The sequence below is a fragment of the Eptesicus fuscus genome, chromosome 13 (genome assembly GCF_027574615.1).
Source record: "Eptesicus fuscus isolate TK198812 chromosome 13, DD_ASM_mEF_20220401, whole genome shotgun sequence".
NCBI lineage: Eukaryota > Metazoa > Chordata > Mammalia > Chiroptera > Vespertilionidae > Eptesicus > Eptesicus fuscus.
Genome location: NC_072485.1, coordinates 75,580,986 through 75,651,536, shown reverse-complemented (window position 1 = coordinate 75,651,536; position 70,551 = coordinate 75,580,986). Strand labels below are relative to the sequence as shown.

Sequence of the window (70,551 nt, the reverse complement as noted above, 5' to 3'; positions counted from 1 at the left end):
CACAAAATACACATTCTAGGTGTTGCCTAAATTCCTTATGAACCCTCAATGCTTTGTGTTGATAGCATATTTTTCCTGGCTCTTCTTTTAAAAATAAATCTTTTTGAGACAACTAGAACAATGACTCCTTAACAATTCTCTTGTGAATTCAACTGCTCTATCTAGCACCTTAAGCTAACGGATATTGAATCCACTGGATGCCTGAAAGAAGAAATAGACAGTTGAGCCTGTCTTTCTGCTCCTAAACATATTTCACAACTTGCCACAATCTCACACATTTTTTAAAATTACTACTAATCCCCCATTACTCCTAGTACAAAGGTTTTGCTAAGACCTTTTAATAACCTGACAAACCGACTTACAGGAATATTACATGATGAAAGGTAAGCTTTCATAAGGCTTTCCTGATATACATAAGAGATTAAGGTCATCATCGAACCGTTACCGTTTAAATCCATCCATCCATCAAAATTATCTGTGAAATACTTCTCATGTGTTCAGCGTTCTGTTGGACTTTGGTTTCAAAAAGAGAGAAGGTTTCATGAAAAACAACTTTATGTCACAACTGTACTCCCGCAGTTGGCAAATACACCAGACAAATAGCGTATTGCGTTTGCCAGAGTCGATGGTCACTGATTTCTGCATGTGTCAGCAGACATTTACTGGTTTGAGGACTTGAAAATATGAAGCTAGCCTTTTTACTTTTACGGGCAAGAAAGTAGAGCATCACCAAAGAGGGTAAATCTGGGAGTCTGTAGCTGGGTTCTAGTCATGGCTTTCTAACTAGCTTCAAACCCCAGATACACAGGTATAATCTCTCAGGACCCTAAGTATTTATCCCCCCCACCTCAGATTTATTAAGGTATACTTGACAAATAAAATCTGTATATATTTAAGGTGTACAAATGTTGCATTGAACACAGAGTTGTGGATTTCTCTTGGAGATCCTGATTTCATTTCCTTTGGGAATATACCTAGAAGTAGGGTTGCAAGATCATATATGGTAGTGCTATTTTTGTTCCCTTTTCTCCACACCCTCACAAACACTTATTATCTCTTGTCTTTTGTATAATAGCCATCCTAAAAGGTGTACAGTGATATCTCATTGTGGTTTTGACTTCCATTTCTCCGATGATTAGACACATCCAGAACCTCTTCATATATCCGTTGGCTATTTGTATCTCTAGTTTGGAAAAATGCTTATTCAGGTCCTTTGCTCATGTTAAAAATCAGGTTATTTGACCTTTTTTTTGCTACTGGGTGGTAGGAGTTTCTTATATATTTTGGATATTAACCCCTTATTTTTTAAATCTTTATTGTTGAAAGTATTACATAAGTCCCTCCTTTTCCCAATTGATCTCTTCCAGCCTGCTCCCGCACGCCCCCCCCCCCCCCCCCCCCCCGCCCTCACCACCCCATTGTCTGTGTCCCTGGGTTATGCATATATGCATACAAGTTCATTGGTTGATCTCCCACCCACCCACCCTCCCCTGTCTTCCCTCTGAGGTTTGACAGTCTGTTCATGCTTCTATGTCTCTGTTAACCCCTTATTTTTAAACTGATGACTTGAGGGGGTTGGATGGTTCTTCAAGCCCAGTCTATTGCCCCTTGGGAACAGATTCCTGCCAGTGTAATACATACTGCAATCTGGAAAGCCTCGATGATAAGTTCCTAGGGCAGGGATCTTGACTGCTTATTAACTGTTAAACCCCCAGTGGCTGCACCTGTAGACGCCCAATAAAAACCTCTTGAATGCTGAACAACTGAGGACTGGCTAGCCGGCAGACATTCATTTCCAATTCAGAGTTAGCTCTCCTGAATAGCTCTTAAGCTATGAATCTAAACATTCCTAGCCAGCACACATTTGGAGAAACCACAAAGGGAACAAAAATCTGCAATGACAGCTTCCATTGATGCCAGGTTGAGAATTCCAAGACTCCAATCCACCATCTATAGGTTGGGTTATTTATGATATACCCGAAGAGCTTGACTTACACCAAAATCCCCGTATGTTAAACAAAGATCTTTCTCAATGGAACAGATGTCTATTGTATTGATGTCGCCCTACCTGATAGTAACTGACTTCTCCAGTGGGTCCCTGACTCTCTCTTCCCCTTTCCTCCTGGCCTCAACTGCCACCACCAGTCCCAGGTGCCAGTGGCAGTTTTCTGTGGGTCCAGATATACGATCAAACCCAAGGAAAACTTAAGGGAAGGCGGAGATCAGGTTACTGGTGCACACTGTTCTCAAATTGAGAAAGTACAACCTCGGCTCCTCTCCCAGAGATCCAGTTTAACTGGATGTTCCATAACAAGGCTGCCAATGGGCTGGACCCATCCCAGGAAGGGTGGGGAGAGTTACAAAGGCCATCCCTGCCCTGAGCACAACCCAGCCAGTAAGCAGGAGAGAGGACTGTTTTTCCTAAACTTAACTATGAAAACTCCTACCCTCAGGATTCGCTAATATTGTTTTGTTCACAATTATTTTTCTCTTTTAGAACGGAAAACATTCCTGTCGAGTATCTTTGAGGTTGGCCACACATTTGCCCTTCTTTAAGTTCCCAGCTAATGGAACGTTGGGAACCACTGTAATTTTCTCATGAAGCTTTAGTATGCTTCATCATAACCACATTCTATATTAAGTGATATTTGACAATGTTGAGATTGAAAGTTTCAAAATACATTTAGTTTCTCAATAAAAGAAGTCATGATTAGATGTGTCATAGTTTTTTTTTCCTTTTTAAAAAAATATTTTTATTGATTGCAGAGAGGAAGGGAGAGGGAGAGAGATAGAAACATCATCAATGATGAGAGAGAATCATTGATTGGCTTCCTCCTGCACGCCCCCTACTGGGGATTGAGCCCGCAACCCAGGCATGTACTCTTGACTGGAATCAAACCTGGGACCCTTCATCTGCAGGCCAATGCTCTATGCATTGAGCCAAACCAGAGAGGGCTCTTTTTGTTTTTCTGATACCTGTCTCTAGAAGTGAAGTTCAATACCATGGCACTTGACTTCCATTAACATTCAGATGGACGTATCATTAGCTAACTTCCAAAGTGACTCAAAGATAACCATTATTTCCTTTAGTAAACATTAAGTTACAAATGAAAGAATTTAAGAATTTTAGTATTAGTAATATTCTTCATTCTCTTGTTTGGACCCTTCGTTTAGTACGTGTGGAAACTGTGTTTCAGAAGTTAAATAAGCCCGGCCGGTGTGGCTCAGTGGTTGAGCATCCAACTATGAACCAGGAGGTCGCAGTTCGATTCCAGGTCAGGGCACGTGCTTGGGTTAGGGGCTTGACGCCCAGTGTAGAGTGTGTAGGAGGTGGGCGATCAATGATGTTTCCATCTCTCTCTCCCTCTCCCTTCCTCTCTGAAATCAATTAAAATAAACTTATTACTGGGAATGCCATTGAAAATGTATGATTTGTTGTAAAATTTGGGAGAATCAATACCGACTTTCTTTTATACAGGATTTGTAAGATTTTAGGGCATTTCAAGTTTTCTTATGCCATAGCTGATTCTAAGTACTTTTGAACTGATGATATGCTGTGATTCTGTGCTATTAGTTTTAGGCTATTTTTAGTATCAGTATTCACAGTTTACAACACCTCCGTTCCTGGTGGGGAGGCCCTGCTCCAGTTCCTATTTTATAGCGTGAGATTGGATCTGAATCTCCACTATGCTTTTGGTTCCTGCTGGCCAGCTCTGCCTGCCCCCCACCCCCCCCACCCCCCCGCCCCAACACAAAGGATACCCATCCAAAGCTTTATCAAATTGCTTGATCTAACTTTGACAGAAGGACCTTTGGGTGGTGTTTAGTTCTCTGTTAGATCTGGATAATAGCTCCACATGGTTGGATGAATTGTTGCTAAATGATGTTTGATACCCTTAATATACCTCCAATACCCTAATATAGAATGGTGAAAAAGGAAAGAATCTGCTGAAACCGGTTTGGCTCAGTGGATAGAGCGTCGGCCTGTGGACTCAAGGGTCCCAGGTTCGATTCCAGTCAAGGGCATGTACCTTGGTTGCGGGCACATCCCCAGTAGGGGGTGTGCAAGAGGCAGCTGATCAATGTTTTTCTCTCATTGATGTTTCTAACTCTCTATTCCTCTCTCTTCCTCTCTGTAAAAAAAAATCAATAAAATATATTTAAAAAAAAAAAAGAAAAAGGAAAGAATCTATATATGTAAAAGCCTAATATGCAAAGTGTCCCTTCGGGAGTTTGACCGACCCGGAGTTTGATTGCTCACTATGATGTGTGCTGACCACCAGGGGGCAGCACAAAATGAAGAAAGGCCCCTGCCGGCAGCCGGCAACCACTAAGGACCCTACCCGTGCATGAATTTCATGCACTGGGCCTCTAGTAAATACAATAACAACAACTTAAACTCATTGAGAATAAGGCAACAAAGGAAACATTACACAGAGGCCATGGTTCCATAGCACATGTTTCTCAATGGGCAGGAATAACAAGTTTCCTTTTTCTTGCCAGAAGCGTGAGCTCCTGGGTCAGCCACTCTGGCTATCAATGGAGTATTTGCACCTTGTCCATTGGCAAATGTGGCCACATCTAAAAAGGCATTGAAGAAGAAGCTCTTATGGGGGCTGTATCAATTTCAAACCCATTTCATATCTTATGGGTTTAGGAGTTTGAGGTTGGCCTTAATGCCCAAGTAATCACAAGCTCTTATTGTTGGCCAGGCATGAGTTTCTCTGGAAATACATCCATCTTTAAAAAAAAAAAAAGTTTTCAATCATATTTCCATTTGCTTAACTCCAAGGTCAAGTAACCAGGGCTTAGTCAGTCTTTAATTCCACAATCCAGCCTGAGAATGTCTTTCTCCTAAAAATAGGATGGGGCTCTGCCCATCCCTCGGTCCTCAGTTGAACTTGGGTTCTGCTTCCTTGTTCTATCACATGCTGTGAGGAATAAAGGACGTTCAGAGACTAAGCTTTGTCCTTAGACTCAGCTTTCACAGGGACCCATCTCAACTGTAGCTCTCCTATTTCTTAATGAAATTTGACTTAAGGTTGGAAGACAAAAAAAAAAAAAAGGGCAAATAAATGCAAGAAATAAATACAAGAAAACAGGTCAAGAGTCTGGCCCAGAAGAAATAGAGTAGTTTTCTCTCTTTTGATTCCTTCTTTATCCCAGGCAGTGGTCAGCAAACTCATTAGTCAACAGAGCCAAATATCAACAGTACAACGATTGAAATTTCTTTTGAGAGCCAAATTTTTAAAACTTAAACTTCTTCTAATGCCACTTCTTCAAAATAGACTCGCCCAGGCCATGGTATTTTGTGGAAGAGCCACACTCAAGGAGCCAAAGAGCCGCATGTGGCTCACGAGCCGCAGTTTGCTGACCACGGATCCCAGGGAAGAGGGCATTATTAAAAGGAGATTGCCTAACCATTTAAGTGGAGGAAATGGCCTGCGGTGAGGCTGTGAGGGTGACCTGGCTTAGACCCCTGGGCCTCACCCACTAGCCGGGCAAGTCCCCTCCTAGTCACTGAGCCTCAGGTATATCATCTACCCAGTCCCAGGATTGTTGCGAGGATTAACTGACAGGTGGTGTCAAAAAGAACCTGTCAACTTTCATGACAAACAGTGGTCACCAGTTCATGTGTTTGACCCTTGGCCCAAGTTGCCCCAGGAAGAATCTGTCTGTTACAAAAGAGAGTGCACTCAAGGTTGTCAAATATTTAGAAATCCTTCCTACCCAGCACTGAGCATTCAAAGCAAAGCCAAGGGGTCAAACCTGAGAACGTAATGGGGCCTCTGGGAAGACGCTGATGTCTATTTTAGGACCTAAAAGTACCCATTTTATTATTCATCGTTTCTCATAGCCTCTTTCTCACACCACCATTTTGAAACCCTGTTTCATACTTATAATACTTCTGCTTTTTGCTTTGTGGCAGGCTGGCATGGCCATGGCATACTCAGCTCCAGGGCGCCTTATGTGCCACGCCAGCTCAGCCAGGTTCAGTGACCCTGAGTGGAGGAGGTGAAGGATTAGAAAAGACAGACAAGAGAAGAAAGCTGGGTCTCGGTGGGACGCTGCCCCCATGGAGAGACAGCGCCAACACCCACAAGCCGTGTCTTTATTTTATAGCCGATGCCATGAGGCAAAGTAAGGGCATGGTCAAGATATTTACAACCTTCTCGTGGGCTTTGATCCTACTCAATTACATGCACCTGAACTCTATCAAGCCCACATCACTCAGGCACGTGGGACCACGTGTTCGGACCATAGGTTCAAGCTTACAACTATAGCTGTTGGCTATAATTGTGCGGGGAGGGCTCTGCCCTCCAAGCTGGGACTTGCACGTGGCCACGACAGGACTGTGCCCTCTCATTAGTCCGAGGCTTGAACCTGTCCAAACGCTGTAGCCGTTCTCCACATTGCTTCTTCTTGCTCAGCCAGATTCCATGAACATAACCCAAGGGGCCTGTGAAACAGGCTGCCTCGACTGAGACTAGCCAGTGGCAGCATGTGGACGAAAGGAGGAGGTGGATGGGAGTGGGGGAGAGAAAGAGTGGATGCCTGACTTTTAAGGCTGGTATGAGGAATGGCCAGTGTGGGAGTTTTGTGCACAAGAGAGGGGAACTTTGTGATTTAATTTCTAGGAATTTATCCTACAGGAAGACATAAAAAGTGTACAAAGTTGTTCATCCAGGATATCCGTGATGGCACCGTTTGTAAAAACATTGGAGGCCACCTAACTGGTGGGAGTTAGGATGATTTTTTTTTTTTTTTTGGTTAAGTTTATATGATTTTCTCTGTTTTCCAAAGCATTTGAAAAGAGTATATGTGGCTTTTACAAAACCCAGCAAATGAATGTCCATTTTGACTTTTTAAAAGAGAGCTTTTGGTGAGATTAAGAAACTTCTTGGAAGATTTTACTTCTTTCTTTTCAAGAATGTGACCTGGAAGAATCATTATCTGGAAGTATCCCTACTATTTAGCATTTAGCATTACATGTTGGCAGATTTTAAAGTAAAAAAAAAAGTATTCTGCGTGGTATCTTGGTGCACACATATTGGACAATTGCAGCGAGTTACAGGTACAGGCCACAGCGCTCAGGTGATACAGTGTGTGTGTGGGGGGGTCCCCCACATGAGGGCATTGGTGAGATGGCAAGCTCTGGCCTGGAGGCCACCCTGTGGGGAGGCGGGGTGGACACAGAACTGTCATGGAGAGTTGACCAAAGAGAGGAAGTTCCACTTCCCAGGGCTGCAGAGCTCCATCGGGGAAATGAAGGGCTGTGAGTCTCCCCAGGAGCCCCAGCAGGGCACTCAAAGTGGAAGACAGAGCTGCCCCAGGGGTTTCTCTTAGGACAGACATATGTGCCTGATTCCACTGTTCTCACCTCCAGGTCTAAGACACAAGACAGTGGTTTTAGTGACAGCTGTGGCCACTATGGTGGTAGGATGACCAGCTGTCTTGGTTTGCCTGGGACTTGCCCGTTTTAGTGGTGCAAGTCCCACATGGAACCCCAGGAACCGCTCAGTCCCAGGCAAAACCAGATGGATGGTTGCTCTCCTTATATGGTGGGCACTCAGCAGTGATCAGGGGAGGTACCAGGATGGGCAGCAAAAGACTGTGGAGGCCATGGCCACCAAGCGAGAGAAGATGGCAGTTGCCATAGTGACAGTAGAGAGATGGTGTCTCTTAGAAGAGATGTTAGGATACAGTGATGCCATTGGCAGCATGGACCTGGGCTCCAAGTATAAGCGGTGCCAACCGCTCCAGCGAGAAGGAAGGGGATTCCAGTTTTCTACTGTTGCAACCAGGAGACCAAAGGCATTGGGATGGAGGTGGAGGGCCGGTACTGGTGGCTAGGATTCCAGAAACTGCATTCACAGAGGCCACATCTCTCTTATCATTCTTATCTGCCTCTATCTCTCCCGTTGTCCTTCCCCACACTTGGAACTGGGGAGCATTAGCTGGTTCTTTCCAGACTTTATCTGTTTTTTTCTGGTCTTTTAGGGGCTAGAGTCACCTTTAGGTCATATACACATTATCACTTATCTTTCCTGTTCATGGCCCTGTGTAACAAAACAAACAAAAAATCTCTAGCATTTAAAAAAGTTCCTTCCTTCCTTCCTTCCTTCCTTCCTTCCTTCCTTCCTTCCTTCCTTCCTTCCTTCCTTCCTCTCCCTTCCTTCCTTTCTCTCCCTCCCCGACCCTTTCTCTCTCCCTTTCTCTCTCCCTTTCTCTCTCCCTTTCTTTCTTTCTTTCTTTCTTTCTTTCTTTCTTTCTTTCTTTCTTTCTTTCTTTCTTTCTTTCTTTCTCTCTCTCTCTCTCTCTCTCTCTCTCTCTCTCTCTCTCTCTCTCTTCTTTCTTTCTTTCATTCTTTCTTTCTTTCTTTCTTTCTTTCTTTCTTGGCAATGGAGCATACCTTAGAGAATAATTCACTGAATCATTTTGCCAAGAGGGAAAAGTCAGGGGTTGGTAACTGCCCCAAAGTAAACATTGAAAACTAGCACTTGGATAGAAAACAAATCCACAGGCTCTTTGCTGGTTAAAACTAGACCCCTGGCTCACTGGTGGGAAAACAGGTTCCAGTTAGATGTTCTGAGGGCCTGGCATACCGGGGGCACTCGAAGTTCATGGTCTTAACCAACTGCAGTAGCTGAGAAACAGGTTACACAATGTTCCATTTTGCTGTCTCCCAGGCAAGTGGCTCTAAGTGGGAATTTCTCGGGGTAGAAAGGTCTCTTATAGCCAGGCTTTGCTTCCGCTGCCTCTCCATGTTAGCCCCTGCTTCAGCCACTGGTCCCTGGGCGTTGCTGGAGCAAACAGTACCTCCCTCGGCATTTCCAAGTTGAGATCTGGTCTTGATCACCATTTCCTGCCCCTTTTTATTTGGTTAATAACATCATGTAGGTTTCAAGTGTAGATTTCTATGATCTGTATATTGCATTGTGTGCCCACTACCCGAAGTCAAACCACCTTCCATCACTATATATTTGCCACCCCCTACATTGATTGCCATTTCTGTTTTCTCTCCTTCCTTCCTTCCTTCCTTCCTTCCTTCCTTCCTTCCTTCCTTCCTTCCTTCCTTCCTTCCTTCCTTCCTTCCTTCTTTCGCTCCCTCCCTCCCTCTTTGTTCCCTCCCTCCCTCCCCCCCTCTCTTTCCCTCCCCACCATTTTCCCCTGAGCAGCTCTGCAATCTCCCATCAGCTCACTACCATCTCTGGTTCCTTCTATTCCTTTACAGCCCAGCCCTCACAGCCAGCACGTGGCTTGGGGCTCTCTCAGGAAGGCACTAGCCTTGCTCCGCAGGTCTTTGTTTCTTTAGATCCACAAGAGTATTACATGCCTGGCCAGCGTGGCTCAGTGGTTGAGCATTGACCTAGGAACCAGGTCAATAATTCGATTCGGGTCAGGGCACATGCCTGGGTTGCAGGCTTGGTCCCTGGGGGTGGGGGTGGGGGTGGGGGTGTGTGCATGCAGGAGGCAACCAATCAATGATTCTCTGTCATAATTGATGTTTCTATCTATCTCTTCCTCTCCCTTCCTCTCTGAAATCAATAAAAAAAAAAATATATATATATATATATATTTTTAAAGAGTATAACATACTAGCACATCTGCATTTTTCTATGATTCAGCGTTCCTGGCTCCACATTCACAAATTTCGAATGCTTTGGAGGGAAGGGATGTTTGCTACAACATTGGCCACAGTGACAATGTTTCAATCTCCTTTTCATTCCCCAGGTCCGTGGTCGGCAAACTGCGGCTCACGAGCCACATGCAGCTCTTTGGCCCCTTGAGTGTGGCTCTTCCACAAAATACCACGGCCTGGGCGAGTCTATTTTGAAGAAGTGGCATTAAAAGAAATTTAAGTTTAAAAAATTTGGCTCTCCAAAGAAATTTCAGTCGTTGTACTGTTGATATTTGGCTCTGATGACTAATGAGTTTGCTGACCACTGCCCTAGATGTAGCCATAAACAGGGAGTGGCATGTTTGGGATGGGGCATGGTGTAGGGAAGGCTCCCCGCATGTCTGTACTCACACTTTTTTTCTCTCTCTAGTTTCTATCTTTAAAAGTATGCCATTCGTTTTCTTTTCTTGTTTTAAACACTGGCATGGAACAAATAGAACTTTGACTTTGGTTTCACAATTTATATGGCTGATTTCATAAGCTACCATGTTTCACGTTACATAATATTCTGACAGTTTACAAGTAATTATTATTTTTTCATCTTTAGGGCATAAGGCTTTCATGTTGGTATGCTTGGAGGGGCAAAGAGTAAAATACTGGGGGAATATGATGTAAGGGGATATGCACTTTCCTGGTACAAACCACACACCTCCCCTGCCCCCACAGTTTACTCTGAGTGGACAGATTATTATGATCTCTGAACGCATAATAATCTGGCCACTCAGTGTGTGTGTGTGTGTGTGTGTGTGTGTGTGTGTGTGTGTATTTTAGAGGCCCGGTGCATGAATTCGTGCATGGGTTGGGTACGGCCAGCCTGGCCAGGGGGAGGGGACATGGGCGGTTGGCCGGCCTGCCTGCTGGTCGAACTCCTGGTTGAGGGGACAATTTGCATATTAGCCTTTTATTGTATAGGATATACACTGAGTGGCCAGATTATTATGCGTTCAGAGATCATAATAATCTGGCCACTCAGAATAAACTGTGGGGGCAGGGGAGGAGGTATGTGGTTGTACCAGGAAAGTGCATATCCCCTTACATCATATTCCCCCAGTAGATCTTAATAATCTGGCCACTCAGTGTATGTTGAATGGCCGGTCCAGGCAGCCTGTGGTGTGAGCCTTTTCCCAACAGGGATGCTCCCCGTGGGTTCATTGTGGTATGAGGGTCTTGGGACAGATTTTTGGCACCTTTTGCTCATCATGGGCTTCTGCTGCCTCAGCCCCTTGCAACCATCACGATACTTTCCTTTGTTCAAGGTTTACTTTATGATTGATTTTTACTAGAGACACTTGGATATCAGCAGCTCAAACTGCCTAAGGACTTGTAAGTACTATGCTTTTCTCATGCTTAGTTACCTTCAGACGTAGACTTGTGTTGTAAGGGTTCCTATCAACTGCACAACAAACAGAATATTCCTAAACCACATGATCCAACAGCAAGATAGGTCATGTTCTAAACACCATCAAAGGCGGCCATAAAATTGGTACCTATTTTGAAGATAATATCCAATATTTACTAAACTAATACCTACTAATTATACAGTCATAAACAAGCCAGAAACAAATATTCCTTACCCCAGAATAATAATATGAAGTAAGCTTACAGTGCTTTTTGTCAGATGGCCTCAGGGTTTTATAAATAGCAATACATTAAACTTGGTTATATATATGAGAATTAAGAAAAGTCATTTGTCTGTATAGCCTTATTGTCTAACTGAGTTTATATCTTCTTATTTTTAACTTCTGTTTTTGTGTCTTAAAATTGTTCCTACAAAAAACAAAACAAAAAAACACACATCACTGGGTTCAAGGCAAAGTTATGATGTAGGTGAAGTTTGAATTCAGTGGCTTCTACCTCCTCAGCTTTCTTTTCCTTGTTCCTGCTACTACTTCACCCCCTTCTGTAGCCTAAACTGGGCTCCATTCAGGCTTTGTCTGAAGAACACCATAGAATAAGAGTAAACCCCATTACTATTCCAAGGAAAATGGAAAGAAAACACCAAATCAGAAAGCACAAGGTGAATATGAACAGGTATAAGCTAAGTGTACTGCTTAAGAAACAAGAATTTAAGAGACAAGCTCAAAGACTCTACGAAAAGAAGAAAATAAAAATGTTCAAAATATTGAGCAAAAAGACTAAAAAGGGTCAACCAAACTTGCATTTACAAATGAAGAACCTTCTTAAAACATATTTAAAAAAATTAAACCAGACATTTTGTGCTTAATCAAGGGTTAAACTACCTGCTGTCTGTTGAGTTCTTTGGCATATGTAATGCATGTCCTCACAACTAAAGTTGTCAACGTAAACTGGATCACTAAGCTATACTAAATATAAAACACCCACATATTTTTGCTCTTGTAAAAGACAATTTTCTATATATGCTCTACACAATATGTCGTGTCTCTCATTTATTTGCCTCTGAAGGGAGGTTGGCCTGAGAATGGAAAGAACCTTCTACGTAGGTGACAGGTTCAAGTGGGTAACACTTTTGTACCACATGAAATTCAGGTGGAAGAACATGTTTTGAAAATTTAAAAGAAGCAGGACACAAAATTATATATTTTATATGATTCTGTCTCTCTAACACACACACACACACACACACACACACACACACACACACACACTACATACGCACAAGAGAAGAGAACGTATTGGTTAAGAAAGATATCTATTACTACCAATAGATGATTGTTTATTATATATATTATTCTGTATTTTCCAAACCTCCACTAGTAAGCAAAATAAAAAAGAAGTTAAGGTACTAACAAATTCCAAATTCTTGCTTCTGTGTTTACTTTTTCTCAAATGCCCAGGTCAAATGGCATCGAACATTTGGCCTAGGGGAGAGAAGACACATGGGTCCCCTCTCCGCCCCCCCCAGGACAGTTCCAACTATGGCCATTACCAGACCCCAAGGGACATCTGGCCTACCTCTTTCTAAAGAATTGTTCTTGTTAAATTAGGACTAAGATGTGAAGATGTGGTAAAGATAGGCTCAGCGGAGGGTACATGCCATCACAACATATAAAACTGCTGCACCTTTAAATGCAAATGCCACCTCCTTCTCCTGCCTCCTCAGGCCCCGTCCACAGTGGCTGAATCACACAGCTGTGGTGGCATCATTGCCCTTTCCTAAGGGCTTCTGGGTGGCAACACGTCTCTTCTCTTTGACATTGTGTTGTGTTTTCCTCCCTCCCCCTGACTTTACCTCACAGAGACATTGGGAAGAGAATAAAATTGAAATATGTAGAACATTCTCAGCTCCTCCAAGGGTGGGTGGAATCTGAACAGAAATAAGAAATTATCTAGGTTTCTGTTGCCCCTCATGCTGCTTTATATACCTGTCATCCAACAAGACTTAGTTCATTCTCTCAATTTTTTTTTCTTCCAAATACTGATGAAAGAAAATTTGTCTATAAAGGTTCCTAGTTGACTACCCAACCTTTTCTCTTAAACATTTATTATATGGCCTACTTTGTAAGCTTATTTTTAGGTTTAGTGATATCAAGATTAATAATATTATCTTTTGTACCAGTACATTTTACTTTGTTAGGTTCTGAAAAACCAGAGAACAGAATTTTCTAAATAACAATTCCATTTAACACCAACAAAAATACTTATGTGTTTATATTAATAAAATATAAATATCTGGGACCAAATTTGTTTGCTGGACCAATCATTTGGAATTGCCTTTAGGAGTTAAACAAATATGGTTTAATGTATTTTTAAACTAGGGCTGATTTTTAGAAGTGTTTACACTTAAACTATATGGAAATTAGAGTCATAGAGCCAATGAATAGAATTCTACCTATGAAGCCATTATAAATTCATTGTCGTTACTTGTAAGCACATGCCTTATTTTAACATATAAGATATGACATGATCTGAGTATCTTGCTCTCCATTTCTCATTCGCTGAAAACAATTCCTCAGGAACCCAAACCAGCAGTAATGGAAACTGAGAAAACAAACAAAACACAGGACAATCTATAATAGTAAAAGCATAATATGCTAATTAGACCAGATGTCCTTCCAGACGTCCTTCCTGGTGACCTTCTGGATGAAGCCGGGGCTGTGAGGGAAGCCCTGGTCCCGGGTGCCTGCCAGTGGCCGGAGGGAAGCCCAGATCCCAGAGGGAACCTGGTGCCAACAGCTGGGGAAAGGAAGGCCTACTTGTGCATGAATTTCATGCTTCGAGCCTCTAGTGTTTATATAAAGAACAACGGTTAACACATGACTCCAGGTCACTTTTAATTTACTTTGTTGATATTTATCTTAGTTAATAAAGAAATTTATTAGTTTGATTCTTTCAACATGTATTTATTCAACAAACCATGGACTCTGGAAATGAATGGACAGTGCTAGAATCCTGGTTCTATCTCTTAATAATTGTGTAACCTTGGGCCAGTTACTTATTTACCTTTTCTATGCCTCATTTTCCTAATCTATAAAATGAGGCATAGAGAAGCTAATCCTAACTTGTAGGATTGTTGGAAGGGTTAAGTGAACAAATGTACACAAGAAGCTTAGAACGTCCCTGGCATAGAGTACTCAATCAATTCGACGTGTGCCAGAATACAACAAGGGTCCTGCCCTCATGGAGTCTGCACTCTAGGGGCAGTGTGGATGGGGTAGGTGGCAAAAGACATCACACAAATGACACAGCCAATAGCATCTTTACAAGTGTGTTGAGTGTCAGGAAGGAAAAATATAGGGCACTCAAGATCAGCCTGTAGGATGCTTTTCCAACGAACCTCAGAAGTTAAGCTTTTATGATTAGATCAGCTATTTTCAATCGGTGTGCCCCCTGACACACTGATGTGCCACGAGAATTTTCAAAACATGCAATACCCGACTATTTAGTCAGGGGCATTAACCTCTTTTCTCTTAGATTGTCAAATAAAAAAACGACAACTTCCAACATAACAGCAGCTGTCCGGTGTGAAGGAATGAAAAGTATACCTACTTTTTTTTTGTCAGATTGGCAAAAAATATACTTTTTTGGTGTATCACAGAATTTTAGTAATCAGTTTCTGTGCGCCATGAGATGAAATAGGTTGAAAATTACTGATTTAGAATCTTGATATCACACTTTGGTAATATCAAGAACATCTGAAATTTACACTACTGCGTATCCACCCATTATATGTAGTGTGATTAAAAAAAATCCAACGTAAAAGTTGAGAACTTTTAATTGAAAGATGATAGCATATTTATATATCAAGGTGTTTAAAGATAAATCTTAGCACCTGAGGGGAGAAAAAATTCATTCAATCCATTTGACTTAGAAGACAAACTAGTCCATGACTTACTAAATATTTTACTTTTCAAATATATTGTTCTTTAAAGACACATAATTTTTCAATAGTCTTAGAAAGGCAGGCTAGTGTAGTGGTTTAGGTTCCTAGGTTTTGAAATCGAAGACCAAGGATCTAGCTCTGACATTTGGTTAGCTTTTAAAAAGCTTTAGGCAAGTTCCTCCACATCTTAAGCATCAGATTTTTCGTATTTAAAATGGGAACAACCAAGTTTACATCACGAGATTATTAAGATCAAGTGATAGTCTGGCAAGCATCTAGCAGCCTCTAGCACATAGCAATCACTGAAAAAAGGGGAGCTGGTACCTCGCCAGCCTGGCTCAGGAGGTTCAATTCCTGGTCAGGGCACATGCTCAGGTTCTGTCTTGATCCCCAGTTGGGAGTGTGCAGGAAGCAGCCAATGATTCTCTCTCATTATTGATGTTTTTATCTCTCTCTCCCTCTTCCTTCCTCTCTGAAATTAATAAACATATAGATTTTTAAGAAAGGGAACTGCTCATCCAAAAGGGACCCTAAAAGGCTGACCTTTCTTGCTATGATTTTAGACTAGTAAGACCATCAAGACACCTACCCGGTGTGGCTCAGTGCATAGAGCGTGGGCCCAAGGACTGAAGGGTCCTGTGAACGAAAGGAGCCACATGCTAACCTGACAAGCTCAGGGGAGGCCTGTGTGGCAGTCTTGAAAACTCAGAGACCTAAAGTAACCACAAAAGATGGTCTGAAAATTAAATATTTAACTACAAACAGGTTATAGTGGGCAGTCATGTCCTAGGCCGATATCTTCCCTGACAAAGGTCAACTTAGATCTTCTTTACTGAGCCCATTTGCCTTTTTGCCTCTAAGATAACATATCTGTGAGATGTCTGGATAACTTGTAACTTCCTTCTTTTGCTGGAGCCCCTGGGGCACAACCAAGTGTGGTGGGCGCCAGGACAGATACTTCAAATTCCTTCATTATCATGTTAATTGTTCCTGTACCCACCTAAGTATGTGTCCATCATTTTGCTTTTTACCCAATCCCAGGGGTTTCCCACCGGTTGACTTTATCCCACATCCTTAATCCATCACCAATGAGTTTCATGTAGCCGACCTATGTCCCTCCTTTGATGGCAATGTATAAATACAGATGTAACCCACCATTTCTTCGGAGCATTATCTCAATTCATTGAGGTTCTGCTTCCCGGCATATGTCGACATTTTGGCTCAAATAAACTCACTAAAATTCTTTACAGGTTTCAATGGTTTTTTTTCGTTAACAGTCCCATCGATGTTTCTCTCTCTTTGTCTCTCCCCCTCCTTTCCACTCCCTCGATAAAAGTCAATAGAAAAATATTCTCGGGTGAGAATTAACGAAAATACAAAAATAAAGACCCTGAAGAACTTGTCAATGTTTCATTTTTCTGTTTTTCAAAATAGGTACGTTCTTCTGTGCATAGTCTGTCTTGAAGAAAAAGTAATGTAACATCCCAAAGTAAGATTACTAGAGGGGCCTAATTGCAGAATCAGTGTTGGCATTTATTCCAAATTCCCATCAACCCTTCAGTTGCAGATAATACTCACATTAGGGTATGTAGGTCAAAACCTCATTTCGCACAGGGGAATTCGCCCCAGGATTTCTGACTTTTTCATCGCTGAGAGCATATTTACAGAGTTCAAAGCTCCACCCAGCAGGGCCTCCGCAAAACTGGCAGGCCACCAGCAACCGTGTGCCAGGGCGGCCTGCAAGATGCTGATAACCAGAGGTGAGAGTCCGGCCCGGGGAGGCGAGGGTCCGCCCAGGGTTCCTTAATCCGGGGGTTTGGCGGCCGGAGGGGCGTGGCTCCCCAGCCTGTCCCTGTCCTCGGGTCACGCCAGGCTCCAGAAGCCCCAAGTCCTCACCCCCGCTGCTCCCGCCCCTTTTTGGCTGCCTAACCAATCAGAAGGAGGCTCTTCCGAGGGGGCGGGACGAGGGGCGGAGCTGATTGGCCGAATCTGAAGCCTCGTACTTCAGCTCGGGGCAGTCGACGCGTTGGCTGCGGAAGGTGGCGTGAGCCGAGGCCTCCTGCGACGTTCTGCAACCCAAGCCTGACGCCATGGGGGACTCCCGGGACCCAGCCAGCGACCAGATGAAGCACTGGAAGGAGCAGCGGAACACGCAGGTACACCCTGCGCCCTCCAAAAGCGGGGCGACCGCGAGTAACGGCCCCGAATTCCGAGCGCGGCGACGTGCCCGGGGCTGAACCCCTGATCGCGGGCCGGGGCCGGGGCCGGGGCCGGGGCCGGGGCCGGGGCCGGGGCCGGGGCCGGGGCCGGGGCCGGGGCCGGGGCCGGGGCTGGGACTGCGGCTGCTTTTCCGTCCGGACGGACGGAGTTGCGTTCGCGGGGAGGAGGGGAGAGGATTCCCGCGGGCCTGCAGGGTTTGTCGAGCGAGGTTGGCTGGCTCTGAGTTTTGCATTTTTGCCAGCCAGGACAGAGGTCACAGCTTCAGGGAGAAGTGGAGGCGCGTGGAGGGAGAGGCCGAGAGCTGCAGCTGCGAGGAAGTGTGTGTGTGTGTGTGTGTGTGTGTGTGTGTGTGTGTGTGTGGTGGGGGGGGGGAGCGAGGACAACTTACACAGTTATATAGGCTTTCGTGTTTGCGGGCTGCCGTGGGCTTAGGGACAGTGTTCTGTGGTCTCGATGACCCCAGCACCCACCACGGTGACGGGTGACGGATACTTAGTACACACAGCATTTGAAGGTCTCAATCGAAGAATTTTACCTCCATTATTTCATTTGCACCGGGAAAACGTCGAGCCTAGCACCTGAGAGGTGGAAGCGACGTTAGGGATTAATGCATGCGTGTATTCACACGCACTCTTTGAGAGCCTGCATGTGCCAGGCACTGTGCTGGGAGGAGGCGGACAAATTCCAGTGAAGCCAGAACTCTGACGTGGAGAAGCTCAAAGTCTCCTCTGGGAGACAAGACAGATAAACAAATCATTATTTATTTCACTTTGGGGAGGGCTCTTATATAGTTAGGTAGGTACCTGTAGGTGTAAAGGGAGAGGCCGATTTTGCCTGACAGGCTTCCCAAACCAGGTGACATCTGAATAAGACTTTCAAAGAAGAGTAGGTTTTCAGCCAGCAGTGGTGGGCGAGGCATTCCTGGCCAGTACCCAGCATCTTCAGGAGCATCTTTGCGGAGGTTGGATTAGATGAGAGTACATCTGGTCCGAGTCTTCTTTTATCAACTTGGCCCAGAGAGTCTAAGGGACTTGCCCAGTTCCGGTGGTGGCTGGTTAATGGCAGAGAGAGGACTAGAGTTGAGCTTTTCCTCGCTCTTGCCTAGTGCTCTTTTTCAAAACTGGGTTACTATTCATGAAATGGGGTATGAATGCTGAGCGCATATGGATTGCTTTATAGTACTTCCCAGTTTGCGAGAAGGCTGCCATTCTCCTCTGAGGGCCTGCAAAACCTCTCTTCTCATCCTGGCCTTTATTGTATGCCAGTAGGCTAGTTCAGTTGTTTTTTTTTTTTTAATTTATCTTTATTGTTGGAAGTATTACAGATGTCTCCCTCCCCCCCACCCTCCATTAACCCCCTCCACTCTGCACCTGTCTTCCCCTTACTCCCCTCTCCCGCCCCCCCCGCCTTAACCACACTATTGTCTGTGCCCATGGGTTATGCATAGCCTATCTAATAAAGAGGGAATGTGCAAATTGACCATAACACCATCACAAAAGGTGGCAGCGCCCATAGCCACAAGATGGCGGCGCCCAGTCCCCTGAGCCCCGCCAGAGACCCCCAGTCCTTTCAGCCCAGCTTGGGGGGCAGCAGGCACACGGTGTGGCCAGACCCGCCCTCAGCCGCCCAGGGCCGGCCAAGGCGCAGGCAAGCCTTGGATGGCAGCTGCCCAGCTGCCCAGGGCCGGCCCAAGGCTCAGGTAACCAGGGCTGGCCTAGGCTTGCGCTGCTGGCAGTGGCAGCAGCAGAGGTGTGATGGGGGCATCGCCTTCCCCTGATCACTGGGTCGCCTCCTGCCCCTGAGCGCTCCCAGACTGTGAGGGGGGCAGGCCAGGCTGAGGGACCCCCCCCTCCAGTGCATGAATTTTCATGCACCAGGCCTCTAGTATACATATAAGTTCTTTAGTTAATCTCTCCCCACCCACCCACCCAGCCCCGATTTCCCTCTGAGATTCATCAGTCTTTTCCATGCTTCTATATCTCTGGGTCTGTTTTGTTGATCAGTTTATTTTGTTCATGTAAATGCGATCATGTGAGTTTTTTATGAGTTTTTCATCAAAGTGAACCCGAGAGACTTGGAGTCTTAGTCATCAAGCACATGCAACTGGTTGTGTCAGAGCCAAACTCAGATCTCGGCTCTTGGGGACAGGACTCTTTCCATACCCAGTGGTTGCTACATCTTGGTTCATACAGAAGTTTTCATGAACACTCGGTGAATTGCAAAAAATATGGGCAATGTAATGAGTTTTACATAGAACAAAATTTATTCCTTTTTAAAGGGCTCCCCTTTATTCTGAGACTAGCTTGCCTCTTTCTTCATTGTTTGGGAGAATCATGAACTGTTTGTTAAATCATTGAGACCCTGCTGAGGATTTACCCTACATGGTTGCCCAGGTCCGAACCAGCTGGCCCACAAAGCACATCTGTACTTGGGGGACTCACGGTGGGAATACTGCTGTCTCCTCTGCCCGTGGCATGATAACGCACCGTGTAATTGTCCTGATTGGAATGTCTTCGTAGTCCTCACTTTTCGCTGCTCTTGAGTGAAAACAGCTTATTTTTTTGAAGTGTCCTCTACCCTATACCCCCCAAGAGGAATTTTGCGTATGTCATAAAGCCTATTTTATTATAAAAAAATTTCTAACATTCAGAAAAGTTGAAAGAATTGTGCAGTGTATCTCCATATATCCACCATCTGGATTCTACACTGAACATTTTGCTATATATGTCTTATTTCATGTATTCTCTCTGTCCATCCCTCTATACATTCATTCTCCCATTTTTTTGGGGGGTGCATTTCAGAGTAAGTTGTAGATATCAGTAGACTTGACCCCATGAACACCAAGCATACAAATGAACAGAGTTCAATGTTAATGTTTTTAAGGTAATACTTACACACAGAGAAATACACAAATATTAAGTGGATCATTCCATGATATACACAACTGTGAACCCTATTCCTTTATCAAGATATAGGAGATGATCACCACCCTGGAAAGTTCCCTCATGCTGTTTCCCAGGCATGTCCTTCAATCCCTCTGCAGGCAACTACTGTTGATTTTCTCTTTTTAACTTTCGATTTTTGTACTTTTTGTATAATGCTTCATTTAGCAAAAATGTTTTAAGACTGCCTTAGCCTGTTTGGCTCAGTGGCTAGAATGCCGGCCTGCGGACTGAAGGGTCCCAGGTTCAATTCTGGTCAAGGGCACATTCCCGGGTTGCGGGCTGGATCCTCAGTGAGGGCGTGTGAAGGAGGCAGCTGATCAATGATTCTCTCTCATCATTGATATTTCGGTCTCTCTCTCCCTCTCCCTTCCTCTCTGAAATCAATAAAAATATTAAAAAAAGTGTTTTAAGAATAAAAAAATGTTTTCAGATTCATTCATATTGTTGCATATATCAAACTTTTTTTTTTTTTTATTGCTGAGTAGTATTCTGTTGAGTAATATACCATTTGTTTATCCTGGAGCTGGATACCTGGGGTATTTCCAATGTTTGGCTGTTGTGAATAAAACTGCTAGGAAAAATCTTATACAAGTCTTTTTGTGCACATATACTTTCATTTCTCTTAGGAAATACCTCGGCGTAGAGTGCTGAGTCATAGAGTATGTGAATGTTTTAACATATGTCTTTATTGATTTCAGAGAGGGGGAGGGAGAGAGAGAGAGAGAATCATCAATGAGAGAGAATCATTGATCGGCTGCCTCCTACGCAACCCCTAGTGGGGATGGAGCCCTGACTGGGAATGGAACCATGACCTCCCAGTTCACGAATTGATGTTCAACAACCATGAGACACACTGGCCGGGCCAGTCTTTTAATGTTAGCTATTATGGTGGGTGTGAAGCGGTATCTAATTGCAGTTGTAATTTGCATTGTTCTGATGGTCAGTGGTGCTGAGAAAAAGTAAACACAGGAACAAGAATTTGGGACTCGTTATTACCTTCACTCCTTTTTCCCAAAGTGGTTGTACCATTTTATGCTTCCATCATCAGTGTGAGAGTTCCAGTTGCTCCACATTCTGTCAGCTTTCGGTGTTGTCCGTCTTTTTTTCTCTCTTACATGATGAGCCAGAGTGGTCTGAGGTTGAAGAGGGGAGTGAGTACCCACAGTTATTGAGGGCTTCAGGCTGAAGGAGGCTGCCCCTTTGTCGACACATGACCTTTAAGATTGCCCTGGGCATCACTGTCTAGCCACAGAAGGCCAAGAGCATGGAGGAGTGTGTGTGGGAGGTTTAGGGGCCAGGCTGGAAGTGGTGTGGGTCACTTCTACTCATATTCCATTGACCTGAACTCTGTCACATGGCCACACCTAGCCATGAGGGAGGCTGGGAAATGTAGTCTACCTCTGTGTCCAGGTAGTTTACCCTACTATATCATCCAAACCATACAAAACATGTTTGGTGAAAATCTATCCAGCCATTTTCTTGTGATGTCGTGAAAGGCAAAAGGACATAATCTCTTTTTAAAGATTATGTCCTTTTCACTTTCTGACATGAAAACATTCTTTCTGTTAGAAAATTATGACAGCAATGGATAGTATGCTTTTTAAATCTCTCCTTGCTTGGCAAATGCTTTTGCTTACATGGGCAGCGTTGTATCAGTGCCCTCCTCACTCCCCAGGCTGTTTTCACTTTTACTGGACTGTGCAAGCTCTACGTTTCGGAACCCCTCTCGGAGGGCACCATGCTCTCTCCTACTCCCGCAGGAACCCAGCTGCAGAATGCCAAGCGGGGTGGATCCTCCTTTGGAAGCAGAGTGTCAGCAAATGGAAAACAATTTATTGGGCGTCTTTCCTTGTGCTCAGATTTTGTTGCTGATAAGTGAACTGGGAGTTTTGTAAGCTTAAATACATGAGCATTGAATCACGTATGTTCCTAGGTACGGCTTGGACCGTCTTAAATATCTTCATTTCTCTTTCTGTCAACATACATTGAGGGGAGGGAGGTGATGCTGCAGGTGTTCCCAGTCTCTTTGGGTGGAACTTAAACGGGAACTTGGTTGCTCACTGCTTAGAATGCCATGGGCTGGCTATCCCACTGGGGTACTTAGGCTTCATTAGTGGCCTCTGCTCCCTCAAAAGTTGGAGACTTTGTATGTCTCAGGCCTTACCTTTCTAACCAGTTAACTGCCATGCGTCCAAAATGGAAACCATCCCACTCAAGTCTATAGATGGTTACGGCGTGTGAAGGGTTAAAACATTTCCTTTTTCACCTGGGAGAGAGGTTGGGTCTTAGTTCACCCTTTCCTGTCAGTGAGTCATAAGACAGTGCCTGCAGGGTCTATGTCTTTTTTTTTTTTTTTTTTTTTTTTTTTTTAGTAACTGCATTGATGTAATGCTGCCAATATTTGGGATGGAGAAAGGGTGAGTGATAATTTAACTCACTGTGCACATGCTCTTTCATTTCTCTTGGGAACTACCTAGGAATGAAATTGCTGGTTCATGGTGTGGGGGAGGGAGAGGGAGGGGGAGAGGGAGAGGGAGAGAGAGAGAGAGGCAGACAGACACATAATGAGTAATGGAGTAAACATTTCTAAGCTTCTATTTCTGTTTGTCAAAAATCTAGAACACGTCATATTTTTTCTCCAGGTAAGAAAAGAGAGGCTGGTTGCAAAATAGAAAACAATTTTATTTTTGTTTATTTTCTCTTTATGTTTTGTTCTGTATTTTCTTTCTGAGTATTATGACTACTGTAGTTTCTATTACAAAAAGTAAAGGGATAGTTTACATTGTGGATCAATTATCCTTCAGTTTTTGATCCTCTTTTTCTTTCTTTCTCTTATTCCCTACTTTTTTTTTAAAGGACCCTGCCAGTTCTCAGTGCTCCCAGACGTCTTTAAGAATGACAGTTTCAAGACAGAGAAAACCTCGTTTGTAATGGCTATTATTAACGATTTTATTTTCCATAGTGTTATTCTAAATGTTTGCTGGTTATTGAAAACCACTAGCGATGTTTTGATCATTTTTCATTGGCAACTCACCAAGAACAGAGTTGCCAACAGCTAGTGCTGAAAAATTAAGGTTTAGGTTTAGACTGACGGTTAAATTGTACAAGTACACTCCTTTATCTGATTAATTTTTCTACTTTAAATTTTAAATGGAAGTGTACACATGTATTAGCACATGTGTATCTTCAAAAGAGAGTGGTGTGATTGTAGGTAACTGTGGACCCTTGAACTTTTGTACAGTTCGGAAGGGTTTGCTGCTGGATGGGTAGGGAGGGAGCCTGGATGGATGCCTACATGCCTGTCATGGCTGTCTGGTCAGTTTCTCACAGCCAGTGAAGTGGTAGCATACATGTGCTTATGTGTGCGGCCTGCATTTTGCAGACATTTAGCTCTTAATCCTTGTATTAACTCTGGGAGGTAGTCATTTCTGTTCATTCTGCAGATGAAAAATTGCAACTCAGAAATAATAAGTAACCAGCTGGTAGCTGCTCATCTGGTAATTGGCAGGGCTGGAAGCTGGACCCGGCTCTGTGGGGCGGGATTCAGGATTTCTCCACAGTGCCGTGTTAATCGCTTCCCATTTCACTGTGAACAGAATGCTAGCAGCTAAGGGGATTGTTTTAGTGCATGTGAGGGTCTTCGTTATTAATTTTTCAAATTCCAAGATCTCTCTCTTTAAAAAAAATATTTTTATTGATTTCAGGGAGGAAGGGAGAGGGAGAGAGAGAGAGAGAAACATCAATGGTGAGAAAGAATCATTGATCGGCTGCCTTCTGCACATCCCCTAGTGGGGATCCAGCTCTCAACCCAGACATGTGCCCTAACCAGGAATTGAACTGTGACCTCCTGGTTCCTAGGTCTACGCTCAACACTGAGCCACGCCAGCTGGGCCCAAGATCACCTTTATTCAGTGCATTTTCCCAAAGAGCTCACGGTACTTTTATGGTTGAAGTGGCTTCCCTCCCATTTTCCCTTCTAGAGAAGAGGCAGGTATTAACTGTATTTTAAAATCAGGAGAGATGTGCACTAAGTTATATACTCCACCCCAGGTTGTGGAAATTCTGAGCATAGTGCTTTTTTGGGTAAGTGAGGTCGGTACCGTTAGCTTTCTTCAGTAGCCGTTTTTGAGTTGTTCTCCCAGGACAGAGGGGGTGTAGCTTTGCTTCACCCACACATCTCCCCTGCCTTCCCAGAAGGCCAGAGGGGGACGTGGAGTGGCAGTTGTCGGGGTCAGAAGTAGAGTGTGTGATGATGGAACAAGGTGAAGCTGAGAGTTGCCCAGGATCATGTGGGCTTAGAAAACGCTGCTCCCACCTTAGAGGAGGGACAGCTTCTGATGTCACTGAGATTGGAGAATTGAGTGGATTAAAACATGCCTGATTACGGTAAAATAACCTATCCTGCTTCAGAGACATTTGACATCTTTAGAAAATTAATGCCATTATCCATCTTACCAGTAACAGTTTGTTTTCAGTGACAATAAAAGCTGTTGACTCTTTTTATTTGGGGAATGGAAAAGAAATGTTGCCCATAGCTGGCATACACACTACTTGAGGGAAATGGGCAGAATGGCCCACTGTGACATCTATCTTACCTAATAATAGACAAACATGTAAATTGACCATACCACCGCTCCGCCACCAGCCAATCAGGAGTGAGTATGCAAATTAACCTGACAAAGATGGTGGATTAATTTGCATATGCAGGCACGGAGCAGCCGGGCAGGGCGGGATGCCTGCTATGAGGGGGAGAGGGGGCAGAGGGAGCTACAGGAGTGGTGCTCCAGCCAGGAGTGAGGACTTGCTGGCTCCCGGGCAGCCCGGGAGCAAAGCCAGGAGAAGGAAGGCCTATTCTTGCACGAATATCGTGCAACGGGCCTCTAGTCATAATAATGAAAGGCCAAGAGGCGTCACGACCAAAGTGACCAAACGACCAGTTGCCATGAGGTGGCATTGACCATCTCAGCCTGGGTCCAGTGGGTGGTGGCAGCGGCCGGAGTGAAGCAGCCCGGGTTCCAGGTGCCTGGAAGTGGCAGGAGCGAAGCAGCCCAGGGCCTGCGTGCTGGAGGGAAGCCAGGGCCGGCAGCTGGGGGAAGGAAGGCCTATTCTTGCACGAATCTTCATGCATCAGGCCTCTAGCAGTGTAATAAAGCATGTGTGGATGCTGAGTTCCACGCTTACTGCCATAGCTTCTCAGAGACCACCTTCTCACTATTCATTTGGACACTCAGTGTCAAGCACATATGATCCCTTTTTTTGGGATCCTTAGCTTGGGGTGGAGCCTGATGATTGTATTTGGAACAGGAGCTGAGCAGGTTAGCAGGTTATTTTCCTGTTCTTTTTTAAATTTAATTTTATTTTTATTTTATTGATTTTTTTACAGAGAGGAAGAGAGAGGGATAGAGAGTTAGAAACATCGATGATAGAGAGACATCGATCAGGTGCCTCCTGCACACCCCCTACTGGGGATGTGCCCGCAACCAAGGTACATGCCCTTGACCGGAATCGAACCTGGGACCTTTCAGTCCGCACGCCGACGCTCTATCCACTGAGTCAAACCGGTTTCGGCTATTTTCCTGTTCTTCAGAGCAGATTTTTTAGCAGATTGGGGTTGAGATTTATCAAGGCCTTCTGAGACCTGATTATAAATTCAGGCAATGGCCTACCTTGTATTTTAGTACTTTGGACACAAGAAATGTAAAGAGTTTGGGTAGAAAGTATGAATATTGCAAAATGATGTACCTATGGCAATGCAAATGACAGTCTTTTAAAATTATTATTATTATTTATTTTGTACTGATTCGCCTGCATTTCTTTTCCTTTCATGTTTGCTTAGAAACCTGATGTCCTCACCACTGGGGCCGGTATTCCAATAGGGGACAAACTTAATATTATGACAGTAGGGCCCCGAGGGCCCCTCGTGGTTCAGGATGTGGTTTTCACCGATGAAATGGCTCACTTTGACCGGGAGAGGATTCCTGAGAGAGTCGTGCATGCTAAAGGAGCAGGTGAGAGCTGTGTCCATTTGTTGTTGTCAAAGGATTGTTTCAGAACACCGGGGTTAAAAATGATTTCTCATTTCATACAAGTGCCAAATCTCCATCCCTGGGAGAAAGGAAAAATTATCCATCAAAATAGAAATTAGTAGTTACATGAGGCTTATTTCCCTGGATGCAACATTATGTATAAAATACTTCATTTCATTGAAAATAAAAGTAATCTCCCTTTTCTTCCATTATGCAGTTTAGTGAAGAAATAAAAACAATGATACACATTCATGGACATACTGTAACTGTAGCTAGGTTTACATGGTGCACTAACTGAATCAAGAATAGCACAGACAGTGCGGAATTGAGGATAGTTGGGTTCGGGTGGTGGGTTTGTGGTGATTTTTCCTTTTTTGTTCAAAATATCTGTAAAACATTTACCTGGCTTTTAATTACAGAAACAAAAGATGGAGGTGGTATTGAAAAGAAAGCTAAAAACTCAATAGGAAAAAGGGAGCTGGATAGAAAGGAAGAAAAAGTCTTTCTCTTAGCTGCTTGCTTGGACTCCCAGTTAGGACTTTCTGATTTCTTTATTTCCTCTTCTTCCATCGTCTCTAGTTTTTCGTTTGTTTTTTTGGCATCGCTTTTCCATGGTGACTTTGGTGTGTTGTGCGGTTTGTTGTTTGGCTCTGTGGTGTCCTTCCTAAGTGTTTATCCTTTCTTTCCCTGCGTTTTCTTCTCCTCTCCTGTTCTTTCCTCTTCTAGGTCCTCCCTGTACTTCCAGGCCCTCTCAGGCCCTGTGTCCTTGGGGCCACCTTGATCAGTTCCTGCCAGCCCCACCCCGTCTCCCTCTTCCTGGCTCCAGCTGGATAGCTCTCAGTTTAGCACTGTAATCGGGCTTTGACTTTTACTCTTGTCATTTTGAGTTTGGACACCTCCCCTTGCCCTGTCATCAGGGATGCCATAGTGATAGGTGATACGGTAGTTTGCACTCTACAAATGCTTGTTGGTTTAAATTGATTTCATATTGGAAGCTCCCAGAAGGCCAGTTTCAAGGCTAACGCATCAGTTTCTCTTGTCACCCAGATGCCTGGTGCGGGTCTGATAGTCTGAGTGACGGTCTCATGAGAATGTCTGTGTCTTTCTCGTTAGGGGCTTTTGGCTACTTTGAGGTCACGCACGACATTACCAAATACTCCAAGGCGAAGGTGTTCGAGCATATTGGAAAGAGGACTCCCCTTGCAGTTCGATTCTCCACCGTTGGTAAGTCGGTCTGTTTGCGGGACTGGTATTCCCGCACCTTATTTGGGGCATTGGTAACATAATTCCAAGAAAACCTTGTTAAGACAGAAAACAAGCACTTTGCCAAATTATCGCCACGTGTTACAGTGGAAAAAATACCTTGCAACATGTAGGAAGCGACTTCCATACCTCTTTGTTGAGGTCTAAGGAGATCACACGTAGGCAGAGGCCACCTCTGCAGTGCTGTGCCATTTGGAAAGAACTTGGCCACAAGTGGTTGCCTCAGGCGGAAGCATGGAGTTGGTGCTCTTGTTCAGTACCCACGATGACAGCTGCCCTTTTTTGAGAATTAACTCCATGCCATCCATGCTTTACGGACATCAGCTGTGATCTAACCTGTAGATTTACTTTGCAGAGGGATTATTTGTACTGCAGAAAGGTTAAGTGATTTTTCTCGTGTCACAGAGCTAGTAAGAATTAGATCCGTCGTGCTACATCTTAACACACCACAATGTTGTGATTCCGTTCAATCCGTTTGTGCACTTTTAAAATTCTTTGGAACGCAAATCTAAATGAAATTAAGAATAAGAGCCTATCTGTCAACTCATTTTCTTAATATGAAACTCGTAATTCTGCTAACTTGTGTTCTCTTTGCTCACTACCTTATCTTCATTCTTATTCTCTTCCCTTATCTTAATTTAAATTTTAATTTCCTGTTTGAACAAAGCTCTCTCATTATGTCGAATGAACAACCTTTTCAGCTGTTATTACATATACAGGCAAACCTCCGGATATTGTGCTTTCGGTTCCAGACCATCGCAATAAAGCAGTTATCACAACAAAGCCGGTCATAATCTTTTTGCTGGTGGAGGGTCTTGCCTTCAATTTGTAAAAATCGAAACATCGGTGATATAAAGTGCAATAAAGCGAAAGCACAATAAAACGAGGTATGCCTGTATTACTCTCAATTAATTCTTTTGTTTAATTTGTAGACCAACTTAGCTGGTGGGTGGTAGAAATAATAACATAGGCACTTACATACCTAATTTACGTCGAGGAAATGGATTGGAAAGGCTAGATGTCAGCATTTCTTTATGACTTCCAGCTTCTTGGAGGCAAAGTGCTCTGCTTGAGCTTCATGTCCCCCATTTGAATCCTCTAGCTGGAGAATCGGGCTCAGCCGACACCGTTCGTGACCCTCGTGGGTTTGCAGTGAAGTTTTACACAGAGGATGGCAATTGGGATCTTGTTGGGAACAACACCCCCATTTTCTTCATCAGGGATGCCATATTGGTAGGTGATAGCGTATTTTGCACTCTACAAATGCTTGTTGGTTTAAATTGACTTCAAATCTCTGTATAGATTGGCATTTGAGGGAAAGTCCTGGGAAAGATTGAAAGAAGAGAATTTGGGTCAAAGGGATTGCCTTCTAAGACACATCTCTCTGTATTTAATGTCTTCTTATAAGATCAAATTACGACAGTTACCATTGGGCTTGGATTTGGCATTTTAGTCTTCACTGACTTAATGGGAATAGTCCATGGAAGATTAATAAAAACAGGCACTTTGCTCTAGAAACATGGGGAGGGTAAATTTCATGTTAGGGTTTGGCAGTTTAAAATTCTAAGATGATGTTCAGAATTATAATCCATAAACCTAGCAACAGGCATTGTATTACCATAATTCCTATAAATGTAATTTGTGTTTTTTCTCTCTCTCTTTTTCCATTTAGTTCCCGTCCTTCATCCACAGCCAAAAGAGAAACCCTCAAACGCACCTGAAGGACCCAGACATGGTCTGGGACTTCTGGAGCCTGCGGCCCGAGTCTCTGCATCAGGTGAGAACACTGCTTTTCCCGTAGTCACAATATGTCACCGGGATGGAACTGGGATCATGCCTCAGAATGTGTTTCTCCAGTTTTGACTGTTTCATTGGAATTGGTTTCTGACTTTCTTTTTGGGAGTCTTACTCAGATTTCTTGATCTTGAGTAATTTTATAATGGCCCATCTTATTAACCTTGCCCTGATCATAGACCTTAAGTGATGCTAGAAACATTATCAATTGATGTTAGAAATATTAAGGATTAAAGTCTCTAGTATGAAGTATTAGGGAAATGAGGGGAAAGTAGTGCTAAACAAATTTACTATTAAAATAAATTTTGAATAGCAAGTTAGGCTAGTTTTCAGATTTATTTTAGTTTTTCTTTTAAAAAAATATATTTTATTGATTTTTTATAGAGAGGAAGGTAGAGGGAGAGAGAGTTAGAAACATCGATGAGAGAGAAACATCAATCAGCTGCTTCCTGCACACACCCTACTGGGGATGTGCCCACAACCAAGGTACATGCTCTTGACCGGAATCGAACTTGGGACCCTTGAGTCTGCAGGCCAATGCTCTATCTACTGAGCCAAACTGGTTAGGGCTAGTTTTTCTTTCTCTTTTTTTAAAAATATATTTTATTGATTTTTTACAGAGAGGAAGGGAGAGGGATAGAGAGTTAGAAACATCGATGAGAGAGAAACATCGATCAGCTGCCTCCTGCACAACCCCTACTGGGGATGTGCCCGAAACCAAGGTACATGCCCTTGACCGGAATCGAACCTGGGACCTTTCAGTCCAAAGGCCGATGCTCTATCCACTGAGCAAAACCAGTTTCAGCGGGCTAGTTTTTCTTTATAGAGGTTAATGATTTATCATTCTGCTTTAAAATTCTTTTTTTTAAAAATAAATGATGATAATGGTAACCTTTCTTGTGGGTACTTGGTTAGTATGTTTCATGCTAGGGACCTTCTGGACATGTAGGAGTGTCTTAAAAACCTAGGATGTTTTGATTTAAATGGAAAAATATTAGGTGTTATTTTTCTGTTTCTTAGGTCTCCTTCTTGTTCAGTGATCGGGGGATTCCAGATGGACACAGGCACATGAATGGATATGGGTCGCATACTTTCAAGCTGGTTAATGCGAATGGAGAGGCAGTTTATTGCAAATTCCATTATAAGGTACTTGTTTTCCTTAGGGGCAAGGGGTAAAAGGCTCCCACCACCCACATCTCCTTAATTCTGCAGGTTAGGGAAAGATGCAAAAGATCAAGGCTCTCCACCCTTCCCCTTACTTCCACCCCCAAGGATGAGAAGTACTGATCTATTTGATCAGTACTGTGAGTCTTTTGTTATCTGCCACCCGTTCACCTGCTCAGTCAGAAGAACTGTGTGTAGTCTCCTTTTGGTCTCTTCTTTTCATGTGGCTAGGGGTTAATACCACACAGATGCTGTCTATTGTCATGCTTTCTTCTCCTTCTGGACCCTGGGAACTCTGCCACACATATTTGGGAAAATGTTTCTTTTGTACTGGCTTTCTGGTGCAGGCAGGTGCACATTGAAATTCTTTTCTCCCTGGGGAGGGAAGATCTAAGGTTTTTATTTGGGCTCAAAAGTGATAAGATAATACAGGCCTCCAGACTAGGCCAATGGAGATTTCTATCTGGTTTAGCCTAGTTCTCTAGAGTTCTGTGTTGGAGTTTTAGAGTCAAGCCTTCGCAAACAGTAAAGTATCACGCTTTGCCTTTCCTAGCCCTTAGTCATTGTTCTGAACATCCTATATAATAAAAAGCTAATATACAAATTGACCAATCGGCGGAACAACCGGTCACTATGACACACGCTGACCACCAGGGGGCAGAAGCTCAATGCAGTAGCTGCCACTTGGTGGTCAGTGCATTCCCACAGGGGAGCACTGCTCAGCCAGAAACCACAGCAGTGCTAAGGATGTCCGACTGACGGCTTAGGCCTGTCCCCCGAGGGCTCCTGGACTTCGAGAGGGCACAGGCTGGGCTGAGGGATCCCCCTGCGCCGCCCCCCCCACCCCCCCGCCCAGTGCACGAATTTCATGCACTGGGCCTCTAGTAGATATATATTAGGGTCCAGGAGGGGACTACGGCAGAAGTGGGGCATTCTGTTGGCAATACCTATCTCACTGTTACTTTCCAAATCTTTACAAATACATTTCTCATAACATTTTAATTCATCCATCCATATATTTAGCATTTACTGAGGGTATATGGTGAATGAGGAAAATAAGTAAAATCAATTACAAATGTCAGAAAAAAAAATTCTATTCTTTAAATTTACTTTTGTACGATCAGATCAAATCAGTTACCTTTGGGGAGGCTTTTGAGAACTTTTTAATTAGCTGAAATGTTTTAAAGGGCTCTCTCTTAATCTTGGCATTTGTTAGAATAAGCAGTATCCCATGAGAACTCTAGAAGGTTATTGGAAAACCTCTGGTTGTCTGAGAACTTGTTTCCAAATACTCCCGCTAAAATAAGAAGAGATAGAAGTGGACTCATGACAAATGGAATCTCCCTCTTAATGATCTCACAAAGACCTGTTTTCTTCTTCTGTCCTGTCTTAATATTTATTTACCTGAAACACTTACTAGTATGTAGGTATATCAAACAGAAAAACTGTCACTCCTCTTTATACTTATGACTCCGATCTATAGTCTTTGTTTGGGAAGGAATATGTTGGCTTGTGACTGGCTTGTAATTGGCCCAAGGGCTTGTCATTGCCAAAAAAGTGTTAGAGTAGGACTAGATGATTGTATCTGGGACAGCTAGCATGGTGGTGGCTTTGCAGTTAGACCAATCCGAACTCAGGTCTTCCTTCTTTTAGATAACTGTGACTTGGGCATATTATTAAAACTTCTCTGAGCTCCAGTTTTGTGTCTGTAAAAATGGGATAATAATACCTGCTGTCCATGGTCCTGGAGAGGTTGGCTTGCTTATGGGTCTGTTCAGCGGAGGGCCTGAGGTAGCCTGAGATCTACATAGATTCATGTCTCCGTGATTCTGACCTAAGAGAACTCGTTTCTAAGCCCAACAGATTTAATTAAAATCAGGAAGGTATTGCAATATTATTGCACAATTTAATGTTATTAGCTCTCTGGGTGATCTGCAGATGGCAACCTCCATTTTTTAAATCCTGGCTTTATTTCTAATAGTAAGAAGGGTTCAAATCTTGCCACTGGCTAGAGAGTTGGGATTTCTGTGGTCATAATGGATTAGTCTTTCAGAGTTGAGTTTTGCTAAGGAAGTCTTTCCATGGAGCTTGGCGTGATGGGGATCTTTTAGAATAAGATAGAGGTGGGAAATTTATTGAAGAACAGTATGGTATGAGATAATAGGAGCACTTGTGAAAGTGACTTAACTTCTCTGGATCTTAATAGCTGTTTGGAAAGTCAGAATACCAATTCTACCCACTTATAGTCAGAGAACTGTTTCCGAGTGGCTGTACTGAATGAAGTTCTTTCAGCTCTGTGAACTATGATTCTGTAGTTTCTTTTTTAAAAAGGAAGAGTATGGGGGTGGAGGAATACTAGCTGAGTACAATCTCGTAATTGACTTGAGCTGTTAAAAAAAAACAAAATTAAAAAATTTCTTTATGCAAAAAAAGAAAAATTCTTTAGTTTTATTATTTGTTCATTTAAAAAATACATTTTGATTTTCTTTTTCTGACTTGAAAAGTAGCATGAGTATAAAAATTCAAATAGCAACCACTCTGGAAAACCGTTATGAAGTTCCTCAAGAAATTAAATGTAGAATTACCCAGCAACTCCATTTTGAGATATATACTAAAAAAATCCACTGAATTGAACACTTTAAAATGATAAATTTTTATGCCAAATTTTTTTGGGGGGCTTGTCTGAAGACATTAATACATCACTCTTTATATGGGGGGGAAATTAAAAATAACCTCTATGTCAACAATTTTAAACATTCGAATAGTATGGAATGAAAAAGGGAAGGATATGCCTAATTTTAATAAGAATCACAGAGATGGATTCCCTAGACATTTAAAAGAATCAGATTAATTAAGTAGAATTTCTTGTTGAAAAATGCGTATTTGTGTCAGATTTGAACAGTGGGATTACAGTTAGAAGGGAAAGCCAGTCTCCGAGTAGTGTTACTCAGAATCCTGCAATGAATTCCTAACTAGAGTTCACTCACTGTGCCAGGATGTTTCAGTTTGAACTTTTCTTTCATTCTGTAGACTGACCAGGGCATCAAAAACCTTTCGGTTGAAGATGCAGCAAGACTCTCCCAGGAAGATCCTGACTATGGGCTCCGGGATCTCTTTAATGCCATCGCCACAGGCAACTACCCCTCCTGGACTTTTTACATCCAGGTCATGACCTTCAGTCAGGCAGAAAATTCTCCATTTAATCCATTCGATGTTACCAAGGTAAGTCAACAGCTAAGCTGTTTTCTTCTTTAAGTCTCTTTGTACCTAATTTTAACAAATTTCCAATCAAACACTCATCATGGCAGGGAAGTTGTGTGTACAAACCGAAGTGGGACCATATGTGGTTTCCCAGCCTGTGAAGGAGTCTCACCAGCATTCGCTTCCAGTTCCCAATTGTAAGCTCATCGAGTTTGCCTGGCTTGATATATTGTGGTGTTTTTTTTTAATTTTTAAATGTTTATTGATGTTTGGAGAGAGAAACATTGATACGAGAGAGAAATATCGATTGGTTGCCTCCCATAGGCGCCCCAACCAGGGATCCAACCCACAGCCTAGGTATGTGCCCTGACCTGTAATTGGACCCACAACCTTTTGGTTTATGGGGTGATGCTCCAACTACTTAGCCACCTGGCCAGGGCTTGATATATTGCTATTACCAGGGAGCAAATTTTGAAAAGCTGATGTACTTTTGCCCAGGGAAGGTGTCAATACTTACTGTTCACTGTTGTGAAAGATTTAACCAATACACTTATCTTAAGTTCTTATCATCTTATTGGATTAAACATTATTATTTTTACTGACTATCATTGGCTTCATTCTATTTGAAAGTTGGCATTTTTTGTGGGTACTTTAATTTGCTTCAGTTGGTTGTCTGGTAATTGTGAATATCACATTATTTCTAGGTTTGGCCTCACAAGGACTACCCTCTAATCCCAGTTGGTAAAATGGTCTTAAATCGGAACCCAGTCAATTACTTTGCTGAGGTTGAGCAGTTGGCCTTTGACCCCAGCAACATGCCACCTGGCATTGAGCCCAGCCCTGACAAGATGCTTCAGGTAAACCTGTGGGTTGGGAGGTACTGAGGCAGGAGTACCTGCAAGTGTACGCGTGTGCATGGGTACACACACACTCAAACACACACTGTATAATTTGGTGTGACTTTTTGTATGAAGAATTAACTAGAACATCACTTAAACTTTAATTAACCTGGGTCCTTAGTTTCTGTGGGACTGACTGGAACATTTTGAGATGGGCATTACAGTATAAACTACATTTCATGGTAAAGTCCCTCAGTATGTTAACACTGACATTTAGTCCCTTAATCTTAAAGAAGTTCTATTAGAAAATGCCACAGGTATTTGTGGAGTGTAGAAAGCACTCTTTGTTCAGCCTGTAACTGACAGTAGGGAGTATTTTTTAGTTGATTATAACACCTTGGTCAACCTGATTTTACTCATTTCCTCTTCCATGGTGATGCTTAAAGAGACCTGGACATGGTTTTTCCATCTGCAGAAAGACCCGGGCATGGTTTTTCAAACTAAATTGATTGTTGTCAGTGGTGAAAGGCAGTGGGTTAATTTAACCATGCGTCTTGGTAATGTTCCCAGGTATTCCGTCCTTTTCCTTCACTCTTTAATATGCTCTTTTGCGTGTACAAAGAGTGAAACTCTTCTGTGGACTAGACATTAGTAGGAGAATAATTGGCTTCACAGTGACTGAGTAAATCAGTCTTTTTGGATTTTGGACCATGATCATGATCACAAGTTAAAGATTGCACCAGGTCAGACTGCAGTGACTGCTGGCTGCTGCTGGACGCATGTGGTTCCAGTTCCGGTGCCACTCTTTTTTTAAATGTATTTTTATTGATTTCAGAGAGGAAGAGAGAGGGAGAGACTGAAACATCAATGATGAGAGAGAATCATTGATCGGTTGCCTCCTGCACGGCCCCTACTGGGGATCGATCCTGCAACCCGGGCATGTGCCCTGACTGGGAATTGAACCTTAACCTCCTGGTTCATAGGTCAATGCTCAACCACTGAGCCACACGGGCTGAGCAGGCATCACTCTTTGGAGGCACACTAAGGGTTCCCTGTTTTATTTAATAACTAGAGGCCCTTTGCATGAAGAATCGTGCAATAGACCTTCCTTCACCTGGCTACTGGCACCAGTTTTCCTTCTGCCTTCATTCAGGGTGGGGGCTTGGACCCCAGTGGCGGCGGCAGCATGGGGCCCCACGCCACCATCCGCGATTGGGGTGCCACCACCGCCACTGCCCAGGTCCCTCAGTGATAGGAGGGACCCGGGCGCCGCTGCTGCTCTGACCTCGATCACTGAGGGGCGGGACCGGGCGCTGCTGCCGCTCCCACCACAACTCTCGCCGGCCCCATCGGTCCCCCCTCGGCCCTATTGGTCCCCCCTCAGGGGCCGCCAATCTGGCCGTTGAGAGGCGCGAGGGGCGGGACTCGTCCGCCCCCTGCACCTGTCAACAGCCAGATAGGCCACCCTGAGTCCCGCCCCCCAGCCTCCCGCCGGCCCAATCGTGGGCGTAGCAGAGTGATGGTTATTTGCATATTACCCTTTTATTAGGTGGGATAACGTTTTTTTCACTTTGACATTGGGAACATCTGAGACTTTTATAGAATATACGTTTTTCATTAGTTTTAGTTACATTATTAACTAATATACATTGAATACCTACCTACGTGTACAGTTGATTTTGTAGAAACTTGCTTCTTTTTGTTACTGCTCACAATATCCGTTTCATTTATGACTGCAGGGTCGCCTTTTTTCCTACCCTGACACTCACCGCCACCGCCTGGGACCCAACTACCTTCAGATCCCTGTGAACTGTCCCTTCCGTGCTCGAGTGGCCAACTACCAGCGTGACGGCCCCATGTGCGTGGTCGACAACCAGGGTAGGCCTGAGACTCCCGGCTCCCTGGGAGGGCGGGGGGCACTGCTGAGCAGAGGATGGGACAGCGGTGTCCAGTCTGGCCCTGCGGGACCTCCGGCTCTGGGAAGGGGCTCACAGAGGCACTCCTGCCAACCACATAATTTGGGCCCAGCAGTGAAGGTTAAACTGCCCGAGGACTCTCCATACCGTTACCTGTTATGTTTTATTGAGAGTTCCACCTCTGGTCTTCCTTGCTATCCATCCTATAGTGAGAGGCAGGGAGGAAGGACTTCCCCCGTGACTGTCTTAGAGTCATGTCTAACACAGGGGCTAGGTTTTAAAGACTCCTCCGAAGCCGACAGTTCCTTACATTACCCTGGCTTTCATGTCTCTGCACCTCTGCCAGGGCTGTGGAGGAGAAGTCTAGCTAGAATTTGGAGGGGATGGGGGAAGCTAGAAAATAGGGGATGGAGAGAAAAATCAAGGGGTTCTCCCCCACTGTTTTTTGTTAAGTGAATATAGTTGAATTCATGTAAATCAGCTGGTGAGATGAGACTCTGCTGCATTTTGTTTCTTGGAGCTCATTTATCACATTTATGGTTTTTTTCCTTTAAGTTACTTGTTTGGGTGCCGTGTACAAACAGCTTCAATTTCTAATTATTGTTCTAATCAGAGAATGCTTAGTGAATGTTATTTTTTTTTCCTTTGAATGTCCCACAGTTTAGTATAGATCGTAGTTTCCTTTTTTATTTTCCTGTTTAGGACATGTGTTTTAGTAATAGGCTGCTTACATTGATCTTTCCAGAAATTTTACTATTCAGTTATAGCTATAGCCCTAGATGTCCATATTCAAACAAAGGTAATTTTTCTAAGATAAAGATTCTACATGTGCCCTAAAGGAAATTTGGAAACTGTAAGATAAAAAAAAAGGGGGGAAGAAAAACCCACTTGTAGTCCCAACCCCCACAGGCCACAACTGTTACATTTTGTTACATTTCTTGCCAGTCTTTTATGAATTTTTTTATACACTTACGATTGTTTTGCATATATAATTTTGGGCCTTGCACTTGTTACTATTATCACTAAGCCTTTTCCATTATTTAACAAGTTTATATGCTCACTAACTGAATACATTGGGTGGTTACCCTATTTCTGCTTTCTGAGGTTTATAGAGGTATGGAGCGTATTATTGTGCAAATTGATTGATACTTCTTGTGTCTGTCTTCTGCATCTTTTTTCTAAAGTGATTTTTTATATCATTTGTATCCCTTGGTCCTTTGTTATTGACTGGCTGTTACTGGGAATTGTTCACTTGGGAAGAGTCAGAGAAGTTCATGGATATTTTGGAATTTCATTAATAAGTAATTGCTTCCTTTTCCTCTCTCTTTTTTTTGCTAACCCCCACCTGAGGATATTTTTCCATTGATTTTTAGGGAGAGTAGAGGAGAGAGGGAAAGAGAGAGACATCCATGTGAGAGAGACACATTGACTGGTTGCCTTCTGCACGAGCCCCGACCAGGGCCCGGGCCAGGGTGGAGCCTGCAACCTAGGTACGTGCCCTTGACCGGAATCGAACCTGGGACCCTTTGGTCCGCAGGCTGACGCTCTATCCACTGAGCCAAACCAGCTAGGGCAGTAATTGCTTCTTGTTTACCATTCTAGTGGTAAACATGTGGAAAGCTATTTGTGTATGTATTCGGTACAACCTTTGCCTCCTTGTTTTGGGCTGTGGTCTTAAAGTTCAGTGAGAGTGCTTAATTGTTCCCAGGAGTCAATGACTTGAAGACAACTCCCACTCTGAGGAAAGGCCAGAGCTTATTTGGAAATAGAACTTGAACATTACTCAATTAGGCACATTTCGAAGAACGAGCACTTAATGCAGGAAACCACTGCGGGGGCTGGTTATTGGGGCACTTTGCTTTCCATGGAGATGTGGTTGACCTAGAATGCATTTCTGGAGCTAATGATTGGGCTCCATACTCGTATGCTGTCCTCCCTCTTTCTGCATGCACGTGGGACCTTGATCAATGTGATAGGAGGCACCCCTTAATTATCCACTCTGGGGAGTCCGTGTGTTCTGGCAACGTGCTGGGTAAAATCCCAGCCCCAGGCTGGTTTCTCAAGCCACTTAGCATGTTTCTAAACCCATGTTTGTAGGCAGTTGTGTGTGCAGATAATTCCGGCTCCTGCTAATATCGGCTAAAGCAGAGTGGAGTTAGGAAAATAAATATGCCAAGATGCGGAAAAAAGCTTCATATTTTTTTCCAGAAGTCATAAAAGTTTTTGATTATATTTTTCACTTTTTTCCCTGTAAGTCCAGATAAATGATGCTGATATACTAGAAATATATCAAAGTTTTAAAAATTCCTATTTTATTTCTCTTTGGAGAGAAGTCAGAGTGAAGTAGAATTGAATAAAGTCATAATAATACAGGAGAGATACCTTGAGGATCTAAAAACCTTAACGAGAAGCAAAGCAGAGCTGTGTCATGGGGATATAGTGCGTGCTGGAATGGAAGAGACAAAAGACCCAGAGTTCTAGTCCCAGACCTACCACGAATCACTGCTTCAGACCTCAGGGCGCAGTCACTGAAGGAGTGGAGCTGGAGGTGGGGTTGCTCCCAAGCATTCTGTGACTCAGTGTTTGAATCGCACCTGAGCCCGCATGAAATCCTAAAGTTTGGAACATGTCCTTGGGTCTCATTTTCTGGGGTGGGGGTGGGGGGTCAAATCAAACCCGAAGAAATGTATTTGTACTAGCAAGCATCAGATTTCACAGATTCGATCATTGACGTGTTCAAGGGGAATCTGAGATCTCTTCATTAAGACCCAGAGCGAGGCAGCCCATGCGAGCATTTGGAAGATGGCGGTATTCTCAGAATATGAGTATTGCCTGCGGGTAAATATGGTACATTAAAAATAACATGTGCATGACAAGTCGATGTATGTGTATATATGTATGTATGTGTATGCGTGTATACACATACATACATAATTGAATGTCTTTCATATTGCGTTGTTTGTAGACTCCCTTCATTGTTCTCTCCCTGAAGTGAATCTGTGTGGCTTGCCTTAAAGGTGGTGCACCCAACTACTACCCCAACAGCTTCAGCGCCCCCGAGCAGCAGCCGAGGCTCGCCCTGGAGAGCAGCGCCCACGCCTCCGGGGACGTGCGGCGCTACAACACTGCCAACGATGATAACGTCTCTCAGGTAACGCTTCTTCGTCTGCTACGGAGTGGCCGATCCCCCTCTCAACGTGTCCAACGGGTCTGCAGTCACATTCGGGGAAGACATCTCTAGTCATAAACCAGTCCCTTTACCGGCGGAGGGGGAGAGCTGTTACTCTGCTCTCCCGGTTCGAGGGATGCCTCATTTCAGTTCTCCAAATGTTACTGAAGGGATGCGGTGCGGGCCATTGGGGAAGAAGTGATTCCATGGAAATCTAAGAAATGGGCGAGTTAACTTAAGTGCAGCCAAATCTCAGAATCCGGGCAGGACTGACAGATTGAAGGGACTAGAGCTGGATTCTAAGTAGCTCTGGGAGCCTCAGTAGCAGGAGTGCAGGTGTGGGGTGTCCTGCTCACACGACTCTTACTCTCCTTCCGTTTCTGCTTTCGAACGCTTTTCTCCTCGTTGCCTCATGGCTTCTGTTGTAACATTGCTGTGGTTTTGCCATGACCATGGTTGATTTCAGAAATGAGCAGAGGCTATTAGAGTTCATGCCTGATACTTAGCTCCTGTTTTTCATCTTAATCTATTGCTATTAATTTTAGAGGTAAACCCAATAATCTAAGGAAGATATCACTTAACATCTGTCTTCAATAACTAAGGATGTAAATGAATTAGGTTTCTTTCCTCTGGTTCTGAGTGAATTAATTGAACAAAGGTTGTGCGAACTGGATATTTGATGATCATTTGCACGTTCTGGACTTCTCAGTATTAAGAGTGTGGGGGGATTTTTAACTGTAGGCTATATTGCCTTATATTTATAAGCGACTTATTAGCAGTGACTACAAAAGACATTATTGAATAGCAGTTATAAGCTGTTATCAACAACTGAATTCCTCCTATTTTGCTTAAAATAAAACAAAACAAAAAGTGAAGAACTCAACACAAATGACAGTTTTAAGTGTAAATTTAAAATTATTCTTAAATTCTAAAAACTTCCATTCTCCCGCAAATGGGAAGTCTCACCTTTTCATCTCAAAAGTGGCATCCCGGGTGAGTTTTGCGTGTGATAAAGTGGCGATTGCACTTCCCCCCACTCTGTGTCTGTTCACTGAGCAGGTGCGGACGTTCTATACCAGCGTACTGAACGAGGAGCAGAGGAAGCGCCTGTGTGAGAACATCGCGGGCCACCTGAAGGACGCCCAGCTGTTCATCCAGAAGAAAGCGGTGAGTGAGACCTTGGCAGCTGAAGGGCGGCCTCTGCTGGCTGGAGGAGAGAGTGCAGCTGTGAGAGAACCCTGGAGAGGAACAGTGTCCTTTCTATTTTACTTGTGCTAAGTGGGCTGAAGAAAATGGGAACTGTTGCCCCGACACTGCCATTTGAGAGGTTTTCTACGCAATTTAGGGAACTGGAGCTTTGGGGCAGTCACTTTTACAAAAAGCTAAATAAATGAGGGTAGTTATCCTCAAAACAATGCCTCTAGCTCTCATTCCAATAAGCTTTTGTGAGTGAAAAGGGAAAAAAAAATCAAGGGAATTAGAATGAGTGAGTGAGTGGCCGGGGGCTTCCCCGGGATGTGTCCAACCTCTGAATGTCACCTGTCATGCGTCACACATATCTAGAGGCAGGCCACCTAGTCCCGAGTGGCAGACTGAGTGGGAAGGTAGGGGAGGGTTCGGGGGTGGTAGTGGTGGTAAGAGATCAACTAAAAGACTTGTATGCATGCATATAAGTACAACCAACAGAAGCAAGACACTGGGGGTGGGGGTAGGAGGGCAAGTGCCGGTGGGTAGGGGAGGCTGGGGGGATGTCAGTGGGGGAAAAAAAGGAAACATATGTACTACTATTTGTAATACCTTAAACAACAAAAGTTAAAAAATAATAATAAAAATAAATGAAGTCATACCAGAAAAAAAAAGAAAGAAAGAAAAAGAAAATGGGAACTAAGCCCCACTCTGATTACTTTCTCCCCAGTGGATATGGTCTCTCTCCAGCGGAGAGCCAGACAGTTGCTCCGTGAGGTAGCTGGGGCAGGTTGGATCTTACCTCCCTGATGAGAATGATTAAGGCACAGCGTGTAAGGAGCAAACTCTTCACGTTCTTCTCACATGTGCCCAAGCTGTAAGGCTTCCTGTGGATTTACGATGCCCCATCTCTCCCTGCTGCCTGCTGGGGCCCAGCCCAGCAGGGAATTCCTGCTTGAAGTGTGTGTGGAATTGCCCAGCATGTGGCAATGACTTTGTATATTTTAAATTCTGGCAGCATCTGGGCCCGTTTCTTTCTTTCTTTTTTAAAAAAATATATTTTATTGATTTTTTACAGAGAGGAAGGGAGAGGAATAGAGAGTTAGAAACATTGATGAGAGAGAAATATCAATTAGCTGCCTCCTGCACACCTCCCTACTGGGGATGTGCCTGCAACCAAGGTACATGCCCTTGGCCGGAATCAAACCTGGGACCCTTCAGTCCGCAGGCCAATGCTCTATCCACTGAGCCAAACCTGTTAGGGCTGGGCCCGTTTCTTAATACAAATCACTGTAACTTGCATCCTCTGAGGTCAGCTTTCTACACGCAGTCAGTGCAGTTTGCCTCTGTGCATTTTCTCACCAGAGTGTGCTAGGGAGGTGCATTAGCACCTTGTGGGCGGTGGGCATGCGCAGAAGAACGGCTTATCTTAGGTTGCTCAGTGCCCGTCAGCGCTGGCATTGGACCCCAGTCTTACTCTGTGTTGTTGACCACGTGCGGTTCCACTTCCCGAGGCAGCATCCTCTCCCCCCGGAGCGAACACCATGAAACAGACACTGTCCTAGGAGGGACTAAGGTAATGAGTGTCTCCATTTATTTTCAGGTCAAGAACTTCAGCGATGTCCATCCTGACTATGGGGCCCGCATCCAGGCTCTGTTGGACAAGTACAACGCCGAGAAGCCTAAGGTGAGCCCAGAGCGGGCCGGCTGGGGCAGAGCGTGCGTGCCCGGGGTTAGACGAGGCATCGTGTGGTTTCCTTCTAGGATGGTTCTCCTCAGGCCCAACTATTAGATTGCTTAAAGCAGCTGTTCAGAAACGCATTTGAGATCTAAAGAACTCACCTGCGGGGGGGATGGGGCGGTAATGGGGGAATAAGGACACATATGTAACACCTTAATCAATGAAGAAATTTTAAAAATAAAAAATAAAACCTTCAAAAAATTTAAATAAAAATAAAAAGATGCCTGAAAAAAAGAAAGAAAGAAAGAACTCACCTGCAAAACACCTTTTAGCTCTGGACAGTATAAGGGAGTTGAAGGTGAATGAGTTCTGAATTGTTATTATTTTCATTTGAGTACAAATTAAAGCTCAGATAAATACCAGGTTGCTGCTGCCCAGTGAGGTAATTAATCTGCTGGTCTTGTTCTTTTAAAACAGAACTCGATTCACACCTTTATGCAGCATGGGTCTCACCTGGCTGCAAGGGAGAAAGCTAACCTGTGAGGGTCCGGGCCCTGGTCTGGTGCCAAGTTGCTCTCCGCCTATGAAGCAAAGTATGGAATTCACACCCGTAATCCACTCACCCACTCACCGCTGGATAGAAGATTCTGCTGTGCTAGATGTGCAAATGCAAGTCTTTCAGATGGTAACCCAGTTTCCATAGCAAATAATGTAATAACGGCTTTTAATGAAAATGGAGGGGACAATGAAGATTAGGGCATAAGAATCATTTAAAAGAAACGTGTTTGCTTTTGACAATTGGTTGGATTCTTCACTTGAAATGATCAGAATGAAAGTTTCTAGCAGAAATAAAACTTTGTTTGGTAAGAAAAAAATCTTGGTGAAATTAGTTTGTTTACATTATCATCTCATGGCCTATTATATAAAAATATGGTTGTTATATATGAAGAAAAGATAAAGATAATCCACTCAGAATTTTTAATTTTTCTGAGTTCGTTATAGGAAAAACACCTTGGTGTCTTTTGAAGATAACCTCAACACCATCATGGCTTAATGCTTATTTCTGCTTGGAACTGATCAGATTTATAAAAACAATAACTTGGAATTACATTTATGCTAACTGCAGCATTGATTTTACAACAGACTGATTTATAATTATTACACTTTTACAATAAAATAATCCATACATAAGACTAGAAGAATGGTACTTGATTTCTTTCGGCTCCATATATAACTTGGAATGTCCCGCAGAACTCTTAATCTGAATATCATCTCTTAGCAGATGCTTACCTTTAAAACTGAAAACACCAATATCATGAGGATACTATGTTATTTGCCTTAAGACCCTGTGGACCAGAACTTTAATTATATTGTAAAAATAGCAAACTGCCCAACTTTGAAAATTACTTCGATCTCTTGTTCATTAGCTTACTTCCTCATCTGCTTATGAGTTTTTTAAATAAGGGCTCAGAACCTCAAGTTCTTTTCTTAAAATCCATGTTTGCTCACAAGTCAAGTGGAATACTTTAAAGGTAAATTCTGAATACTAAGTGAAAACCTATTTTCCTTAAATACGCATTCCCTTTACCTCAGATCTTCAAAACCGGTTTGTACCACTCTTAGGAGTGCCCTGAGACCTTCGGCTTCAGAAAACCATGAGACCACTGGCAATACAAATTCTGTCTTTTAGCTCAAACTTCTTTATTCTCCTGTAAGACTCTCCTGCCTAAATTCCTCCGATGTTTGAGTACGCTTGGAAACTTGTATTTTTACACGTAGAAAGTAAATGTATCTATTTGTACCCAATGGTGAGTACTTACAATATAGTAGCTTTGCTATAGTTATATCTCTTGGTAGTATGAAATGTAATATATAAGATAAACTGATAAAAATTAATATAATTTGACAGTGAGAAGGAGATTATTCACTTAAATATTGGTTATAAACAAAGACAGAAATTTTGAGATAATTTTCTGCTTTGTTCTATTCTGTAGTGTAAAAATAAGTCCATCGTTAAAATCACATGTATCTACCATGTTTCTTGTATGTAAAAGTCTGACACATGGAAGTGCCTCCCATTTTATTCTGGAGACCTCGTTTGTGATTTTCAATGATAAATACTGATGAGGTGAACTTCCCCAGGTAGGTTTTACTTCCTAGGAAGCACTCTCTAATTATATCCCTTTTTAAAAAAAAAAAATATGTATATTATTGATTTTTACAGAGAAGAAGAGAGAGGGACAGAGAGTCAGAAACATTGATTAGCCGCCTCCTACTGGGGATATGCCCGCAACCAAGGTACATGCCCTTGACCAGAATCGAACCTGGGACCCTTCAGTCCGCAGGCCGATGCTCTATCCACTGAGCCAAACGGGTTAGGGCTAATTATATCCCTTTTAAGTGACATTAAGATACATGCTACCCATGGTGATGGCTAGCCAGCAATGATGGCAAAGTGCAAGAATGCAAGAAAAGGAAACCTACAGTTTTTTCTTTCTCGGGAAATTGGGATGACAATTGCACAGGTGTGTTTCAAGCCTTTATTTTTATCATGCTCATCGACATTGGTGAAAGCAAGTCATGTGGCTAAGCCCACAGTCAAAGGGTGAGGAAGTGTACTCTACCCATGGAGCTGATTGCATGTATGTGTGTGTGTGTGTGTGTGTGTGTGTGTGCGCGCACACACACGCACACATGTGTGCATGTGTGTGAACATATCTGAAGAATTTAGCACAGACTTCCCCTCCCATCAGTTTTCCACACTACCGGAAACTTCACTGGTCATCACCCTCTTCATGCCATTACTTTCCCTTCTTACTCTGTTTAGGTTTATATTTAAAGTCATAGTTACTGCAGACCCAGCCTGGTAAAATGCGCCTCTTCCTGGGCTGCGATGACTGTGGCTGGAGCAAAACGCAGCCCTGCTGCCTGGGCTTTTACACGCGTGACCGTAAACCCCAAGTGGGCCCTCGGCACTGTGTGCAAGTCAGTCCCTCCGTCCTCAGCAAGCCCTCCACTGTCCCCCCACCCCTCTCAGCTCCTTATTGCACCAAGGACAGAATAACTCCCCAAGCTGTTCCTCCACCCGGATCCCCAGCTTGCCAGCATCGACTGCCACACGCTCTTCTTTCCTTCCCGTTGACAGAGGTGAGCACAGCTGAAGGTCGGACCCACACACGCACCGTCCTCTGCCCCCTGCCTCCTCGCGAGTTATCCCTGCCCTCTCTCGCATCGCCAGTTCTTCCCTTCTTTCTGCATCAGCCCTCTTGGTGTGCAGACCTGCTGTTACAAGTCTCCTCAGATCTGCTCTTCCTCTCCCAGGCCTCTCTTGTCCTTGCCCCCTTTATTCTGCTCCCCTTTACTGAAAAATATCTGAAAAGAGTTGCCTTTACTTTGCTATCTCCACCATCTTCTCTCCTAATAACATGGGAAGTTTGCTATGGAAAGCTCTATGGTGATCCTTTTTACGAAGGGGATATGTATTCTCTCATTTGACTGTTTGCTAAGCGAATTTGGCATTTTCTGTTGTTTTTAGTTATTTATTTGGTATTGCTTGCTTAAAGTGTGCTATTATAAACAGTCCTTTGTATTTTCTGTTCTTGGATGAATTGTCTTGTGAAACTACTTAAGTAAAAACCCTCATTTTAAAGGGCAGCATGGGCTGAATGATGGCCCCCAAAGGACATGTCCATGTCCCAACATCCAGAACCTGTGAAGGCGACCTTCTTTGGAAAAAGGGTCTTTGCAGGTCATGAAGCTAAGGGTCTTGAGATGAGGTGGGCCCTAAATCCAATGATAAGCGTTCTTCTCAGAGAGCAAAGGGGAGACGGAGGGGCGGGCCGTATAGAGAGGGAGGCTGAGATTGGAGCTTTAGCCATAAGCTACGGATCATCTGGAGCCCCCAGGAGCTGGAATAGGCCAGGAGGGCCCATCCCTAGAGCCCGTGGCAGGAGCCTGGCTCTGCCAACACCAGACTTCCAGCTTCCAGAACTGTGAGAAAATACATTTCTAGGTTTTTAAAAGAATTTTTTAAAGATTTTTAAATTGATTTTTGGGAGAGGAAGGGAGAAGGAGGAGAGAGTGAAACATCGATGTGAAAGCAAAACATTGATTGGCTGCCTCCTGCATGTCCCCTACTGGGCATCGAGCCCACAACCCGGGAGGGCATGTACCCTGACCAGGAATCGAACCAGCAACCCCTTCAGTGCACCAGACGACGCCCAACCAACTAAGCCACACCGACCAGGGCAATTTCTGTTGTTTTAAGCCACCAAATTTGGTGATTTGTCTTGGGCAGCCTTAGGACACTAACACAAAAAGGATGCTGGTTTAATGGTTTTATAAAGTGACAAGTTCTTGAGTAGCAGAGGGATTCATTGTTTTAATTCTCTGAGTTGCCTGATGCCCCCTCTGGGGCTAGGACAGCATCTCCTCGGTTCTGCGTTGCTCCCCAGTCCTGTTCAGTGCTGCCTGCTCTGCCGCCACCCCGGTCCCTGCCGTCCCCTGAGCTCTTGGTTCTGCCAAGCTCTTTGCCCGAAAGCTCCCATTGCCCCTCTTGTTACCCAAGTTCCATTTCCCGGACACGCTCAACCAGACTGTGGGCTCTGAGCCAGTGCATTAATGTGGTACCTACCATTTTAGATGGCCGGGGCACGGGTCCCAAATTAAACATGTGCAAGCGTTCTGGATGCGTGAAACAAACACACCAGCAAACCAGCCACAGTAGTGCAAGAGCAAGGCTGGGAGGCGGAGGGAGGCGGTGCCTGGAGGCTCTGCCCAAAGGGACGGTTCCACTGAGCTCCAGACACCGAGAAACCAGTGCTGCCACGTCTGATTTTTTTAAGAAATGGGAAAACTGGATTTTTCTGTAAATCTCCTGATTGGTCATCAAGGCAACTAATTCATAGGAAGACACAGAACAAAAATCTGAACAACAAGCAAGAGTTTTTGTGTTTGTGTGCATAGCTCTAGGCCTCACTGGCCCATGCGTTTGTTTGTTTGTTTTTTTTAATCCTCATCTGAGGATATTTTTCCTTTGATTTTTAGGGTGAGTGGAAGGGAGAGGGAAAGACAGAGAGAAACATCGATGTGAGAGAAACACATGGATTGGTTGCCTCCTGCACATGCCCTGACCAGGACCCGGGCCGGGGAGGATCCTGCAACTGAGGTACGTGCCCTTAACTGGAATCAAACCCGGGACCCTTTGGTCCGCAGGCCGTCGTTCTAGCCACTGAGCCATACTGCCTAGGGCTGTTTTTTGAGGGCACCTCTGTCTTATGGAGGTAGGATTACTCCATGTATTTCTTGCCTATCTTGGGGCGCTTTAAAAATCCCCATCTCCTAAGCTAGGAAACGGAAGGGTCATCAAAGGTTTAGGCTGCCAGTGCTTTGCTGGGTATGTCCTGCTGAAGTTAACAAACGGAGACAGTTCAACATGTTAAATATTTTATTCACATTGTTTACAAACTATATCCACCTGGGAAACACAGGAGTCCAAAAATAGATTATTTTACAGTAATTCACATTTTTTTAAAAACAAGTTCCTTTTTATTTTTTTAAGCCTCACCGGAAGACATGCTGAGAGAGAGAGAGAGAGAGAGAGAAAGAGAGAGAAAGAGAGGGAAACATCCATTGGTTGCCTCCCATATGTGCCCTGACTGGGGATCAAACCTGAAACCCTGGTATGTGCCCTGACTTGGAATTGAACTGGTGACCTTGAGGTGCACAGGACAACACTCAACTAACTGAGCCACTCTGGCTGGGCTCAAACAAGTTACTTTTGAAGTTAAACTCTAAGCATGGGGTCCTCAGCGCAGGACTGGGGTGCAGTGGCTCGCCACGTGAAGCTTCCTGCTCTGGTGCCGTAGAAGTCCCGGCCGTCCACCTAGTTGGAGGCCACGCATGGCTTACCCACCAGGGACCGATGAGAATGTCAGTGCACACTGTCACCTGTGGACATGTAGGCGCCATTTTTGTCAAGGAAATATGTTTTGGGTACACATCGGGTAGGAAGGCAGAACAAAAGAGACTCACAATTTCATTGGCCATTACTGAGCTGTCAGGACATTTCCATTGGGCACGGACAGAATCAACGAATTACGATTTCATCGCGTTGACAGCTTGAGTCGTAGAAACAGCCGTGATTTGGGAATTGATGCAAGTGTCTTTGCCTGTCCGGTGACACCCCCTCCTAGTCCCATCCCCCCGCCCCCCCCCACCCCCACAGCAGGAGAAGAGGGGGGATAAACTCAGCAAGAATGAAGAATGTGTGAATGTGTCTAACGCTAAGTGTGTTATTCGGTGAGGATGGCCGTGGGAGTGCTGGTGAGTGGCCACAAAGATGTGCTGGCTGAGAAACCTTCGCCTGTTAACCTTCGCCCAGCCCAGTGGTGTGCCAGCTGGATGGCTTAGGCCTTTGACTAATTAAGAAGCTTTTCTATGGAATTTTATTTTAACGAAGCAAAACCTCCAGGGTGTTTGTCTTAGCACATGCCACCCCTTCCTGTTACATTAAACACGAACGAATCACTTCTTCCCTTCGTGAAGAAGTGTGTGGCAAAGTGTGTGCAGCTAAGCGTGTGGAAACTTTGGAGCTCTGGGGATGGGAGCACCGGGTGAGTCAAGGCAGAGCTGGGTCCTCTCCTCCGAGCCGCACCCGGGGCCCTGGCTGCCGAGGTTCTGCACCTCTCGAGTGGGGAAGCGATGTTTTTGCTCGAGGTACCGGGAAAGATCACCCCCCTCACCTCCCCTCGGGTGAAAAAACAGCAGCGGCATTTCTTAAGGGTCTCTGCCATCACCCGCTGCCATCACCCGCGAGTAGACAACAACAACTCTGAATGCAAATGTAAGCTGGGACGTGGGGAAACTTTATCAGCACGTTTGCACGTTTAAAAACCAAACAAACCAAAAACCGGAAACCAAGACTTTCAAATGTCTGTGGCGATCTGATCGTTTTAAAACAGAAATCCGTTCACAGGAGCCAGACGAGGGAGCCGATCATAGCTTGTCTTCCTGCCACCCGTGTGCGTTTTTTCCAAATTTGTACACTAACCTTCGGTCGACCCGTTCCAGAATGCCTGTTTTATAGTAGTACCTGAGAAAGACAGCAGATGAGAAACTGAGAAACGGGGAGGGGGGGGGGGGAGAAGGAGGACTTGCACCCCAGGCCAGCGCCGGAACATAAACACTCTCTCCCCATTCTTCTCAGGGGACGGGGCTGGGCTCTGGTTACCCTGGTATTTTCACACCCTGTTCTCAGCTTACACTTAAACCTTTCCCAGACACCTCGAAGACGGAACCTCCCCACATTCCGCTCCGTCCTGTGTGTGTGTGTGTGTGTGTGTGTGTGTGTGTGTGTGTGTGGTGGCCGTATTCACAGAGATCCCCGGGAACACTGCCAAGAATGAAAAGGACGGCGTGTCCATTTACAAACCATAATCCCACCTGGAACTAAGAAGCGGAGTGTTGTCTCATGACCTTTCGATTATCAAGAAAAAAAAAAAATAAAGCTGCAAAAACACTTGACCGTTCTAGGGCTGGCCACTTTATGTAACCGCCCGGAGGCTCGTGGCATTTCGTGCCATCAACTCACCTCAGAGCTCTGCTCAGCTTTTCGTACGTCATTCTGTCGTTTTTCTTCCTCTGTCCCCACATCTTTGCCAGGGCTTCTGACTTAACCACCCGGAAAATACCTTGCTCCCTATCTTCCCACTCCAGGATGCCGCAGTTTTCTTCAGGAGACAGAAGCAGGTCACGCACAAATTCCCAGAGGTGAGAACTTTGGAGGCCTTTGGAAGGAAAGGGTGTTACTTAATTTTTAATTTTTTTTTTTTTAATTTTAAGGGGAGAGTTGTGGCACTTCTCACGCGCCCACGAGAACACGAGAATTGCTGCTCTGTGGGGGTAGGACGGAACCTCGCCGGGCTGGGACACGTCTGTCTCAAAACACACATCTGGGGACGCGTTGACGAGCAGTACCCTGGCCTGTCCCCTGCTCTGTGGCACCACGGGGTCATTCTTAGGGAATTCAGGAAATGACCGTCAAACAATCTTTTCGTGCTTTCTGACAGGCAGTGGGCTGTATTAAGCTCCCACAGCCACAGCTGTCTGGGTGGACCAATCCTACAATGGTATTTTTCACAAAAAGCTGGTATTTCCCTTGCTCCACTGTCTTGTGGCTTCGCCTGGTTCCGGAGTCCAGCTGCCCTGGGATTGGGGCGTGGACTGCCCCCTTCCTAGCTCTGTCATCGCAATCTCTCTCGTCACCTGTAGAATGGGATCATAAGAGTGCCTACTTCATAGTGGAGGTTAGAGGGTTAGGATTTAATACAGATCAAGTGGCCGGCACCAAGCTCAGCAGGCGGGCGGCACCGGGTCGGTCTGTCTCAGTTCTGGGAAAGGCTGGCAGGACTGCCAACTCCTGGTGTTTTTCTGCTGCTGTCCCTGACTACTTCAGGGCAAAGACCCCCCCACCCTCCCCACACTCCCCACTCAGACCAGGACAAATAAACCTTTCCTCTTCGTGGTTAGAAATTGTCTCTACTTCCTCATTTCCCAAGTGAAAAAGAAATAAATGTGAATTTGACAGCATTCATCAAAATCATTGTCAATGTCTTGACCGACTTTTAGGTGGGAAATAACTGGTCCCGCGTAAACAGGCAGTTTCAAAGCTTAGGAGACTGGGTGACCTTGTCTCGTGAATGGTTTTAAGACGTTAGAAGTGGAAAGGGGTGTCTCTACACTTACTCGTTCGACTATGACTGTGACAGTCTTGACTTTTGATGCCGCTTGTCTTCAGGCAACTGGGATCAGCATCTGGAACAGAATGAGTCACAGCTGTAGGAAGGAATGTAGAGGCCACATGCAGACCTCAAGTCACACCCCAGGGGGCAAATGGATTGAACCCCTCTTTGGGAGGAGACACCACACTAGGTGCTTTGGGGGTGATTAGTAGGTGGGGGGGGGTACAAAGATGCCGAAGACTCAGTATTTGTCTTTCAGGAGCGTTTGCACCCAACACTGGGGACCTGCTCTGTGCCAGGTCTGGGCTCTGTGCTGGGGATACAAGAGCGAATGAGACGGACTTGGTTCCTGATCATGTGGGACTTAAGGACTAGTGAACAAGGGAAAACATAGATGGAACAAACAAATTGCCCCTGGTTTTTTTAAGTGTTGTGAAGGAAACCAGACATTGGATAGAGAGCGAAGGTGGAGGAAAGGAGGTAATTTAGATGGGGTGGCCCAGGAGGGTCTCGTGAAAAGGAGACATTTGCTCTGAAAGAGAAAGACGAGAAGGAGCCGCGTGGAGGAGGGATAGAGTGCTCGGGCTGCCGGCAGGTCACCTAGGGCCTTCTTTGCAGAACTCGCTATTTTATTCTAAGAGTAAAGCGAAGACTTTGGAGTGCGACAAGATTCACATTTTAAGAAGATCCCTCTGGCTGGTGAATGGAGAACAGATGGGAAGGAACACAGGTGAAAGCAAAGAGACCAGTGCCTAGCTCAGGGCCTGGCACATAGTAGGTGTTCAATAGATGTTTATCAAATGAATGAATGAAAGAAAAGAGAAAGAAAGAGATGGATGAGGAAGCAAAGCAATTCAGGGCTTCAGGCTTAGACACACCCGGGTCATCTGTCACCTTCTAACGTTGTCACCTCACCCTACTAAGCGTTCGTTTCTACCCCTGTGAAAAGGCTATGGTACTAGCACTTGCCTTACAGGGTTATAGGAAAGATGGGACAATGTCTATGAAGATTCAAGCACAGGGTTTGGCTCACAGTGAGCACTCAGTAAAAGCTAGCTGCTATTGTTAGTGTTATTGTACCGACTCTAGTTGGGGCTAGTTATATATTCAAGTATACAGTATATTCTAAAGAACTTATGGGACACAGTATTCCTTCCTAGCCCCTCCTCCTATGCTGTGAGGAAGGCAGGCTGACAAATAGACACCCCATTATAAGTGGAGACCCTGACCCCGAGAAAGGAGTGCTCAGGTCAAGCTCACTGCTGCTTAGAAACGACAGCAGGGGCCTGCCCTGGGCTCCAGCCTTGGGCCTCAGACTCAGGAATGGCCCCTGGGCCTCGGTGGGCTCAATCCTTCTAGGGGCGATGCCTGGATTGGGCTGGGTGGTGAAAGCTGGGGCTTGCACCCCTACCCCGATGGCTGCAAATGGGTGAGAAGGGACTCCCCCAGAGCCAAGGAGCTCTGTGGGAGCTTTGTTCACGGGCAATGCAGAGCTGCTCTTGTGAGGGTTCTGGGTTCCGTGGGGCATGGGGCGCCTGCCTAAGCTACAGCACGTGGTGCATGCACCTGGCTGCCTGCACTCAAACTGAATAAAAAATCCTTCATCAGCCAGATCATCTGAATCCTCAGGTGACTGCTTGGGACTTTAAGGAAGGAAAAAATAAATCATAAGAAACGATCTGTCCCCTCAGCTTGCACCTCTCTGGAGTCACCATGCGTCCTGTCTTTTTGCGGATGAATGAGCTGAAGTCCGGGAGGGGAGGGGCCTGCCCAGAGCCCAGATCCTGGTCCCCAGGCCAGAGCCTTTGCGTGGGCTCAGCAACTAACAGCAATCACCACTGTCACCAGCATTATCATCATCTTAAAAAAATCAAAGCTAGCCCTGACTGGTTTGGCTCAGTGGATAGAGCATCGGCCTGCAGACTGAAGGGTCGCAGGTTCGATTCCGGTCAAGGGCATGTACCTTGGTTGCGGGCACATCCCCAGTAGGGAGTGTGCAGGAGGCAGCTGACCGATGTTTCTCTCTCTCATCAATGTTTCTAACTCTCTATCCCTTTCCCTTCCTCTCTGTAAAAAATCAATAAAATATATTAAAAAACACACACACACACACAAAAAAATCAAAGCTACAAAATTCTCTTTCCTGAACCTCCATCTGCAAGAGCGAAACAGCGAGGGCTAATTTTCAGAATGAACCAGGCCACTCGAGGTCCTCCATCACCTTATCATTATACACTCGGCCTGCTGCGTGAGCTCGGATTCCCACGCGCTCAACCACAGCCTCTAGTCATTAGGTTAGTCATTAGGATGGTTGTTGCTCGCGGACACCAGCTTTGGAGCATCTATGCCGCGGGCGCAGGCCAGTCACTCTGGATGCACTGTTTCTGGATCTTACGCACCATGTTTAGACAGGGAAACCGAGTCTGGGGTAGGCTAGGACATCACAGGCCCCAGCCCCAGGCTCTGCCCACCACATTTTTTCCTGCCGTCTCCTCGCCTGGCGTTGTTTCAGGCCGTCACCCTCTCCGGGTGGTGCCGAAAACGCGATCAAACCCCCGCCCAACAGCAGCCGCAGCAGAGCCTCGACCAGCTGGGCCTGGGCTACTCACAGTCTTTGATGGCGGCCTTGGTCTCTTCAGCATCGTTAAAGAAGGAGTAACCTAGGAAGGAAAAAGCAACACACAGCTCATATCATGCAATCCTGGTTTCCCCTGGCCAGGCCCCGAGGAAGAAGGGGAGGGATTGTCCCCTCTGTGGGGTACTTTCATTTCAGCAGGCAACTTGGAGACCACCTGGTTTTTACAGGGCCACGTGAAGGCCCCCCTGAGAGGTGACAACCTTGTCTGTAAAGACCACCTGCAGAGAGCCCCAGGGCCAGGTGTCCCAGCAGCCTCTAAGATTTTCCCAGTGGGCACTGGGGAGTGCGTCCTGGCTTGGGGCCAGGAGGCCTGGGCTCTGAGCTGGGCTGGGCCACTGACCCCTGTGAGGCCTTGCCCAGTCACAGTCTCCGGGCTCGTGGTCCTCATTGGCAACATGTGACAAAGTCACCACGGAACGCCCGCTGGGCTCTAAGAGTCTGTGGTCTATGACTTGGCTCTAATTCCTCGGGGATTGGAATGCGTGTTGGGTGCTGGTCAAAGAGGGAAAATGGACATAGGAGGCCACGAGAAGAGCACAACCTGCTATGCGGGTTGAATGAGGATTCGGGAGACTGCTGGGCCTCGGTTTGCTTGTCTGAAAAATGGGTGGGTTGGGGGTGCATTAGGCGTTTCAGATCATGTTTTCATGAAGCTGCACAGGCCAAAGGACTCCTGCTTCCTGGCTGGGGGGCCGATGTGAGGACCACCTTCCATTTACGAAGGCGACTGGCACAGGGAGGGCACATTGGGGACTGTATTGCTAGTGCCGCTCTGATTGGTTCTGGTCAGCCACGCGCCTCAGCTCACTCTGCCCAACGGGCTGCCGAGACCAGAGGGGGACTGGTGAGGGGCTGCTCCTCTCCTCCACCTGCTGCCTGCTGACCTCGCCTGCCAATGACCCGTGTCCCATGTTTCTGGGCCCTTAAGTCCTCCTGAACGGACTGAGCCAGGCAGCACGTGGGGCCCCGGAGCTCCCTTCGGCTCCTTTCCCGTTGGAGAGCATTTGTTGTGTCCTTGTCTGCCAGAGCCCTAATCTACGGGGTAAGATAAGGCCTAAACCAGGTAACAAGCGGTTCTCCCTATAATTTACTGTCCAAAATGGAGACACTTTTGAGAGTGAAACATAAACTAATAGTAAGTTTTCCAGGATAACAGGTGAAACAATGTACCCTGGGCAGACTGAGATGTGGTAAAGGTTGGTCGCGGTGCATCATATATTTCTTTTCTTTTTTAAAAAAATATGTTTTATTGATTTTTACAGAGTGGAAGGGAGAGGGATAGAGAGTTAGAAACATCGATGAGCGAGAAACATCAATCTGCTGCCTCCTGCACACCCCCTACCAGGGATGTGCCCACAACCAAGGTACATGCCCTTGACCGGAATAGAACTTGGGACCCTTTAGTCCGCAGGCCGATGCTCCATCCACGGAGCCAAACCAGCTAGGGCGCATCATATATTTCAATACACAGTAACGCTCCTGTTTGAGGAGCATCGAAAGAGGAACCTGAGAGGGGAGCAGGGCGGTGAGGCCGAGGGCTTTGCTGCCCAGCATGCTAACTGCCCTGGCCCAGCGTGCCTGAACCCCACCGTTCCAGGTGGCCCCGTGGCTCCAGACATTTCTTAGAATGAGAAGAGGCAACTTAGGGCCTGTTTCAAAAAGAGTTGGATTTTAGCTTATTTGTTCCGCTCAGACACTGAGGTGATGGGACCAGGCTTGTGTGTGTTTGTTTTTATGTAACAGGTGCCAGGGCAGGGAGGTGCCTGAGCTGGGGGACCCCGGCACAGGGGCTGCTGGGGCCTGGAGATGAACTTGATTGACCTGACGTTTGGCTACGGCTGGCAATGCCGGCCGCGCTCGCCTCTAGGCTGGCATACCCTCTCCCTGGGCCGGGGATCCCTGTGCCAGGCCGCCCCTCGGGCCGGTTCCTCCCTGAGCTGCTGTGACCTGCGGACGTGCCCCTTTGCAGGGAGGGCTCACTCTAAGTGCAGCCTCCGCTCCCGGCTCCTGGCAGGTCACTGTCACGGGCGATAGCGAAGCAGAGACTGGACAACGGTGGACGGCAGGTCTGCGTGTCCCTTCCGCGCTCCTGGTGGGCCGTGCCTCTCAGGGCAGAAGCTTAGCCGTGCCCGAGGGTCACCATCCTTAGCTCTCCTGCCCTCAGACACACGTGATGGGACACAATCAAGGGGGAGGGCAAAGAGCCCCAGACCCAGGTCTCCGTGGGTGTCTGTTCAAGCAGGAACCCTGCCACAGCATTCCCACCAAGCAGGGGGCTGTGAGGCTGCTTGGTTACCTCCAGTGATGGGGAGCTTCCTACCTTTGTATCGTCTGAAGCAGCTTTTCCAAAAGGAGGTGCTAACGTTTAGAAAGGTCTTTTCCTCAAATTGAGCTGAGATGTGTTTCCTTTATTTGTAAAACGGTCTGCCTCTTGGTTACATTCACACGGACAAGGACAGCTGTCATTCACCGCGCTGGCGTCCCTGTCTGCTGGGCCAGGGAACGTTCCCCGACTCCTGTCTAGGAGCCTGTGGCAGGGTGTACCGTCCATCCTACGGACGAGGCCGGGGACATTCAGAGTCCGACGGCTCGCGGGGGTGGAACCGGGGTTGGGACCAGGATTGAGACCTTTCTGATCTCAAAGCCCCGGCTTCGTGCTGACTTTCCAGGAATCAGCCCCTTTTGCTGCGTGACCTTGGAGGAGCCACCTAACCACGCGGGACCTCCGCTCCTTTATCTGCGACACGGGGACACGGAATTACATGTTTCCCAAACACCCGTCCGCTTCCGGAGCAGGTTGGAGCGGTGAATCATGCGCCTGGAGCCACCTTCGGGCCGCTTGGTCCTGGACCGTTAGGAATGGGCTCAAATACAACAACCGCCCGACTCCCCCGGAAACGGGAAGGAAAAGGGTCTCGTTAGTTTTCTTCTCTTTCTGTGTCATGAAAGGTCAAGCAGAAACCTCTTTGTGTCCACCCTTTCTAGCTGCCAATCTTTTTTTTAAATATATATAATATATATATTTTATTGATTTCAGAGAGGAAGGGAGAGGGAGAGAGCAATAGAAACATCAATGACGAGAGAGAATCATTGACCGGCTGCCTCCTGCACGCCCCCTACTGGGGATCAAGCCCGCAACCTGGGCATGTGCCCTGTGACCAGAACCATGACCTCCTGGCTCATAGGTCGCCATTCATAGGTAGAGCCACGCCAGCCAGGCTATAGCTGCCAAATCTTTATGAATATAATACATTATCTTGTTGTATTGCCCGGGTGGTCCCTGAATGCTATTTTCGGTTTTTCTTTTTCTTTTAAAAAATGTACCCGACTTGCTTTCCTGCATCCTGCTCCCTTTGACCTACAACCTCCCATCCTAGCATTCCGGAGCTTCCAGTTTCCGAGAGGCTTTGGTTAACGGGATTTGGCCGAACGGAAAGTGCCAGTGAGGGGACCTTTGCGGTGGGAGTCCCACGGCAAGGAGGGACCCCACGGGTCCTGTGGTCCCAGCCTCGGCCCCTCCCGCGGCCCCGCCCTCCGGACACCGACCTTGGGAGCGGATGTTCTGGAGGATGAAGTACAGGTACTCGCCGCAGAGGCCCGCCGCCTCCACGAACTCCTCCTGGGTCATGCTGCACAGCTGCAGGCCGCTGACGTTGAAGTGGCAGAAGGAGATGCAGTTGGTGTCCAGCTTGTACTGGTCGCAGCAGAACTGGAGCCATTCCCAGACGTGGCGCTTCGTCCAGTACTCGGGGTGGACGGACGTCCAGTAGGCGTCGCAGGCTGCACCGGAGGAAAGAGAGAAGTGAGGGACGGTGCCCCGGGGAGAACCTTGGGAAGGTCCCCGAAGGCGGCCCCGGTTCCATTAGCATCCTCATCCCTTGCCCACAAGTTGAAAGGGACTCCAGCCCTGGGGGGCGAGGAGGTGTGTCTGCTGGGGTCCAGGCCACCTCCTATTCCGCAGTAAAAACCAGAGGGGACTGGATCCTATGGCTGGACATTAGGGCAGAAGAGGGAGTGACGGGGGCATGGTGACTTGGGAGTGTCCAGGCCTAGTTTGGTGCCTAGAAAGAGGGGAGTTAGAGGGGAAGGGAAGACCGAGGCCCTGCCGTGATTCCGTGTCAGACGACAAGGTGTCAAGATCACGGGCTTTGGAGCCTGACGGGCCCGGTTCAAATCCTGGTTCTGTCGCTTTCCACTGGGGCCAGGTCCCTAGAAGTGTAAGCCTCAGGGTCATCTGTAAAGTGAGGATTATGGGTCCGGCACACAGGGCTGTTTGCAGCGGGGGTTAACGTATACAGGCTGTGTGGCACATAGGAAACGACCCATCCCTTCAGTAGTTACTAAATGCCTCCTGCGTGCCGGGCACCCCTTGAAGCTGACTGGATTCTCTCTGCCCCTCTGGACAGTTGCCAACACTCGCTCCCGGTTTGTGCACCGCCTCTGGCCACCTGGAGGCAGGGGCCGAGGGCTGGTGAGACGTTGCCCGGAGACCAGCCAACCATGGGTCTCCATAACAGACTTCTCTGGAGGAAAGGGGTGGGGGGGATTGTTTGCAGTGTTGTGTTTGTGGCTTTAGGGTGTTTTAAAGAAGGCCTATCTCCAAACCAGTGCCCCTTCCCTCCTTCAGAGGATCCCCTGTACACAGCCAGGCAGAGGCGGGCGCCCTCCTCTCTGGGAGGCGGGGAAGCGGCTGTGCCCGGCCTGGGGTGCAATGCCAGGAGAGGCAGAAAGGGTGGCGGACACAGGATGCGGAAGAGGTGAGGTAGCAGGTACCAGGTCAGGCTCTTAGGCATAAACAATGCTCGCCATCGCCATAGGACTCATCCACGCGTCCCTTCATTCCGTAAACGTGCCTCGGCTTCCTCACTGGTAAGATGGGGATAATGGCAGCGCCTGCATCCTAGAGCTGTTCTGTGGGTTAGAGGAGTGAATCTATAGAACAGCCCTTGAAAGGAGCCTGGGAGGTTTTCACGCCTCTAGTAAGGTGACCCTTGAACACCTGCTGTAGCAAAGCAAGGCCTGGTGTGGGAAGGAGTCACGGTAAAGAAGATTTGGTTCCTGTCCCCTGGGAGGTCAGGGATGAGGAAGCTGAGGGTCGCGGAGGACTTGCCTGCGATCCCACAGCCAGTGTGTGACGGAGCTGGGGTGTAAACCCCCGTCTGAACTTGAAAGCCATTACTCTTCCCATTCCATCACCCTGGTCCTCAGAGGCTCCGCGCAGAGAAGAGAGGAAGCAGGGAGAGAGGGGGGAGGCAGTCGGAGAGACAGAGAGAATAAGAAGGCCTGACGAGAGAGGCGGGGAGAGAGGACACACCGCTGATGGCCCAGGGCGTGGGGACGACAGAAAGGGTCGCTCACGAGTTCGTCTGCAGAGCTAATGGCACGAGGCTGTCTGATATCCCCTTTAAGTGCTGCATTGGCTGCCACTGTCCCCAGGGGAGCCCTGGAGCCTCTAACCCGAGGCAGGGGATGGGTTCTCTGCCCGGTGAGGTGTACTGCTCCCTGACACCCCCATACCAGCTTCTCAAGTTCCTTAAATCCCCCCAAATATGTAGGATTGGGCATTTCAGAAGACGGAAATGGAAGCTCCCCTTAGAGCCCCGAATCCTTCCAGAAATTGATTTTCCTCCCTTAGAGTGGATCGAGGGGCAGTCAAACTAAATAATAAATTTATTTAAATTTATTTATAATTTCTCCATCTGAACTCGATGTGCCGAGGCGGATACCACTGTCACTATGCTGCGGTGGGGAGTGAGGGGCCTGGTGGCACCAACTCTCCGGCACCCTGGCCAGTGGGGGGCGCTTGGTGGCCGGCAGGGTCTCCCGGGACAATGGTGCGGCCACTCCTGAGTCTCTGTGTGCCTTCTGTCTGCTGATTTCTGACTTGAGCAAACCTAAGAAGGGCCCTTTGCTTCCCTGGTGTTCTGACGAGAGAGCTTTCCGAGCCTGACATCCTCCCAGCCCTGGTCCCGAGCTGAGAGCGCACAGAGGTGGCTGGCGGTGTCCTGCAGGCGGAGGACACAGCTTGCTGCCGCTTTTCGTGGAAAGGGTTCTCCGAGCCTCCATCCCCTCCCCTCCCCGCCTCCACCCCCTCATTATTTTCTTTGGCGCTTGGAGAGGGCCCTGTTGTTTCTGGAAGCCAAGCGAGAGGGTTCGGAGAAATGCCTGGGTGGGGTGGGTGGGCACCGACACCCGGGAGGTGTTGCTGGCAGGGCTCCCTCCGCAGCTCTCCCCTGCATCTCGCCACAGAGCAGGCTTTGTGTGCTGCTCGGCCCTGGAGGGCAGCCAGGCCCAGGACAGCCCGGAGCTGCGGGGAAAATGCCTCTTCTCGGGGACACGGGGCGCTTCTGGGCTGCGGTGTGCCTCGCGGTCCTGTCCTGGCCATGCCGAGGCCGCAGCGGTGAGGCTGGCAGGGGTGAGGAGGCCCCGCTGCTCCCTAGGTTGCCTCCTGCTCAGCACCTTCCCACACGCACTTCCCTTGCTCAGGACGAGGTCCCCTGTGCCTTCTTCTACTTCCTGCTCCTCCTCAAGACCACAGGGCACGCCCCCTCGCAGCCAGGCCTCCCCCCCTCACGGCCCCTCAGGTGCCCTTCTCATTCGGATACAACCCCCTCGCTCTCTCTCCAGACCATTGTGAGCCCCAGGAGGCGGGGCCCCCTCTACTTGGCTCACCCAGCATCAGAAGTGTGGGGGCCCGGCCTCGCCCATCGTGGGTGCTCAGTGAGGGTACCTGACTGGCCGAACGACCGGTGATTATTACCTCCACTTGACGGTGAGAACATTGAGGTCCTGGGAGGTTGGATGGCTTTGAACAAAGCCGCACAGCTGGTCAGGAAGGGCGTTGGGCCCCCGCTAACTCTGATCTCCCTGGATGTGGGAATTTGGCATCCTATCACTTTGGCTGAGGAGGACCAAATTGGATACACATCTTGAAGTCTAACTAAAAAGGATTTGGATGACGGCACGAATTACATATATAATCTAAGTTTGAAAACTCAGAAAAAGGGCAGAGAGACTGGTGATGACAATATTTGCAACCTCAGGGAAGGACCTGAAGCAGACACTTGGCCCTTTGGTTACTTGGAAGAGATAAACTCAGGGGGAAAAAAAAGAAAGAAAGAAAAAAGGGTAATACACTCACAGAACACGTTATCTTTAGTAAGTTGTATCGTTTGAGAATATAAAGTGTTTTCCTTAATGCATCTACCATTCATAAATAATCTAAACTGTTTGGAGACGCTGAGGTCTGAGGCCCTTTGCGTACATCTACCGGTTGGAGACGAATGGCATCCGCTGCCCGGTAGACTTCATCCAAACGTCCGCCGGCCACTGCTGAGCCGCAGGCTGGCCGGCTCCTTTGAAGTCAGAGGCGGGCCAGGACACTTGCTTAAGGGCCAGCTGCGTTGGAAAGAACTCGGGACGTCAGAGGGACAATTATGGAGGAATTCCGAGCAGGGATGCGATAGCCTGGGTTGCACATGCATTTAGAAGGAGGGCTCGAGCTTTCCGAGCGGGGCGGGCACGCTCTGATGCCCACAGGGCCAGCAGGTCACGTCCATGCCTGAAGGGGCCCCATGTGGGGATCCTGAGACTTGCCATGTGCGAAGGTGGGCCCTGTGTTGCCAGGTCCAGATTGTTATGTGAAGTCGCATGATCTTTTTTAAGTGCTGGCAAGTTATTTAATTTTTTAAAAAACACTCCGAAGGCCGATGGAGACTCTGTCCCAGGCTGGGTCCCCCTGGAAGTCACTGTGTGATGGAGACCTTCACCTGCTTCGGACAGGGGTCTCCTTGGAGATCATTGTTTTAGAGTGGGCGTGCTAAGAGTTTAAACTTCTGCAAGTTGAATAGCATTTTCTTCAAATGGAAAGTTATTTGGAAAAAAAAGCAGCGCTGCTTTGCTGGGAGTTGAGGTGAAGGGATGAGACAACTTCCCCTCCGTAGCACCACAAGGCAGCGTGAAAACCCAGCTCTAGAACGTGAAACTGGGGCTCCTGCTGTTTAAATTCCCCCTAAAGGTTGAAAATGTACGTGGTCTCACACTTAGCGGTCCTGCCTTTTTGGGACTTACCTGCAAAATAGGAATAACAGGACCTCCTTCTCCTGCTCTTGAAAGGATTAAGTGAATCAAAACACAGAAAGCACTTAGAACAGGGGCAGGCATGCAGTGAATGCTCATTAAATACCACCCACTTATACTTGTTAATATTGGGGCTACCCATACCACTACTCTAGTTGCATTTCCTCAAATACTTCTGACATGTTCCTTCTCTCTCTCTCTCTCTCTCTCTCTCTCTAGGCCAGCACCTCTGTTCCCTTCCAGAGCTTTGGGTTCATTTTCTCTGTGAAATAAGGACATTATATTATTAACCATGCTACTTTGTCCTTGTCCTGCTAACATGAGTAAGATAGCCAGTGCTGTTCAATACATGGGACACAGGGGAGTCCGTGTGACTTTGTAACTGCTTCTGACACGGGTGGGAAGGCAAGGGCTGAGCCCCCAGGTGGACAGCAGGTGACGGGGGTGAGTAAGCCGTGTGATGATGCCTGTGCCTCTTCAGCGGAAATGCCAGAGAGTGGGCCCACTGATCCCCCACCTCCGTCTTTAGTGATGCAAGTCCCCTCGCCGCTCCTCCACCGGGATTGCTGCTCTGTGCCCTTCCTATGTGGACATTTTGGAGCCAATGCTGTTCATTTTCTTGGAGCCTCACTTGAAACAAAAATTTGGGGGGAGATTTTGACTCTAAAAAGCACAACAAAATGCCAAATCTGTGTATTGCAAAGTAGCGTGAGCTTAGAGATATATGGTCCCTGGATCCTCTGCCGGAGAACTTGGCCTTTCTCCTCTGCTGATGGGGGAGCGTGGGCAGGAAACTTTGTGAAGCCACGTGAACCTGCGGACTCTGGTTCCCACCGTCCACTCTAGGCTTCTGCCTACTGACCCGGAGAGAAAGGGACCATCGGGAGGTGCGGGACGGTGTGGGGTCACCCAGCCTGGGCTGTGGAGAGGGCCCTTCCTGATGTGCAGTCCTGGCTCTTCAACTGATTAGCTGTGCAATCCTAACAAAGTTTCCTAACCTCTCTGGACACCAGCTTCCTTCGTCTGTGAAGAGGAATAATAACAGCGCCCACCTCTTAGGAAGTTTGCTGGGAGAAGGACAAGACACGAGGAATATCAAGAACTTGGCTCTGCTCATCTGGATGATAGAAAGCTTTTGATATGTCGCCTGTGATTCGTTGTTATTTTGGGACATTTGTTCTCAGGGAAACGAGACCTTCCCTACCAGGGCCTCAGTCTCGCTGAGGGACAACAGAACAAAGTGAGCCCAGGGCCCGGCGAGGGGGAGACAGGCAGCCGGGGTCAGAGGAGGCCGAGGTAGACGGCTGGACCACAATTAGCCTGATTTATGAGCAAAGGGAGCCGGGGAAGTTTCTTGCCCGGGGCAGCCGGTGAGTGAACTGGGCAGCTCGGGCATCATCAATTGCGGCTTTGTCACGGAAAGGAAGGACTTTCTGAGGCGAAACCTGAAATGACAAATTGCTTCCAGGTTTCCTCCCAGAGCGGGTCTAGCCGCATCCAATAGCCCTTCTTGGCTTTCCTTCTAAGCCTGTGGAGCGATTTAGATGAGGAGATGAAAAAAAACAAAACAAAACAACAAAAACCCTGGGCAGTGTAAGGAACTGGATGGAGAAAAGAGGAGAAGGCATGGCTGGGTATCAGCAAAGGGCTGCGGTCGGAGGTGTGTGTGGAATTAGGAGGGGACGGGGAACGCCAAGCCCCGAGTGGTCCTGGGGCCGCGGCTGCCCAGAAGGCTCAGACTTGTGTAGGATAGGGGAGCAGTGGCGAACGTGAGGCCTCCCCCTGGGGGTGTCCTGGGGCGTCCAGTCATTTTTTTTTTTATCTGCTTTTGATTTAGAAATCATTACTCTTTCTTTCGCATGTGCTCTCAGACTTCTATACCCAGCACATGAACCTTGCTTAGAAAAGCCCACGTGGAACCCAAATGCCTTCCTCCCTGATCACCTGGATGCTGATAGCAAAGATCAGTGGGTTTTGCACCTCTCTTTGAAGTTCTTTCCTCAGATAAAATCTCCCATTGGGTAACAGCAGATAACACGTTGGTGGAGCACTCCGTGTGTGCCAATTACTGCTACGCTCTGAGTTTTCCAGCACAGTGCTGCGAGGTCCTAGATCATGCCACCCTTTTACAAAGCAAATGAGGAAAGTAAGGCACGGAAGGGTGAGGTCCCTTCTCCAGGTCGCACATGAGTCAGAGGCAGAGCTAACTAAGATCATAGAGGTCTCCTGCTGCTCCTGCAGCCACGCCCTGATAACCACTGCGCCGTACTGTCTTCGGAATGAACGCACGGCAGCCTGGCTGGAGGGTGGGGATGGAGAGGAAGGAGCTGGAGGCTGGTCTTCTCAGCTGTCACTCCAGGTTGCCAAGGGGCCTCCCAGGAACCCCCAGAGCTGCCCAACCTAGAAACCTCTGCTGCAGAGTGTAGTCCAGATTCCAAAGCAGAGGGCGCACCGCATGCGGGTGTGGCCACATTGGCAATCAGGGGAGAGAGAGTGCGTGTGCATGTGTGTGTGCACGTGTGCATGCATGTGTGTGTGTGCATGCATGTGTATGTGTGTAGGTTGAGGATGGAGCTCTAGCATGTAGGGGTGAGGCCAGGAGACTTGATGACTCCTTAGATGCCTGGCCACTGGAACTTGATTGGAGACGTGATCTTCTGAACATACCATCTGCTTGTAAAATATTTGCAGCATCCCTTTGATAAAATTTTCCAGTATTTGTAATTCTTTTCTTCTAAGAGCTGAAGGGAGGGCCAGGGTGAGTTCATGAATTTCTAAGTATTTTGCAATCTGACTGTCCTGTCCCAGCCCGCAGTGCGGCCACGCCAGAAGTCCTGCTTCAAAGAGCAGGTCACCTTTGCGATTAGCGCCGACCCCGCTGCCCTCTGCTAAAGCCGTGTGAGGACGCTGTGAGGACAGCTGGCTTCCCGGCTGGGCTGAGCGTCCCTCCCTGCCCTCTCGTGGACACCACTGGTCTGCTGGGCACTCCATTTCTTTCTCCCTTGGGCCTCAAAGCGTCTAGGCTGTCGAAGATTCCGCATTGGAAAGGTTGAGACCCGTGTTGCATTTGTTCAACATGAAAAATGAAGCGAGGAGAGAGAAAACTGCTTTCCCCTTGAGCTGGGAGCCATCGGCTGTTTTGGCTGCGGTGAGCGCCTACCCAGTGCCAGGTGCTGTGCTACCCACTGGCTGGGTGGGATCTGCCGTCCCCGTCCTCCCAGCTCTAGGAGGCAGGTGCTGTTCCAGCTGGAATAGCGATGTTAGAGAAAACCTGCCCGAGGCCACGGGCTGGTGAGTGGCAGAATCTAACAAGAAGCTGCCCCTGGCACAACTCCGAATTCAAGATGAACTTCCGTGAGGCAGGAGATGACTCTGAGCACGTAAAGTCTGCAGAGCCGCGTCCAGAGGTGGAGCCTCTCGGTGGGGGCTTGTGCAGACACTCACATCCATGTGCCATCTCTCTGGATGAAAACACGACGGAAGCACCCCCAGGCCCCTCCTCCCGCAGATGGGGCTCGCCCAGTGCCAGGCGCTCACGGGGTCCACCAGCCTCGGCCTGTGGGAGGTCAGAGCCACCCCACTGAGATCAGGAAGCTGGATCGCTCCTGGGGGCTGTTTCATTTCCACTGGCCTCCTGCCTTGGCGACCTCCTTTCTGTTCTCTCGGTGGGTGGCGGAGGACGAAGGCTACATCTGCGAGCCTGCCTGATGCGGGAATCAGAGAAGCTTCTGGAAGGGATCCTAGAAATGACCCGGTCCAACCCCTCATTGCATGATGGGAATGAAGAGGCCTCAGAAAGGAGAGAGCTGAGCCAGTATCTAAGACTGCTGGGTTTTAGCAGCACTGACAATCCTATTGGTGATCACTTAGGCTAACTCTTTTTTTAAATTGCAGTAAAATATTCATAATGTAAAATCTACCGTTTTTTGAGTGTACAGCTTAATGGCATTAAATATATCCACATTGGTGTGCAACCATCACCACTCTCCATCTCTGGAACCTTTTCATCCTTCCTAACTGAAACAAACCCTTCATTTTTAAACCACCACGTGTGCTTGTCATGTGCCCGACCGGGTCCCATACATATCACTCTCTGTGAGCTAGGCATCATTACAACTCCATTTTACAGATGAGAAAACTGAGGCTTGAGAGGTAAAGGTGGTGCCTGGCTCTAACGACTACAGAAGCTGCTGCTGAGACATCGGTAATTGCCGAACAGGCAGGAAGAGGGGCCTCCAGGATGACAGGTCAGCGATATGCGTGGGTGAGAGAAGGAGAGGACCTGGCCTACCACCGTGCCCCATGTGGGGAGGGAACAGCTCCCTGAAAGCCTTCACTTTCCGCCTTCACATTTAGCCTCTTAACCAAGCATTGAGGGGAGAAAATCAAACACGTTTCTCAGCGTCTTTCTGGGAAACCAGGTGCTTCTTAGGCCCAAAGGAGAATTGCGATATGTATGGGAATGAATCAGGTTCAAATGCAATTACCTGGACCCTGCAGACGAGGGTGCAAGATGTCATGGGTGCACTTGTGCGCCTGGGGCGGGGGTTGGGAGTGGGTGCAGGGCTGTATTAGGTAGGTAAGTGCCTCCAGGCTGTCTGTGCAGCCCTGGCGTCTGGCCTGGTATTATCATCTGCATTTCACTTGATAGCAAAATGAGGCTCCGAGAGGTGAGCAGAGCCCCCAAGGCCACAGAACTGGGCAGGTCGGGGTGAGGTTCCAGTGCTTTCCTTCCTTCCACTCAGGCCTCCCCTGGCCCCCTGCCCTGGACATTGGTGAGAGGGGGCATTTCCAGGCCCCTAGCATGGTCTTGTCACCAGCCCAGGCCAGCACCACCCCCTGCCCCAGCCCATCCCAGCTCAGGTGGGCCTCCCCACGTGTCCCTACCTGTCTGGTGCTCGAAGGCAGGATAATACTCCTCATTGCTGAACAGGTCAGTCCAGGACATCAGGGGGTCGCAGAAGGACGCGTTGGGCAGGAAGGTGCTGTGTGTCACTGAGTCCAACATCACCCTGCAACGGCGGGAGAGGCTGTGAGGAGGTGTGACGGCTGGAAGCCACCGCAGGACCCCAGCGGGCCACGGTGGCTTAACAGTGACAGCAAAGACTCACAACCGGCAGCCTCCTGGGAGCCAGGCCCCCCTCCACGTGCTTTCCACGATTGATCCTTGTCACATCCCATGAGGTTTGTACATCGATCCCCATTTCTAGATGAGGAAACTGAGGCAGAAGGATTGAGACAATTGCCCATAGGTCATGGCCCATAAGTGGCAAAACTGGGATTTGAGGATGGGAGCTCTTATTAGCCAATACTGCCTCTTTCGATACTTTTCCTATTCACTCACATCTGACCTCTGAACTCTGGCTTATACTGTCTAACAACGTGCTTCTGAAAACACAGCCAGAGTTGCTATCAATGAGAATACCCACACACCCTTCTCTACAATTCTGAAATCCCAGAGCTCTGAGACCAAGAGTGTGTGTGTGTGTCTTTGGTGCAAACGTTTCTGAGCAAAAAAACAAAACAAAACAAAAAAACAGTTCTGAATTGATTTTATGTAGTTTTATATACTGTTACATAAATGTTACATCTATATGTATATAAACTATACACTATACATATACAGACTATGTATAAAAACTATACAATATAGACATATATAAATGATATATATGCTATATACTGAGTGGCCAGATTATTATGATCTCTGAATGCATAATAATCTGGCCACTCAGTGTGTGTGTGTGTGTGTGTGTGTGTGTGTGTGTGTGTGTGTGTGTGTGTATTAGAGGCCTGGTGCATGAATTCGTGCATGGGTGAGGTCCGGCCAGCCTGGCCAGGGGGAGGGGACATGGGTGGTTGGCCGGCCTGCCTGCTGGTCGAACTCCTGGTTGAGGGGACAATTTTCATATTAGACTTTTACTATATAGGATATACACTGAGTGGCCAGATTATTATGATCTCCGAATGCATAATAATCTGGCCACTCAGTGAGTGTGTGTGTGTGTGTGTGTGTGTGTGTGTGTGTGTGTGTGTGTATTAGAGGCCTGGTGCATGAATTCGTGCATGGGTGGGGTCCGGCCAGCCTGGCCAGGGGGAGGGGACATGGGCGGTTGGCTGGCCTGCCTGCTGGTCGAACTCCTGGTCGAGGGGACAATTTGCATATTAGCCTTTTATTATACAGGATATACACTGAGTGGCCAGATTATTATGCGTTCAGAGATCATAATAATCTGGACACTCAGTGTATAGTTTTGTAACCCTAGTTACAATTTGTTATTCTGCCTGATGAATATTCATGTGGGGTGCTGCAGGAGCATCGATGGGGTTAAGCTGAGCCAGAAGAAACACCTGGAGAGGGTGGTCTGTATTCTGCTGCGTGTACACCGTCACCTTCTGATGCCGGAAGCAGAGTGCGTTCTGCAGCACACCCAGCCCCAGGGGTTTGGGTAAGAGAGTGAGCACTAGTGATGGTAACACAATCGCTTTGGACTCCGTGCTGAGCACTTCAGGATTTCCATCCATTCCTCACGGGCTCCTCAGAACGCGAGCTCTGAGACGGGGTCTGTGTCACGGATGAGGAGGGGACTCTCTAACATTCCAGCTAACATGCCCACACCACCCAGCTGGCAGGGGGTGGAGGCTGAGCGACAACTCGGGTTTGTGTATGCGACGTCAAGACCTGGCGGCTATGCTCTCATCCCTGCTCACACTGGCAGAGGGGCCCTGGGGAGACGGTGTCTGGTCGAGGCTGGGGTGGGGGCAGAAGAGATGGGCCTGGGGCCCCCCACTTTCGTGCACTCTTGCCCATCAGTCTCATCTCTCGAGTTTCTCTTTGCTGCTTCCCATGTCCCCACAATTCAGACAAAAAAGAATTAGTACTTGGTGGATTAAAAATATATGCTGGCCCCGCTTCTCTTTTCTTCTTTTGGAAGTAATGTTGATGAGATATGGGGGTTCCACCCCCATTTTGCAAAGGGGTCCCTGCAGCTCAGGACCACACAGCTGGTAAATATCAGAGCAGAGACTGGGCTCTGGGTCTCAGGGAATTTTAAGGTGGGCAGGAGCTCATCAGTCATCTAGTCCATGTTTCCTGGTGCTCGTCACGTGTCTCCCATCACCATAATTTACTTAACCCATTCAACAAAATCGCCCCCTTTTTTGTTTGAACATAAATACGTTTATTTAAAAGGAAAACTTGGTATCACCATTATCCACGAAAAGTCAGTATTTCCGAACATACGTAAAAATGCAGACATGAGCACTTAAATAAAAATTGTTCATCCATGCACCACTGAGTCAGAGGTTAGAAAGTACAACTTGCAGGCCCAATCCAGCTCCCCTCCTGCTTTTGAATGGCCTGCAGCTAAAAATGATTTGACATTTTTAAATGGTTACGTATTAAAGGGCTATGTAGGTACTTACACAATAGCCTGGATTTTGCCTGTTGGCCCACCAATCCTACCATAGGCACTCTCTGCCTCTTTACGTGAGAGTGTGCCTACCTTCGACCAGATTCACCTCCTGTAGGTACCATGAATGCTGGAAAGTGCTGAGTCAGAGCATCGCTCCCCTCGCTCTGTCATCCAGACCTGAGAACGCTAAGGCCCAGGGAGCTTGTGTCACTTGCTTCAGGTCACAGGGCCAGTTGGTGGCAATGTGACGTTGCTTGTAGAGAGTTCTTAAGTTTTCCGATTCTCGGCTCTCGGCCCATCAGCTCCCCTTTCTAAAAACACAGTCACGTCGCCCTCAGGTACATCCCACGCATTCTTACGTACCAAGTAGGACCTCAGTACTGAGAGGGGCAGGGATTGTGTGACTCCAGAACCAAAGACCAATTCTTTGGGGGCGTTGGCAAATCTATGATGATGATCATTATCCTCATCATCAAATGTTCAGGAGAACCATGCTCCTGACATAGATAAGCAACCAAGTTCAAAGTCTCACATGCAGGTCCCTTTCTGTGCTGTCCACGAAGAGTCGGCAGGCCCCACGGGGAACCTCCTTCCCGAGGCCCACACAGGGTTAATGCTGCAGGCGGATTATCGTGTTCATGGATCTCCCCCGGGGAGCCATATCAAACAGAGGTCAAGGCTGCTTGCGTTTGGACTCTGATTTTCCCACGGATTGGCTGGTTTTATACCCTGAACAGGAGGCAGGCTGAAAAGGGATAGGGGTAGGAGGTTATGAGAAAGGAAAGAGCCCCAGGACCCCGAAGCCCCTTCCATTTTCTGGAATCCACATCGGGGAATTCCCCTAAGTGAGGGCTCAAGGGAAAAAGGCCCCCTGCCCTTCTGGGCCAGAGGCTCAGAAAACCGAGGAAGAGGATGGCACACCTCTGACCTGACTTCATGGTGGGTTTGGAGAAAGGCCAGGTGGGCTCGGAGAAAGGCCAGGTGGGCTCGGAGAAAGGCCAGGTGGGCCGGAGAAAGGCCAGGTGGGCTCGGAGAAAGGCCAGGTGGGCTCAGAGAAAGGCCAGGTGGGCTCCACATAGAAGAACATAGAAAACCATCCCCAGGTCTGCAGAGTCAGTTAGAAACCCTCCAGCTACAAAACATGACAGTAGGAGTGAACGCTCCATCTACCCCTGACAAACAGCTCTCAAAAGTCGATCGTTAAATTCAGTTGAGTCATATAAAAATTAGGAATATGTTTGATCATTTCTCACTGGGATATTTGCCTCCTTTAAGTATCCCCTCCCCGCCT

At 46.8% G+C, this 70,551-nt stretch overlaps 2 protein-coding genes across 5 annotated transcripts; one reads left to right on the top strand and one right to left on the bottom strand.

The window, feature by feature from the left end:
* The first annotated feature begins 16,977 nt into the window (after positions 1-16,977).
* Positions 16,978-43,580, top strand: CAT (catalase). 3 transcript variants are annotated; one of them, XM_054724767.1, is made up of 14 exons: positions 17,104-17,140; positions 23,006-23,076; positions 25,986-26,157; positions 27,289-27,399; positions 28,541-28,671; positions 29,111-29,215; positions 30,253-30,378; positions 33,427-33,618; positions 34,302-34,454; positions 36,176-36,314; positions 39,370-39,503; positions 40,581-40,688; positions 42,310-42,393; positions 42,865-43,580. In XM_054724767.1, the coding sequence occupies exons 3-14, from the start codon at positions 26,043-26,045 to the stop codon at positions 42,928-42,930; spliced, it is 1,464 nt and encodes a 487-aa protein (XP_054580742.1). In that variant the 5' UTR covers positions 17,104-17,140; positions 23,006-23,076; positions 25,986-26,042; the 3' UTR covers positions 42,931-43,580. The 3 variants fall into 3 exon arrangements, with proteins under 3 accessions (XP_008145039.2, XP_054580742.1, XP_054580741.1); XM_008146817.3 differs by lacking the exon at positions 23,006-23,076 and having other exon boundaries at positions 16,978-17,140; XM_054724766.1 differs by lacking the exons at positions 17,104-17,140; positions 23,006-23,076 and adding an exon at positions 24,014-24,084.
* A 5,797-nt stretch (positions 43,581-49,377) lies between these two features.
* ELF5 (E74 like ETS transcription factor 5) lies at positions 49,378-66,857 on the bottom strand. 2 transcript variants are annotated; one of them, XM_008146812.3, is made up of 6 exons: positions 66,733-66,857; positions 57,313-57,546; positions 53,738-53,788; positions 51,133-51,201; positions 49,979-50,174; positions 49,378-49,480 (listed from the first exon to the last, which is right to left on the bottom strand). In XM_008146812.3, exons 1-6 carry the CDS (start codon positions 66,851-66,853, stop codon positions 49,384-49,386), a joined length of 768 nt encoding a protein of 255 aa, XP_008145034.2. In that variant the 5' UTR covers positions 66,854-66,857; the 3' UTR covers positions 49,378-49,383. The 2 variants fall into 2 exon arrangements, with proteins under 2 accessions (XP_008145034.2, XP_054581218.1); XM_054725243.1 differs by lacking the exons at positions 53,738-53,788; positions 57,313-57,546 and having other exon boundaries at positions 66,733-66,853.
* Between the last annotated feature and the right edge of the window lie 3,694 nt (positions 66,858-70,551).

Excerpts from the sequence above, each read along its gene's own strand:
- CAT (XM_008146817.3), top strand. The coding sequence starts at position 17,075 with ATGGGGGACTCCCGGGACCCAGCCAGCGACCAGATGAAGCACTGGAAG. Across the intron at positions 26,158-27,288 it reads CGTGCATGCTAAAGGAGCAG|GGGCTTTTGGCTACTTTGAG; the intron begins GTGAGAGCTGTG and ends CTTTCTCGTTAG. Across the intron at positions 30,379-33,426 it reads ATTGCAAATTCCATTATAAG|ACTGACCAGGGCATCAAAAA; the intron begins GTACTTGTTTTC and ends TTCATTCTGTAG.
- ELF5 (XM_008146812.3), bottom strand. The coding sequence starts at position 66,853 with ATGTTGGACTCAGTGACACACAGCACCTTCCTGCCCAACGCGTCCTTC. Across the intron at positions 51,202-53,737 it reads CAAGGCCGCCATCAAAGACT|ATGCTGATCCCAGTTGCCTG; the intron begins GTGAGTAGCCCA and ends ATTCTGTTCCAG. Across the intron at positions 50,175-51,132 it reads TCACAGTCATAGTCGAACGA|GCCTCCAAAGTTCTCACCTC; the intron begins GTAAGTGTAGAG and ends TTCCTTCCAAAG.